A 72,089-nucleotide genomic window follows, 5' to 3' on the forward strand; every position below is an offset into this window, starting at 1 on the left:
CCAACCCTCCATGCGTGGTACGCAGAATCGCCGCCTGCCCACGCCGCATCGCTGGCCTTGAATTATCTTGCAATGGTCGTAAAGAAACATCGCTACTCTGAATCTGAAACCAGAATTGCTAAGGGCACTTCTTTAGTGTCAATACGCGGACAATGGATGCCCCAGAGACTGCCAAAGGTTTGAGCAAGACTGCACGATATGCCGCATTGATATCCCCAGAAAACCGCAGGGGGGTGAGTGTGTCGCATCGCTCACCCCCCCCCCCCCCCGCCCTCCTGTCAGCGCGAAGTAACTTATTCAGAAAGAGCTGGCCGCCTAATGTGAAGCTATTGACACGTTTCCATGCAATTTACTTGGGGCACGGTGAAAGGCGCCCACCAGTCAAAACATGTCGCGCCAGGCTTCAAGCATGCGTAAGGTATGGGTTTGATGACGGTTGAGATAGGGTTTAAAGCACAAACGTGATTTTTGTAAGAGGCATGGCCTCGTGAAGGCCCCCATATTTCACGTCATTCCCAGTGCCGCTTGTTACTGGTTCGGAATCTGCCATGCATTCTGCTGTCCTGGCTGTCCAGGACTTTCATTGTTTCTGTTGCGGTCGAAGAAAGTAAATCCACTCGTAGATCGAGTTTAAACGTAAGGCCCCGGCAAGTCTCGAGGATGGAAGAAAATTCCTGTTGTGATTGGGCCATTTCATGAGTTTAGAGCAGGTGTGTTCTGCTTTTCTAGCGGTAGCAATTATCCTGACATTTGTTCAAGGGCAGTGTATGACCGAACATTTCGGTTATGTGCATGATATTGAAAATGGCAATGATTGAAGAGACTTTCGGTGGTAAGCTGATTACTGATGGCGTTACTGGGCATGGACGTTGTGACCATTTTGTCATGTGGTATCGCATTACGCTACCAGAGGCAATTTTTCTCCAAAACTTTGGTCCGCGACAAAAAGTACGCTTTTAACCAGCCCTGGATTAGTGAGACAAATTGTATCAAAAGGTTTGCACATGCCTGCCCGCAACCTCGAGAACAAGGACCGTGATAGTCTGGGCTGCAGCCTCCGTAAAACCGAGCGGCGCCATTCCCTGCGAGTGATACCAGACAGCGGGTGCCTGGACATCAGGCTCTGTACCTACTTATCTGTCCTCTGGACAGATAAGTAGGTAAAGAAACACGAAAAATAAAGCTTCTATCATTACTCTTCCTAATCCACCACCAGATTCCAGCACCACTTCACGGTGCTTTAAGGGTCAATCCGTTCTTATCGTCAGTCTCAAAATCGCACAAAATCGCCTTCTACATATAAGATTTGATGTCATGGAGCGTTCAAATGTACTTCTCCCAGAAGTGTCATCATTTTCGTCCACCCATTGTCCACGGCCCAATACGAGCTGCTGGGCCGACGCTGCGCGGCCTACGGAGGCCGCAGCGCCTGGCGTCGAGGTTTTTCTTGCTAAGAACGGCGAGTGCGCGTGCCTAAAATTCCGTCACATAACTTCTGTTACCAATTGATGTAAGCGTTTAAAGGCTATTACTTCAGAAGCGTCATCATTTTCGTCCACCGGTAGGCCACGGCTAAAAGTTAAGCACTGGGCCAACGCTCCGTGAACTATGGAGACTGCAACGCCTTTTGCCGAGGTTCTTGTTGCGAAGATTCGTGGGCGCGCATGTTAAAAAACCACGTTACACAAATTGTATCGCTATGCGATTCTGACTCATTGTTGAACATGTCAAGACAAATATGGCTTGACCATGTTAATACATATTATTGGCCACTCGATGTACAATCAAATTTTCATCTTCAAATTTTGATCAACCATATCGATCTGCAACCGCTCGACCATATCAACCATATCGATCTACAGCCCCCCACCCTAGCTACGCGCTCGGGCGGGGTTCAATTACCCCCCACCCAAATTTTTTTCGGAATGGTTTTCGAACGACGCGGCGAAGCCGCGCTAAACTTGTTTATAACTGTGGCTAATTGAATGGCGAATCGTCTGGCATCAAAAACTGAGATGTACCATGTAAGGTCACTGACCTATAGCAGGTCAAAGTCAGGCCATGGTGTCAGCGAAGGCAATTTCTAGGGACTCTTTCAACCTGATCCAACAGTGGAGTGTTAGAGGAAGCCATACACCTCTGAGATACTTTCTCATGCAATACAACGATCGACTGAACAAACTACACTGACTTAAGGTCAGATATAAGGTCAGACCAAGGCCACACCGACCTGTTTTATGACTCTAGCACTCGCTGTATGGGGCAGTTTCTTGTGCTCATTTCGAATCCATTGATAGCAACAACTGTATTATAACCTTTCATTAACTTCTTTCAGGTCAGAAAAGGTCACTGACCTAAAATGACCCGGATCAACATTTTGCTTTTAGGAGCATACAGCATAGCGTAATCTTTGTCGCTGATCCAAACGCAAGACTCAAAGCTGTCTTGTATGATTTTGGACACCATGACCTTTAAAAGATCAAACAAGGTCACTGGTCTTAGACGAGCATGCGACTTTTCACTTAGAGCAGTTGTCTAGGTTCTAGGGCCTTTGGGGGGCCAGCCTGGAATTTGAGCTTGTTTGACCTTATTTGACCCGAAGGTCACGACCTGGGAACCTCACACTTTGACCTAAGTGAGTTCTTTTACAGATCAAGATGCCCTGTGAATTTGGTGTCTCTAGCCTCTTAGTTCCTGAGATCTCAGGGGGTCAAATTGACTCCCAACCCGAGCGAAGGGTATCATCGACACATCGATGGCTAGGCAGGGAGGTTTCGATGAACCGCATCACAGATAAGAAAGCACTTCGCCACATGACAGTGTTAAAATTGATCAGCAGACAACTATTTCTGGGCGTATCTTACTTGAACAGCAGCGCCAACAATCAATGTTTCACCATGGTGCTTGTGAGTTTAACCTCTGTCAAAATTTACCGATACACAGCGATTCTTATATCCTAGGTCCACGCTGTCTTGCGCCGTTGCTGAAATATGCACTTTAAAGTTTAGGTATGTTATAATGTATGACATTGGTGAATGTATATCGACTTCTTCTTCCCCTAATGGTCAGCGTACGCTCCCCGTAAACATGTGTCCCCAGGTGTTCATTAAACAAGCCTGAATGCCATGTCTTGTTTTTCTTATAATGTCACTGGAAAAGATAACAAGACATCTTGAGTGCATGCTGTGCGTACATAACCATACACCATACATTGTGCAATCTGCTCTATTCTGTGCATTTTACTTTTGGTCCATCGAAGAACATATGACAAGTTTGATATAGTTTTGGGACAGTCCTTTTCTATCGATTTCGGCAAAGAAGCCCGGCATGAGCTAGTTTCCTGGATCAAAACGCAAAAGTGTGGACGGCGTGTCGGATGTGAGACTATGGTTTTCTCTGAATTTGTATGACTATGACCATGATTTATCACTAAACGCGAAAACAATAAACGTGACAAAGGATACAACAACTCTGTAGGAATACTCCGTTTACACAATGGATAGGGCCGGCATAGTGAGCAAAATCAAGGAAAACTTGATAGCATATCATCCTCCGGTGTTACACCAACTGGGCGCTCGCTGACTGTTTCCAAGAAATATCTCACATATTTGACGATAGCCTGGTGCTCTTTGCAAACTCAGTGCACAACTTGAACGCATAACTATAGGTACTCGCAGTGCACCACCCCTAGCTCCAGTATTTATTCTCATTCATCTGTCTTTCGAAATGAGGCTTGAATCAATGTTGTACATCAAATGGATTGACGAAATTTTTGACATCGGAGCCTAGGAGACTAATCAGATTTCTTTACTAAAATTAGGAACGCTACCCCAACATGTCTATAATGCCGGCACAGAGCGCGCAATGAAGTTGATTGCTTCCTCGACACCTTATTTGTGGCACCGCCAGATGGGACCTAAACCACAGCAATACGCTTCAAGCCCATGATGCCCCGATTATACTACACTTCGCGTCGGCACGTCCATGACTAAACAACAAGCAGCCCTGAAATCACACATATCAAGAGCGTTGCGCGTTTCTTTTGACCTTCAGTGGTGTGAGCATAGTGTGTTTGAAATGAAATTAAATGGGAAGTGACGTTAGTTTTCCATAACAATATATATCCGTTACGACGAGTGTCGAGTGCCGCTTGTGTCGCGCGTCTTCGATGCAATTTTTCTTCAGGTCAAAAAAAAGCCTAAAATGGTGACGCAAACGCATTCTGCATATGTGGAGCACGCTTTTATAGATGACATAATGTGAGAACAGGGATATATCGTGGTACTGCTGCACAACATAGTAATCAGGGGTAGTAACAGTGTACTTGTGTCGCCGACCAAATTTTTGGAGGAAAAATTGACGCTAGTAGCGTAAAGCAATACAATATAACAAAATGGTCATTCAGTCCATGCCTAGTAGCGTCATCAGCCTATCACCGAAAGTCTCTTTTATCACTGCAATTTGCAATATCATGCACCCAACCGAAACGTTCAGTCATACATTGCCCTTGAACAGATGTCAGGAAGACTGCTGCTGCTAGAAAAGCAGACACACCTGCTCTAAGCTCATGAGATAGCCATGAATCACAACCGGCATTTTCTTTTCTGACCGTCAGATATGTTATATGGAAATGCTAAAAATGACGTCGGCTTAAAAAGTCCATGAATTTTCAGAAAAAAGAGGAAGTTTGTCCCACTCTTGGGCCTTCGCAAGGACGCCACCGAAGTTGTTTGATCACTAGAGAGGCTGTTCGGACTCTCATTTTTCCATGGAGACTTGGCCCGTCAAAATCGGTGCCCCTATGGTCCGATTTGTCTGGAAAATAGTTAAAACTGAACGCGTAAATGTGATTTTTGCTGCAGCGATCGTCGTTGTAGTTTTGTTTTTCTTTTTACGTTTGGTCACTTAAGTCACCGTACGATGAGGCACATGCCACAAACCCAGCTCGCTCAAAAGTACATGAGTGGTACTTTTGGGTTTGGGTGAACATCGGCACTGATGCACAGTGTCCAATGTGATTCGACGACCGACATCCTCAGCGCAACAGCATGGCTGACCGCGAATCGCGCTCATGCTTACTCTCTGAAGCATGCGTTAGAGAGTGTTCCATATTTCTTTAGGGTTTTAAACTGAAATAGCCATCTTAAAGATAAGTCTGTGTAGTCAACAACCCCGCCCATCTTAAGGCCTAAGCCCCTCTAGTTTCCGAACTGCGTGCCCGCAAATATAAGGAGCCTTTTTCGCGGATAGTATTTCAAGATCACCTTGGCATTCGTGACGTCATAATAAAGTCCTTTGAACCCTGCCACTCCATAAGCCGTGCGATGATTCAGGCCAATAAAGATGTAATGATAGAGTAGTTCATATCAGGCGTCCGTGAGCACGATTTTCAGATACAACGCCCGTCGATTGGCTCTCAATGTTGTGCGAGGTACGATGATGTATCATGATGTACTAACAATGACGTATCGAAGAGTATATTTAAGTTGTTAGTGCATTTGTGGGAACATTGTTCACATAGACAAGACATTGGTAATAGGCTTATTCCTCGGAAAAATCGAGGAGAATAGAGATATAGATGCATTGACATTTCGGCAACGTGCCTGTATCGAAACGAACAGCGAAGTGAATTCACTTCGGCTATCTGTCTGTCACGTACCGCACGACGCTTGAGATCTGCGTTTGCTGGCAGTCACCCTTCGGCCCGCACTTTGTCACGCAGCCAGTCGCATGTTTCTTAGCCGGCCGGGGCATCATGACCCGCGAGACGGAACTTGCCGCTGAGTGCTACGGCGGGGAGGTCGTGCGAGCCTTCCTACTCTGTCAGACGATGATTTGAAATGCAGCATCACCCGACCGATGCGTTTGTCGTGAGTGGATGTGAAAACTGAAATGAAGGAGAACGTGCGTTGAAAAGACCAGAATAGACCTCGTCGCCCAGTACACAAATGCTTAGTGTTAAACTGTGGGTCTGTTTTGTAGATCAGGTAGAACCATGATGACGACGCGCTTCATGACATGCAGAGTGAAAGCTGTGTACACCAGAGGTGAAGCTTCTATCACAATGAGAGACAATGGGATCCGTCGAGAGACGTGGTTTGATCAGGTGCGGTTGGCACGAACGCCTCAGACGAGCCGCTCAAATGAAGAAAGGTGTAGTTAGATCGGCAGAGTGGGCGACAGAAACGAGATGTTTCAAAACCAAAAAAAATGTATACTGTTGGCGTACTCTCATGGCAAGCGATACATCCGTCTTTGCCTCGCACCTCCAGCTCAATTAGGGGTCAGACAGACGTTATCTCTTCGAGACGTTACGTTTAAGACGGAGTTACCAGGGAAGAAGGGAAGAAGTTGCCAAGGATCACAGTGCGTGACAGTGGGGAAGGGAGGGCTCAGAACGGCCGTAAATGCGTAACGTAAGTTGTGGACGGCCCGGGAACACCTAAAAACCATCTGACCCGGAGAGCACACCGTGGCCGACCTGGATGAATGAGCAAGAGTGTGGTGCTGGACGCTAGTACCGTCTTCTGTGGGGCAGCTGTCAGGCCGACTGGGGACGGGACGCAAGACGGCGTACCAGTGGCCATAAATCAATCAAAGCGAACCGGCTGGGCGGCGTATCGGCGACAGTTAACCCTGCCACCGGCTAAGCTCGGCAGCGAGGAGTGAGCTAACTTGCGGTGTAGCGCACGAGCTGGGGAGCTGTTGGGAATCCGTAGGTTTGACGAATGGAGGGTGTATGACGGCTGCACTGAAACGCTGACTGCTAACAGAGGGTGGTCACGCATCAGCTCACAAATGGAAACAATGTGTCGACGGGTGGGTTTCGGGCAGATGCGAACTGACGTTAACATGCGTCAAACAAAACAGGTTGGGCTTGCGAAACTTTTAGGTATACGTAATTAAATCCTCGCCCGGCATGCTGGGTGCTCCGGTCCATCTAATGGGTGGCTTCTCTTGGGTTTTTGAGGGCTCCTGCGTTTGTAATGGGGCCAAGGGTGGATCATTTCGGGCCTCCTGTCAACCAATAGGGCGTGATGTTGACTATCTTGAGCCTCTTACAGGTCAGATGTTTTCTCCTACGTGCCTTGACCCTAGCCCTAGTAGGAGGGGCTATCGTACAACCCCCCTAAGGTCTCTTAAGGTCTTGGATGCCTCTCCGGTATGTTGCACGATCGCGTCCAAGCTTTCAGTAACCTGTGAGGCATCCATTTGGATGTTTTAACACCAAAATCGTGTTCCTAGATTTCTGGTTTCAGAGCAGTGGCGATTTTGGGGAAAAACTGCACGGCGTTATATGGCCGACGCGTGCGACGGGCAGCAATCAACGATGCCGTGGAATACGCGCGGCGGACCGACATTGTCACATTGACGTAGCGATATGCCATAACTGCATGCTCAAAACACAAAAATGCACAATAGTCAAGAAACACGTCTGTGAAAGTTTTGTTGCGCCGCAAAGAACTTCATTGTATGTATAATGCTGCAAAGCAGAAAAGGTGTAATTCTCTGGAAAGTATGACCTTGGACTTGCCATAATGGGCTCAATTGTTAAACCAACAGCTTATAAACTAGTACCATTCGCGAGATACCATTGAGACCAAACCAACGGTGTTTTCTGCCAATTCTGATTGCAAACGCGAGAGAGTTCGCATACCTCGCCCATCAGTCCGCGTCAGAAAAACGGTGGATCAGGGCGAGGATTACGGGCCATTCTTTTGATTTGATGAAAAGCAAAGTCACTCCGGTACCCGGGGCCGTATTGCTAGCAGAACATATTTCACACATGCCAGTTCAAGACCCTGAACAAACCGGCTGTCCGAAGAAGCGTTAGTCGTGTAAATTCTCCAGTGTCAGGAATGCATGGAAGCAACCGCAGTACCAGCAGCTTTCTATTGCAGAAGGGCAGAATAATGCGCGCTAGTAGTGTCACTTGCAATAATACGCTTTCACATTAACCAGCGCTGGATGCCACAGTTGTAGCGGAGCGGCAGATGAATTTCTGTTAAGGAACATCGTGGCCGATTGTACATATTGGTGGTGACCTATGGTGAGGTCTGGGGCTCAGCCCTGGTGGAATTTAGTCCGGCGGCATTTCAAAGCATCTGACTCCCCTCGACAGAATCAGATGGGGTGGGTGATAACCTTCTTGTTTACGACTGCCCTCCCCATCCCTTCGCTGCGCCAGGCGGGGAGGTGCACAGGCCGCCGCGCCCGGAACGGTCGCGTCGGTTTCCGTACGTTGGCCAAACGCTATGAACAGCATGACTGCCCGCATGCGCCAGGAATCTTTTTGGGGTTAAAGTTTTGTTTGTTGCCTGGTCAGCTCCTGTCGAATCGAAGAACTTAGACCTAACATTCGACTCTTTTCTATATTGGAGACCGATTCGCAACAAATTTTGAGGAAACGCAGGCATTGGTTCTTTAAAGACTGATTAATTTTGCTGTCTTCAATATTTAATGTGATATTTAGTAATCGTGCGAGAAGATAAACACGTCTTATGCGTTCATAATGCAGTTGAGTACCAAACGTTTGAGAAGATAAACACATTATGCGTTCATATTCATACCACTACATCTCGGCATATTTCCATTACATCCCAGCCTGTAGTGCTTCAATTTGATTCGGCATCCGTTGTTTTTTTCTCTGAGTGTAGATGAGTTGGGAATACAAATCCCGGAGATAAGAAGTTAAGTAGTGATGTCCTTTTAAAGAGAGCACATCAAGCAAAGGTAAAACGTTTGATTACACCTTTAAATTGTTTAGGGAAAAGCTACGGAACTATGTAAATCACGCTGCCAGATTCGTGCGTTGGTTTGCGCTTTTCGCCAGAGCCAACGACTGCTATATTGCCGAGACGCTCTGACAAAAATCACTTTATTAGTCATAGTCCCATACACTTAACATTGGCTTTGCTTTTGGAAACCTAATTTTCTGTGATGGCTCGCTGAATTTTGGAGCTAATACAAAATTTTAACCATGGCTGTAAACGTCGGTGCAAGTTGTTTATTCCCTACGAGCTATCTGTGGGTGCCGAAAGTGCATTGGTACACGCATCTGGTGAACTCATGTGCTTCTGGGGAAACCAGAGGTACGGGGTTCGAGTCCCTGCGGTGCCGCCCTTCCTGCCAGGGTACGAGGCATGTGACACCATATAGCCTCAGCAGCTAAGTGAGTCGTAAAGCAACAGTGACGATGATAACAAACCTTTAACCTATCTTAACGTACATACAAGTGTGATGGTTTTGTTTCCAGTCAAATGGGATCACATAGTAATGTCGAACTGAAGGTAAGGAGGCGATCCTGTCAGATTTCATTTTTCTGAAATACGCGACTAAAAAATGTCATACGTCGGAGTCCCATAGACCTATTTAGATGTTCAACACTTCAAATGGAATATTTGGAATACGTGCTTCTGTAATCAATTGGTTGGTTCTAAAAACATTTAAAGCTTCCAAGAGTAATGAAAAGAAACGAGAAAAGAAATATTTCTCGTAATGTAACAATTTTGTCCAATATTTGCTACGTTCATTTTCGCACATGAATGTCTAAAATTGGCCCGTTTGTGGTACCCTGCTAATTCGACCCCACCTAGCTTGAAACGTCGACGTGCCAATTAATTTTCAGAACCGACTTCCTGCAGCCCGTCAAAACTTGTGGCAAACAATTTACGGCAAGTGGAAATAAACGCACTTTTAAAGCTGCATGGCTCATTTTGATATCAAATGATAAGGTACTATTACGCTTATAAATCGGTTCCCTTACAAGATGGAATGACGCAAATGGTTCCGATCAAAGCACAATGCAAGGCGCTATCTTTTGTAGGAAACATGGCTAGAAGCGTTAGATGACTCGCTTTATAATATTCAAATAACATATAAAACACGTTTAAGATACCTCCAAGAGCTCTGATTAATGTTATAATGCGAAATCCATCACAATAAAGAGTGTGAATGTATTTTCGTGCCTTAGGTCTTGTCACACAATGTCGTGTCCGTTACCTGGTGAGTAGATCTCCAGAAAGATAACTCTGATCGCCTGATTCGATCTCTAACCAACATTGGGATAATGTTTGTTGCTTGGCCAGTAGGCCAACTTCCAACTCATTTTTCAGAGGTAGATTGCGCAAGAAACGGCACATCATTCCACACAAAACGTGCATGAGCGACCGGGATCGCAAAATATTTTGTTTTGGAATAACCGCTAGCGATAACCATATTGTACGTACATGTTGTGTTTTGTGGGCATTGTCGGTGTCTGATTTTGGGAACTAACACGAAGGTGGTGGTTTTATCTCTGCCGGCGATAAATTTATTCTCGCTCTGAAAGTCGATGCGGTATATTCATCCCCAATTCTAAATGCCCTTTCATGTTACTTCCTGTTAAGCTATGGCCATGAAATTTACCAGGGTACCAGTTTGATCTATTATGAACGCAAAGTTAAGGGGACGGAAATCAGCAAGACGATTTGATATCTTGTCTCCGTGCATGCGTATATAGGTTACTGTTGGAACGTAGTGATGAACCTTAGTTGAGTTAGTACGGAAAGAATACTGGTCAACGGATCTTCTGGTGGTAAAACGTAGATAATGAAACGCGTCAAAAGGGGTCTAGAAATTTTGAACCTCTGAAATAGTTCAATTTTGGATCGAGTTACAGCCAAAAGCTGCCTGTTGTGTAGCGCTGTTGGAAAACGTTTCCTTCGTGTTTTGCATCGTGTTACGTAACAAAGCCTGGAGGCTTATAATCGGCGCTCCGATATGCACCTTATTGGTTGCAATGTACTCGGCCCAGTGCAACGGGAGCGGCGTTTCACGTTAATATCATAATGTTGGAGGCGAGTGACTGATCCTTGATAATTACAAGCGCCAGACATGCACCTGTGATCTAATTTCGTGAGGCTGGGACACCGCAGCGTAATAAAGTTGGCTTGTTTTGAACATAAGGAATCTTATAGGTCCACATACGGGCGCAGACAGGGAGGGGTGGAAGCAGACACTAGGGGCACGTGGCCGCTTCAGTCCCTCGGGATCCAGAGGTTCCCTCGGGATTGACAATCAACGACCCGATTACAGGGCTCGAAGGGCCGGAGGGCTGGCCGGAGATCTCCAGTCCGAAGGACCGGAGCCCTCTGATGTCAATCAAAGGGTCTCTGGCGGTGAAAGAGGCCCATCTGAGAAAAGACCTTCACTTCGGTGGAGATCACCAAGAATCGGCCATTTGTCGGACTGAGGCCCATTTTCCAAGCATGGACAAGGTCTGGGCCCACGAATGTCATTCAGAGGACCTCGCAAGTCGCATTGGTCGGGGTTCTCTTGCCGGGCATGATGTCCTCTGATCACAGTGCGTACATAAAAGGAAATTGTGTGCTGCTCGAGCCGGCCAGAGGCCTATTTGGTGCCCACCACAGCCCACCACAGGCCTCCTCCGTTAGTTCGGACCCTCTGAGAACGACAGAAGATTGATAACAGTGAAAGGGTGCATAATGAGCCAACGGGACACTTTAAGGGCTCCGATTCTCACAGGAGGCCTCAGTAACAACTGGGAGCCCTCTACCCCGCCTCGACCAGTGTCTCTTTGAGTGGAACCGGGTCCCCTGTGCAAATTATTTGACCCTCTGCGACCGTATGTGATATTTTTGCATCAGTGAGAGCCACTGCGTCGATCCGGCTGCAGCTGCCCCGGTGAGAAGACAGCCTGCGTCGGGGAGGGGACCGGTATACAATACATTCCCTGAGGGCCTCGGAATGGATCAAGGGGCCCCGATTCCCACTTCGCGAGATGGCAGCTGGTGAATACCTTGCGCTGGGATGGAAAGGTTCTTTAGCCACCGACCGGAAAAGGTAATACCCCTCCCCCTGGTGTGCTACCATCTACTAGTGTAATGCAGTGTGCTATGCATCAGTATATCTACCATCCTAGTGTACTACCCACGTCCTCCGTCCCGCCTATCCGAGGATTTCTTAAGTTTGTAGAATCCATTGGTGTCCTCCAGGAGCGCGAACGCCGGCGGAGCCGGATTACAAGATGAAGGAAATTAGGTGAATTCCGACAAACCTCTCAGGATTTTCATGGGAAGCCTTTTTTGCGTTGTGTCCTCTCTTTTCAACTTATCCAGGCTCTCCTCTATACCACATTATTCTCCAACGTTTCTCTTGTTCTCCTAGGCTGTTCCTAAAAACATTTCTTCTTTTTTGTGGTTCCACACAGCCCCAAACTTCGTTGTGCTCTCTAAAATTTCCCGAAAACTCCACATCTGTTTCCATTGTGTAGTTTTCGGTGTCATCTCCTTTCAGAAACAACGTAGATACAAATCGAAGAACAATGCACCACGCGTCACATCATTTATTTGTAACTCAGTGGTTCACATAGAATGTCGCATAGCCATGCCTGCAACGAAGTACACTTAAACGACCACACACAAGTTGCATCTCTAAGCTGGTTGCACACGGTCCACCATATTTTTCTGAACAGGAAACATGCCAACAGACTTGACCTGGCGGAGGGACATCGCTATGCCATGTTAAAGCTCCCAGCATCGCACCTGAAACAAATAGGCGGTTACATAGTACATCTGATGCTCTGCGACGGTTTTTGATGCACAGCATTGGAGCCAGTGCCGTCACAATGACTTGGCTACGGAACATCAACGCTGGATACCCAATGGTGTGCCCCAAGTTAAGACCAGTTAGTTTTTCGAAGGAGGCGGCACCTGCTATATCTCGCCCCGCTGTGCGTGTGGACTGCCCGAACCGAACTTTGGATTTTGCAGACCGTAAGAATTCTAAGATTTCTCAAGAGGTGATATGGCAGTGTTTACGCAGCCCTTAATCGTGATCCCACGAAGGTGACGATGACGCGCCAAAGACGATGAAACTACATCGGAGCTGGTAACAGCGCTGTTACTGACGACACCGCGCCGCATCTGCAGGCACGACAGAGCCGGTCACGGCGGAGGCCGTAAACGGAGGAGCCCGAGCACATGAAAAACATTCAAATGCACATGAAATTCTAAAAGTGAAAACAGGGGGCTCTAACAGAACGGCACGCTCGGCAGACGAAGCCATGGTAAACTTGAGTTCACTTTTAGTTGAACCTGGGAAATTCCTTCCACTGTCCACACCACAAATCATTTCACACCTCAAAATGACTTCTAAACGGATGGCTTAGCCCGTCCATGACATACGTTGGAAAATCTTTTGATAACCCACATTTTTTCTCACTCTGCGAACCCTGACAATATTGGGGTTCCAAAAAATGTTGCAGCTTGTACCATCGTGACACACAAAATGCTCGATCATGGTATGTCTTAACTCCTGCCAGGCCGTTCACACCACACGAAACTCCCTACCTTAGGCTACCATTAGACGTCACATGGGGCGAAATTCGTGTGAAGATATAACGCCTTGGTACACCCGTTTGAGATAAATGGGGCAGGAAAAAAGTAATAAATACCTCAAACATACTCGTCCAAATCCATGACATGTGATCGAACAGGCGGAACAATTGCATTAGATGAACTGACCTAACTTGATATGATCTTAGCCTGAACTGCCATGACCTTAGCCTGAACTGACATGAGTCTTCAAAATTCAGTGTTGAAAAAGTATAAACAAAAATTACAAAATTTGGTTTGTATTTTTATGGTATGATCCTAACGGACAAGGATACGTTCGTTCGTTTCACCTAGTTACGTAGGTCTACGGCCAACATTGCTGGTATACTCGCTCTGCTATTGGTTTGAAAATACTGGTTTAGTTCATCTGAAGTCACTGAAGATTTCAATGATTTCTAAGGTAATCTGCACTACCTGTAACATCGCCAGGCATGTCATATATGCCACATCAATATCTGGGTGCAGTTGCACGGAATAATCATTGTTTGAATTTTTAAATTAGACGATCTGATTCTTAGATATCGTAGACACAGCGTACTGTTGGCGCCGGAACGTTAGGGGCTCCGTATTCGGACATCAATTTCGAACGAACCACCTGGTATGACTGCACCTTTTCCTAGTGTGTGTTCCAGACCATGTGACATTTTTCTTAGTTAAAACGCAAATTAATGGAGCATTCCTTTCACTCATCATGCTAGTAACAACGCTGAAAAATCGATTGTAGGTAAAGGCCACCGTGATCTATGCTCTGACGTCAGATACGTTACAAGGACGTTCTAATGGCGCAAAAGCAAGGTACCGGAAGCGACGGGACAGGATGGGACAAGCGAAACAGCAGAGCACACGGTAGTGCATGACAGATGGCACAGTGGGACAGAAGACTTGGGCGGGGGGGGGGGGGGAGGGTTAAAAGTCCGAGGATTGAGTACAGAAGGCAGAAAGCGGAGGACAGAGGACAAGACCGCCAGAATGAAAAACAGAAAACAGATAAACAAAAACCCGCCCGCCCTGGCCAGCGCACACTTATATGTTCTGTTCAAGACAAAACAGAACAGGACAGGACAGGACAGGACAGGACAGACCCGGCCATGACAGGCTCGGCCTTATGGGAGTTTGTAAGACAATGTAGAGGATGGCGTCATATGGGTTCGGAAAGCTTTACCAGAGGAGTAAAAATAGTGAATATCGCCAGGTGTGACCAGTGATGTCATTTTTGTCACTTGGCTTTTGCAGCGCACTCAGATGCTGAGGCTATGTGGCATCGTCTGCCTCCCATCCTGGCAGGAAGAGTGGGCACCGCGAAGAATCCAGCCCCGTACCTCTGGTTTCCTAGACTTTCCTAGGCTTAATAACTTGTATGAGTCCAATGATATCAAAGGTATCATTATGGCTAGTTCTTCCCATGAAAGCTGATGATAACTATAGTGCTCAACTTTTTAGATTTGCCAGGAACCTGCAATGAAATTGTCAGAGACGGGTGCCCAAGAGGGAGGCATGGAAAGAGGGGCATCCGCCATCCTAACAGTGAGAAGAACTGTCAGAAGATTGGGTTGCTGTCCATGGAAATTGGACAAGCATCTGTGCCACAAGCCACCAATAGTAAGAACTGTGCATGCTGCACACAAATGTGATGCTCTAATCAAGTCTCTTACCTATTCCCAATTGTTGTTGATGTTTTGAATAAGGACATTGTGTGGCTGCTCTTGGTCTTGAGAAAATCATGCTAGAGTGTGTTATTCGTGCATAAATGAAGGTGATCTGTGCACTGGGCAATGTCTAGTTGTTACGAACTAGTTTGCTTTCCCTTCCGGCTTGCGGCGTGATTCGCGGCGGTCGTGTTCCAGCTTGCTCCGTCTCTGCGTTAGTTTTCTGTCGTTGTGGGGCAATGTGGTGGTGGTATTTTTGTTAAGATTCCATCACACATTGCACTGGTAGCGTTCACGGTACACCGTCTCGCCTATCTTAATTTCAAAACAGTAATTAGTGTATTTCTCCTTCAGCTTCCCGTGCTCACGCCATAATTTAGGCTCCGCCCCTTCCCGCCGCCGGGAAGTGCTGCCACCTGCCAGCCGCTGTAATCACGACGGGGCTGGTGGCTGATCCGCGCTTGTGCTGACGACAGCCTAATGTGTGTCGGAATTGTGTTATTTAGTTTTAAGTCGTTGTATTAACTAGCTCATAAGTTAATTTAAGTTAAGTTTAAGGTTAAGACCCAAGATGTCATCTACATCCCCCCTCCGGCGACCGGCCCGGCGAGGGGCTTGTCTACCCCCCTCCACTTCCCCTTCGGAGGGACCGAGCTTCGTGCTCATCAGAAACGTCGACGGAAAAAGTTTCCGCACGACGAACCCTTTTGTCATCCGTCGGGAGCTCGAGCTCCACACCGGTGAAGTGGATGGAGCCAAGCCGCTGCGCTCGGAAGCCCTGCTAGTTAGGGTTTTTTGGAGCGTCGGGCAGAGGCCCTGCTCAAATTGAGCAGTTTTCTGGGGCGGGCGGTCACAGCCACCATCGCAGACCGCCTGAACACCATTCAGGCGGTCGTCTACAGCCCGGAGCTCACCGACCTGTCGAACGACGAGCTACTAGAGGAGCTCACCGAGCAGGGGGTGTGTGAGGTTATGCGCCTGCCCTCCCGCCGTCCCGGCCTGGGCCCCAACTCACTCGTCCGCCTGCGATTTAGGGGGCTAAAGCTCCAACGTGCCATCCACTGCGGGTCCCTCATGATCCCGGTAAAGGCCTGGGTCCCTCCTCCCCAGCAGTACCGCGCGTGCCAACGGTTCGGCCACGGCTGACCGGACCTGCCGAGCTGCGCGCCCGACCTGCGGCCGCTGCGCCGACCCACACACGCGGGAGTGTGACGCGGAAAACCTGCGCTGCGCCACATGTAAAGGCCGGCATGCAGCTGGGCCGTCGCGCCTGTCCCGCTTGGCGTGTGCAGCGCGAGGCGCTGCGCGAGCGCCAGCAGCAGGCGGCGGCAGCGGCCTATGCACCGGTCCGAGTGCTCCAGCCTCAGGAGTGGCCCACGCCGCGGGAGGCGTACCCTCATCCTCCCCCTCTAACACCAGCTCCGCGGTGGCGCCCCATCCCTCCTCCGCGTCCTGTTGAGGAGCCTGAGGTACCGAACCAGTGTTGTGCCTCAGCACAAAGCTCCTCCTCAGCACGCCGCCCCTCCCCAGCATGTCAGCCGCGTCCAGTGCTGCGTACGATCGAGTCCGCGCCAGCCGACCCAGTCACAGCGAACCCGGCGGCTGCGAGCCTCCCTGAGCAGGAACCCGCCCCACCAAACTCGGAGAGCCTCTCTCCCACCCCAACACGTTGCTGTTAGTCCACTCCACCCGTGCCGGCGTCCCAAGGAGCCCATCCGATGCCTCACCCGCCGCGTTCCCGACGCCAACCTCTCGGGCCAGTCCCTCAGTCGAACGCCGAGCCCGACCCGTTACGCGCTCCCGCCGCCGCGCCCCTCGATCGCTGTCTCACTGCCGCTCCGCTGGATGGTCTCCCTCCCTGCCCTAAATGAATCCCCAGTTCGGTGAATTCTTGCTCCAATGGAATACGAGGTCTCTGGTATCCCATTGAGCAGAATTCAAGGAATATATGATCAAATGCAAGCCATTGAGAGCCGCCGTTCAAGAGACCTTATGTAACGACTCGGATTTTTTAATTATAGCTTTAAGATCAACAGTTATTGCCTCTACACACATAACGTAAACGAAACCCCGCGTCGAGGCGGTTCGGCCTAGTTTGTCTCAAATAACCTTGTGCATCGTCAAGTTCATTTTAATACTCATTCCAATTCAGTTGCAATAAACGTAAAATTAGCACAGTTGAATTTTACTCTCCTTTCTATAAGCATTAGCCCCACTAGCCCTGTCTCCTCAGCTGATCTCTCCGCCTTACTCGTACGAATTCCTTCGCCCTGTCTCTTTCTTGGGGATCTGAACGCCCATCATCGCGCATGGGGTTGTAGCACGACACAAGCAAGGGGGAGAGTTTTACACACACTCATGGACACTCATGACCTCATATGTATCAACGAACTGACACCTACGTGCATGCACATCACCACGGAGGCACAGTGACATACTCTGGTATAGATGCGGCCTTGACAACACCACGCATGACACCACTCTTTACGCACAATGTTCAGTCAGGCACACTGTTTAGTGACCGCTACCCGATCCACGAATTTAGAGGTTCCATCAGGGCAAGTAGATTTCAGTTTTCTTCCCCGATGGAATGTTCGCAGAGCGGACTGGGCATCTTTCCAAAATTGCATAGATTGGGCACACCCTTCAGGCACAACTCCCGACCTCCCTACATTTATAAACAACATTTTAGCCTCAGCGCACCAGTTCGTTCCACACACTCATCGTCGACCAGGGCACAAACATGCGCCCTGGTGGAACGATGAGTGTCAGCACGCAGTAGCCCTGCGACGCCGGGCTATGCGTGCCTTTCGTAATTGTATTCACAGAGCTCATGAAGAGGAGTTTCGCAGAGCTAAACATCAAGCCGATATAATCATTAAACGCGCAAAACAGGAAAGCTGGAAGCAATTTTCAAAAACGTTCAACCGCTTTACCCCTCTTTCTAAAATATGGTCACTGATTCGGTGTTTCACAAACAAACGCACGCCACATTATAAAACCCCACACCTTGTAGTCAGCAACCAACACTACAGCATGCCATTCGAAGTCGCCACAAAATTTACCACACACTTTGCCCGTGTATCATCATCCGAGCAGTATTCCCAACAGATCACTAACACACGTAATGCCACACTGCCCGCACTTAACTTCACGTCTGCTAACACTGAGACATTCAACGTACTCTTCACACCCTATGAATTGGACCTTGCGATCAGTAAGTGCGGAAACACTTCTGTCGGTCCAGACCAGTTATCCTACCCCTTCTTTAGAAATCTTACTAGGTCTGGACTCACCAACCTTCTGTCGGCTTTCAACGATATGTGAGTTAACGGGTCCTTCCCTCCGTCATGGCGCTCCGGCATACTTATCCCTATACTTAAGCCTTCTAAGCCTCCCTCTGACCCTTCGAGCTATCGCCCCATCTCTCTTACTAGCTGTGCTTCTAGAATATTCGAACGTATGGTCAACGGAGGTATCAGGATGTTCCTTGAGTCAAATCACCTCCTTTCACCTTTTCAGAACGGCTTTCGGCCCGGCCGCTCCACGCCGGACAGCCTGGTTCACATTATAGATTCAGTTAAGCTCGGATTTCAGACCAAATCTACTACGGTAGCATTATTCGTGGATTTAAAGGCCGCTTTGGACAGAGTGAATAAAAGAACCTTCCTCATTGAACTACATGAAATCGGAGTTCGTGGACGGCTCGTCGCTTTCATTAAAAACTTCCTAAATGATACGACGTTTTCTGTGCGTTGCGGAAATACTTATTCTTCTCCGACGACGCAGGATCACAGTCTTCCTCAGGGCAGTGTCTTATCTCCAGCCCTCTTTCTTGTGATGATAAAGGATGTTTTCAATAATATTAATAATATTTCTCCACATTTTCCGTATTCTTTATACGCGGACGACCTAGCTGTGTGGCATACGCATGCTAATGTCGATCGCGCACTGCACTATATACAGTTAGCTGTAAATGATATTCACGCCTGGTGTGCACGGTGGGGACTGCAGATTTCCCCCACAAAGTCAGCTGTAATTATGTTCTCCAGGCAAAATAATGTTCAACCTCCCATCCCCTGAATCTTAATGGTGAAATAATTCCTCTAGTTGACAGGTTTAAATACCCTGGAATAACATTAGATCATCGTCTTACTTTCAATACTCATTTTGCTGACCTTAAGCAACGATGCGCCAGACGATTGAACATAATGAAATGCATAGCAGGGCGGGAGTGGGGCGCCGACAGACGCACTCTCCTCCGCCTCTATACCTCTCTGAAACGCCCGATCTTGGACTACAATGGCTTTCTTTTTTATGGTATTTCTTCCAAAAAAAAGTCGAAACCCTGGAGACCATCCAAAACGCAGCCCTCTGCATAGTGACTGGTGCACTTTGCACCTCCCCGGTCCCAAATCTGCTCGCGGACACGAATATCCCCTCCCTATCACACCGACGAAAATTACAACTTCTCAGATTTTACGCACGCGCCACAGCGCACGTTGGTAACCCCACATACAACGCCCTCGCACACCTCCGCCCCAACCGCACACTTACCAACGCGGAACTCCAGCATCCAACCATCAGCACTCGTGTTATTGGAGCGCAGCGAGCGCTTAATCTCCCCGACATTCCCTGCAACCTAACTCCCAGTCCCCGGCCCTTTTGAGGTGACCCTGTACCTAACGTATTCTTTCTGTTTAAACACAAAAAACGAAGCGTATCAGAAACCGAAGTGCATGCACTGTTCGCTGAGTTCAAAGGAGAGTATGACCAGCACACCTTTATTTATACTGACGGCTCCCGACGCGATGGTCGCACAGGAGCTGCCTTCGCACATCATAATTACCACAAGTCAAACCGCCCGTCAAATTACAATACTGTGTATGCGGCTGAACTAACAGCAATCCTGGCAGCCTTGCTCTGCATCAAGCAAGGCAATCTACAAAGGGCAGTCATATTCACCGTCTCTCATTCGTCCTTACAAGCTCTCATCACTCTCCATAATTCATCCCACCCAACTTTAAACGGCATACGACGAACGCTCTGCTCCCTTCCTCAACAAGCTCACGTAATATTTCTCTGGATACTGGGACACGCAAATATTCGTGGAAACAGCACTGGTGACGAAGAAGCAAAACGAAGTTTTATGCTTCCGGAACGTAATCATCTTCATTGTCCCGTTTCTGATGTTCTAGCAGTTATCAGTTTACATTCCCGTCTCTTTCTCCAATCCGAATGGGATCAACGCGCTCATCACCACCTTCACCCAATCAAACCCATACTTCAGCACTGGCCGACAATCAATCGAGACAATCGCCTGAAGGAAGTGCTGCTTGCTAGACTGCGCATCGATCACACCAAAATCACCCACTGCCACCTTTTCGAACGCACTCCTCCACTGTGTCCTCGCTGCGGCATCCCTTTCACAATAAATCATTTTCTCCTCGCGTGTCCGGTATATCAACGATCAAGGCAGCCGCTCATCAATTACACCAACACTAATCGGCTTCCATTCAATCTCCATTTTCTCCTCGGTGGTTCTTATCCTGATTTGATCGTTCTCCTCTTTGAGTTTTTACACAGTACAGGATTAGATATCTGCATAATTTGGCAAATCTTTCAGGTTTTTCCCTATTGGCTAGGAGTCCTGTTTTTTTTTTTAGTTAGGACTTTCCAGGACTCAGTAACATCGCACAACACCACAAGGTCGTGCCGGGCAGCGGAGCCCGGGCCTGATCTCCCTGTTGCTGCGATGAAGCGGGCCGGCATCCATCCATCGCACAGGTCGCCGACAAGTCAGCTGAGCCAAGGCCATCGCTGACACGGACACCCCACACAGGACACACTGCACCCCAGGAGTAAGGCCGGTGAGGAGGCTCGCTTGTCGTTCAAACGTATTGCTATGTCGTCATGACATAAATATATCTGTTGCTGCGGTCTGATTTACTTGCTATGATCTTGCTGGACAAAAATGAGCCAGGTTAACGTAACGTCACTTACGAATACCCTCTCCCTTGCTTTGCGCCGGACAGCATAAGCCGGCTTAACGTAATCGTTGCCTGGCATTATGCCGGAAGTAAATTTTCCCCCACCCGTCGGAGGTGACTTTAGGTCCGTCGAGTGAAAAAAGAGGCCTTGCATTGGCCCACCAAAAAAAGAACAAAGTTCGTTTTCCTTCACTGCCGGCGAATCCAAAACTTTCTAAAATCTCCCTAGCCTGCCCATGGCTACTGAATGTCTTTAAAAGGTCAGAGAAAGTTCTGAAAAACAGGCAGGTTTTGATCTCTTTAAGAACTAATATGATCCGATGCAAGATTAAAAATGATTTTGTTTATTCCTGTGGGATAGGCAATCCGGAAACATGTATGACATGACTAGCCTGCTGCATGTCATGTTCACCTCGTATGACCTCATCTTGACATCTTACCTACATCTTGAGCATGTACTGACCAGAAAAACTGTAGATGACGTTTAAGCCTCATAACGCGAGCAAAATGGATGTGAAGATATTTTGAATCATGTGTTGCATAAATGCGCCAAACTATTATGCTAACCTATGGAACGACCTTGGCCTGACCCCGTTGTGGTATCAATGTGTTCGTAACACAGCATTCTCACTAAGCCAAAGAGCATACACTTTTTGAAGAAATTAAACGCCTCAATTGACCCATTCCCTGCAAACATGCAGCGGGGATCTGCAGGCCTTTGCCCTCATCTTGGCCTTCATGTCAGTATGATTTCTAATGGTTGTTTCTGCAAGATGCGCCCATTAGCTATTTCCTTTGTGTATATATACATATATATATATATATATATATATATATATATATATATATATATATACAAAGGAAATAGCATCTTGCATCTACATATATATATATATATATATATATATATATATATATATATATATACATTTACAGCATGGGCAATGAATTCCCGAAAACGCTTTGTGAAAGTTTTGTCTCCCGATTTTCCAGCCCGAGGCGCTCGGCTGGGACGCCAGCCAATTAATGATTAACACGCGCTCAGGTGGGGGTCAAATTGACCCCTCTGAGCATTTTCCCAAATGGTTTCCAAACGGCGCGGCGCAGCTGCGCCAAATTTTGAAAGCTGTAGACAATTGAATGACGGATCGTTTGGCATAACAAATCTAGATGTACCTTGTAAGGTCGCTGACCTATGGTAGGCTAAAGTCAGGCCATGGTTTCAGTTAAGGCAATTTCTAGGGAATCCTTCAATCTGATGCAACAACGGAGTGTTTGACGAAGCCATACATCTCTGAGATGCTTTCTTAGGCACCAAAAATATTGAATGAGCAAATTACGTTGACCTAAGATCAGGTATGAAGGTCAGACCAAGGTCAAAACCAGCCTGATTTATTACTCTAGGGTTTGCTGTATGGGGTAGTTTCAAGTGTTCATCTCGAATTTATTCACAGCAGAAACCGCATTATACATCTTCCCTTGACTTCTTAGAGGTCAGAACAGGTCATTGACATAAGATCACCCGGGTCGACATTTTGTTTTCGGGACATACTGCCTAGAGTAATCTTTGTCGCTCATTCAAATGCAAAACTCAGAGCAGTCTTGTGTGATTTTGGTCACCATGACCTTAAAAAGGTCGAACAAGGTCACTGACCTCAAATGGGTTTGTGGCCTTTTGCTTAGAAACAGTTGCCTAGGTTCTGGGGGCACTTTGGAGACCAACCTGGAATTTGACCATGTTGACCTTGTTTGACCGGAAGATCATGATCTAGGAAGTTCGAACTTTGACCTAAGTGAGTTCATGTACAGGTCAACACACTCTGTAAATTTGGTGTGTACTAGCTTTCTTAGTTCCTGTGATCTCAGGGGGTCAAATTGACTCTCCCCTCACCCGAACGAAAGGTATCTAGTCGGCCACTCGGGCTCGTGTTAATAGACCTTGGAGCTGATATTATGGCCTGTTCAGAGAAGAGATGTCTTGTTATGATCCAATCAAAGATATTTAACGGCTTCCAGCCGTAGAACCTTTTCAAAAAACCAAGCAAACTGCGGTAGGCATGTATCCGCCGTTGACCATTACGTGCGCATTAAACTTGTGACGTCATCAGTCGAAACAGCGGAATTAGCCGCACGGTTATACCTTCTGTTCAAGGGCCTTGGGGGTGGACGGTGATAGCACGATTGGTTGATAGTTTAGCTAAAGGCCACATATAGATAAAGCTCGGTGTCGTACACTGAGGAAAGCATTGTATCAGACTCAACGTCGGTGAGTAGATGTAGCTATGATTTGCGCGGCCGGCTTGCTCTATGAGGGGGAAATCATTCTCGCGCCTTTGCTGCTTTGACCTTCGAGCCCGATCACGCAGCAGCCCGACGTCCCAGATGGTTTAGTTTTAAACAAAGGTTTGTGGGTGGATGAGTACGGAAATATTTCATCCCGAATAAATGGTGGAAATCATCATCGCCCTAATTTTGAGCAAAATTATTCTCAAGGTTGGGGGAGGGGCTAGTATCCCATCTAACTGAATAAGGAATAGCACCACCTGGTGCCAAATGATGTATATCTTGGTCAGTAAAAGCCTAGGCAGGTATCACATTACCCTAGACTTGTTCCCTTAGGTGAGAAAGGTTGTATCTGGGATAGAACATAGATGTGCTAGCTGTTATACCCCAGATGCTCCTATTTATATCATTGTAGTTTGCATGACATTTCAATTGTGAATTTGTGATAATGAGCTCTGGGGTATTGTTCAACAGGTGCACAACATTTTAACCATTGGTGTCTGTCAGCCTTAATTGGGACACACCTTTACAATAAAATGGTCAATATTCAACAACTTTCTATCAGCTCTATAGCTTCCAAAAATACATCAGATGTAAGCATAGACTTAGGAAGGAAGCACTTACTGATGAAGCTAAAAATTAGAAAATTGCAAGCGGCCAATGTCTGAGGGCCTTTGGCTATCACTGTGACCAGCTAGAGTGTGATGTTTGCTGTCATCTGCTGCCGAAGAATGTCATTCAGTGACAGCTTTGAATATGGTGCAAATTCACCTAGGCTACCTTGTTCTTAGTACAAGGCTGCGTTTTTATAATTTTGTTTTTCTCCCCTGAGAGCCGAACCAACTTTCATATACTGCCTGTAGGTCATTGTACCTTTCAAATTGGTATGAACTATAAAACACTTATAAAACAATTAAGGTATGTGCCATCAGGACTTCTTGAAAGATTGTAAACTACAATATTTCAATTATTATGCTTACCTTTGTCAATACCTCAGCACACAAACCGTGTAACAATTTCTGCATATCAGCTTTATTATTATGAGAAATCATTGCAACTTTTTCCTCTGTCTTTGAATATTTACAGACCTGCTGTGTCTGTTTCAACATTAAGTCATGCTGCATCAGATGTTGCAGAGCCATTGGCCCCAGCTTTTGACTATTGTCTCCAACTTGACATGTTATCTTAACCATCAAAACATGCATATGAAAGATACAAAACACGCATACCAAGGCTGCATGATCCTCAATTACGCATAGTCAAGGATGGTCTCAAATTGGTTTTCTGAACAAAAATGGGCTAAGTGGGCAAGAAAAGTGAGAGCAAACCTATGCTACAAATAGTTACACTTGACAGTCTCACCACAAAATTCCATATACTTGAGCTGTCATCTCAGCTCACACAGGCTGCTGAGTAGTGAATAGGGCAGCACTTTCATCTCCTCTGAACAGACCTGTGAGGAGGGAGAGAAGCATCACCAGCTATGGGATATTACTGACAAGGCAAAGACAAGGTGGTAATGAAAACCTGGTGTTCAGTGGTAACAAGATTGTGAAGATGAAACCTTATAAGGAGATTCATGGATTCCAACTTGGCTTGGGTTAACCTTCCAACCTAGCCTGGGCAGCCCACCCATTGACTGTCAGGCTGTACCTGACCTTCAGCTGTTTGTTGCAAGTGACACAGCTAACAATCTCACTACTGTGGTGGCTCCTGAGACCATCTGGGGCTATGGCTGCAATCAACAACCCACAGGGACTTATGGCAAAAGGATGCCAGCAAGGCCATGAGGATTCTGTGCACATACACAGACCAATTCCTGTAAAGGAGAGACAATATATACATGTTAACAACAGGCCAGGAGCCCCATCCTATTCTTCTTACAAAACTGCTCCAAGGCCCCGGATCTTCCCATTTCTTTTGCCCAACTTACCACACCTGTCTGCACACTATGCCAAATGGTCATGGGCAAAATAACCTTAGGAAGCATTAGACTTTGCAGCAAATATGTTGATGTGAAGAGCCCATTGAATGCAGCTCTGGTCACCTTCCAAGGCTCCTTATTCAAGGAACAACTCTGGATCAGTATGGCCTTGCTGGATCTGACAGCTTCTTGGTTGTTTGTACCGGAGTCCCTTTAGCCAAGGGCAATTAAGCACTGGCAATTGTATGAGCTCCCTAGATCTGTGATTTGCTCAGATCCTGCTCATCCCCTCACTATTTGGGACAGCAATATACCTGCAGTTGGAGTCATGGTTTTTCTGCAGCCCCTGTGGGTCATTTCTCAGATTTTCTCAAAACTTTGGGGGGATGATTTTCTCAACTAGCATGTGACTCAGAACACAAGGCACATAGCTGGTACATAGGCACCCCCGCACCCTGGATCGGGGTCCTTCCAGCAAAGGTGGCACAATTCAGAACTTGATGCATGCACCAGGTTTAGACATCAATGAACATACCATTTTGTGGTTTGACTTAATGTACAAGAGCTGATTTTGGTGTCTCAGGCATCTCACTACTGCAGTTAACATTGGGAGCAGAAACACTACAACATGTTTCAACAGAGGCTGATGAAACCTTGATGACTGCACCAAGATCGGAGTCCAAATCTTTGAATAAAAGTAGAAAAATACGTACAAAAAGATGTACATGCTGTGTACATGCATGCTGCACTTAATTTTTACAAAAAATAATGGAAAGGGCCTATGACAGGTATTTATGGGTGCTAACAATGGATTTATACTTACTAATAGGGAGCTGAAGACCTCAGCTGTTGCTGCCTGGCCCGTGGCCTGGCAGTTGCCGTTCAACGATTGCAAGTGCGAGGTACATTACAGTGGTCAGGCAAACCGAAAGTTGGCTTACACCATGAGAGCATTTGATTGGCGCAGGTCCCTAGGGAAAAGGATGCGGGATTACTTTTGAATGGAGGCATGAAGTTCAGCAAGCAGACGGCAGCAGCGGCGTCCAAGGCGTCCCAGATTCTTTCCACTATCCGCGGGTCCTCCAAGCTTCTTGGTCAGACGAGTGCGCCAGTCCTGTTCACAATCCTAGTGCGCCTTCACCTTGAGTATGCAAACATCATTTGGGTTCTGTTGAACCCTGCCAGCTAGAAGCTGCTGGAACTTGTCCAGAGGCGCGCAACCAAGGTGATGCAAAGCCTCATGGCGAGGCCGTATCCCAAGAGGCTCCGTGTCCTCGGGTTATCATCCCCACACTATCGGATCATGCCGATACCATTTTACTGTGCCAGATCGTGCACTCCGGCGTTGATCTTGATACAGATGAGTTATTCTCGTCAGTCACGACTTCCACGATTGGCCACGCCTGAAAACTGAACAGTTCTCAAGCCGCGACGCGGGGCAAACAGAATGTCTTCACCGTGAGTGGTCTAACGACTGGGAGGCCTTTCCCACAGTGTGGTTGCCTCCCATACACTACACCAGTGTAAATCCAGGCCAGACTCACGCTGGGCACATCTAATGTGCAGCATTTCGTATCAGGTTTGATGTAGTTCAGCCAGTCAGAAGTTTGATAGCAGCGGATCCAACAGGCCAAGTGGCTTTCCGTGCCCCGTACCTTGTAAGGTATGGTAAGATGAAGTATGGTTTAGATATGCTGTGATTATTGTCAGGGAATTTGCAATGAATTTGGTCCCAAGACCGAACGGCCCCTCTCAAGCTCAGATCCAGGATCCGCACCTGACCAGATGGAGACATCAGCCAGATTGCAAACACGGAAATCTGAACAAGATCTTTTCAGTGCGGAGCACGTGCTGAGTGGTACTAACTGGTGTGGCTCCTCCTTGGGCATCTATTCATGTGAGCCTGTGGTATACCGTATCTACAGACGGGCCTCTAGAAGCCAGTCATTTACATTACTAACACGAAATTCTGGCCATTTTGAGCAAATTAATTTTACTTGTCGCTCATGAATGATATTCATCGCCGCGTAAGTGATAAATGATATTCATGCTCATCACAACATTACTGAAGGCAGTAGTCTATCGCTCACGTTCGTTCGCATGCCAGCCTTGTGAGCACATTGTTTGTTGTCGGCAGGATTGGCTATGATTCGCCTGCAGGGTCCGTCCGACCGGCCAGGAGCCGGCATGCCAGACGAGGCCAAGCTGGCCCGCGACTCGGTCATCGTCAACACGGCCGCCTTTGTCGTCATCTGCGGCGTCATCCGCGCCTGTAAGCACCCAGCCGAACACTTTGTGTTCGGCTGGTGAAACACAAGCAACACACAACTGCTGGGCACAATGCGTGTTTATTGCTTGGACCGAAGCGTTGGACCACTTAGCGTCCATGCAATTCTGAATAACATGCTGCGCCTGCAATCGAACGCCACTGAGTTTAAATCCCCCAGCGCGCATTTCTTGTCACAGCTGGTAGGTGAGCAAAAGTCAGCTGGTTCTTGGCCTGAGAGGGTGGAAATGGCACGTGGTGATAATGCATGAGGTGGGGCTCTTGTCTCAAAGATGGGTGGGCAGTGGGAGGGGAGGAACATGCATGGATGCTCAAAATACCGTGAACCTAGACTATCAGTGTTGGGAACTCGATCACCTGTTGCAAATTCCACCGTGTGTTCCTGACCGTGGATGACATCATGTGGGGGTGGATGGTGTTCTTTTGCACTGTGCTGCGAGCTGGATTTTGCTTATGTAGACTTTATTGAAAATTCCTGACACAGGTCAGTAATTTTGACGACCTCTGCTACTCTACTGACAAAAAGCTTGCTCTTAGTCAGTGGATGGTAGGGATGTTGGGATGAACACTGATGGTGCTGGCCTGACTCCGCCATCGAGGATGGCACTGGTCGTGGTCGCAGGCGGGCCGACACAGATGGCGGTGGCGACGCGGGCAGGTTAGAATAGTGGGCGGCGGGGACAGCCGGACCGCCACTGTTGGTGCCGAATAGTGTCTGAATGTCGCAGTGTGGCTTGGTGACAAGCCAGCCGCCACAGCTTTATCGCGCATTGTCATATCGCAATTGATGTTGGTGACGGTTGTGACGGCCGGCCGGCCGGCCTTAACAGTTGACTGAGGTGGTGGACCGGTCGCCAGTTTGCCTTGGTGACTTAGAGGCCACCACAATTGGAGGTGGGCGTGGCTATGGCGGGCCGTCACCTTGAGATGTGGTGATGAGTCTGTCACAAGGGTGTATCAGTGTCAAGTCCCATCATCGAGTTGGGGCGGAAGTGAAGCTTGAAGAGACAATTTTTCGTCGTCCCGGGACACGCCGGTGGTCACAGCTCTCCACTGGATGCTGGTCGCAGTCGTCACAGCTGGTCTGGTTAGCACCGTTGATTGGACGCTGTTGACGGCCGTGGGTATGACCACTGGGGAGTACGTTGTACCCAATTATAAAATGGAGCGCTCTTCCCTCATATTTGCGTGTCACATGCAAGTTTTTCGCGTTTTTCTGTCTTTGAAATGGAATTTTGAGCTCGCTTGGTCCCCCTTCCCTGGTTTCCACCTTGACCACTCCAGCCCCGATTGGTTTCCACCTTGACCACTCCAGCCCCGATTGATTTCCACCTTGACTACTCCAGCCGCGATTGGTTTCCACCTTGACCACTCCATCCCCGATTGGTTTCCACCTTGACCACTCCAGCCCCGATTGGCTGGGGAGGGCCATTTAGCTGTGATGCGTCTGGTGCCTAATAGTATCAATATTCCATGCGCGACGCATGATCGGTCATCTTACAATGAGGTCAAGGCAGCGAAGATGCTGTATGCAAAATGACGTCTTGATTTAGGTAAGAAATCTTTCAACTCCTGATTTTTCAGCACGGTAAGTTCAAAGTGACTAAGCTGCCTTAACGACCCTAGATATACCAGGAGGTATTGATTAAATAGGGTTATAGCGCTAAACAACGGTTCTTTTGGTGGTTTTCAAGAGTGACAACGATTCAGAGAGATTGAAGTGATGTTCCGCATTCGAACCCGATGAACCCAGCGTGAGATATGATGAAATGAACTCATTTACAGCTATTTGCATATGCGAGTATTTTATGGACTATTTCAAGGTCACGGAGGCATCAGTGACGCCATATTGATGCCATTCAAATCCTGTCTCCATGCACCATGCGGTGATGAAGACCAAGAAAAATATAATTGTTCGCTCCTTCATCTCTGGCGTTCGGGAACGCGATTTCCAGATATACTGGCTTTCAGTGGTCGTTACCGATGTCGTGCAGGGTTCGATGACGTAATCAAATGATGATGAATGGAGGAGCATGTTAACTAGATGGAGAAAAGGTGTCGTCAAGAGTAGTCCACTTAGGAGTATGCCAATAGTTATAAGTGAGCGTATATCACAAGTATGACACATGAATCCAGAATTTTTTCTAATTTTCGACGGACGTCATTAAAAGTTAAAAAATGATAAGTTATCCAAACTACCAACACCCCATGTACACTTCCACGTTACTATGTTTGAAGAAACAGGCGATTACGTTGGAAGCGTGCAATTATTCAAGCCCAGAATTACATAAGAAAAATGCTTACTGCGGTTGTTAGGCGTTGCGAACATTGCCCGAACCTCAGAAACATGCATCACGTGGACATATTGTTTGAAGTAAGTCCCATGACGAAGTTTGTACGCTCAGCCTGTGGCTAGCATGACGAATGTGCAGCGATTCTATGATGTTGGTATCCGCCTGTCCCTAGCTGTTGCTAAAATTTACCTTTTGAACTTTGTGTGGCTTTCGCCGTGCTTCCTTGCTGCGTGATGATCTCCCGTGTGTTCTTGTAGCGGTGCGCGCGCTCTCCATAAACGTGCGTCCTCAAGGCGCCCCTTAGTCCTGTCAATGCCACGTTAGTTTCTCACGCACATGATATCCCGGGGCAATGGTTTCACGATATCATGTAAAGTGCGCTCTTCCTCCGCAAGTATTTTTTTCAATGTAATAGTGTGGGTCATTAAAAACTTCATGCTTAGCCGCCTGTGTTTTGGGAGTATTCAACGTAGAGCTGTATATCTTGTGTTGGGTGCTTAGATGACTCATAATTTTTAGCTTTAAGTTTAGTCTCTGCACAACGTAGGAATCCTCTCTGGATTCACGTGTCTTACCTTTGAAGTGTAATATTTTGCTTGATCTTTCTGAACCCTGCCACTTTTTAGCATGAGCGCAGTTTAAAATGCGAGTACCGCATGTAACTGTTGTATAGGACCATAATGTGGTGTATTCACTGTTAATTCAATGGAGATCGTTAACTCAACACACGAATGTTAACTCACATTGTCAAAATAGCATTTATTCCGAATGTGGGCTCATCCTGGCGCAGTTGGGAAATATTTGTAACATCAGACATCCAAAAATGAATAATGAAACAACGTTATGAATGCGAAGCCTGGTATATGCAATACGGGTTATGGAAAAGCAAATACATTGTATTGGTCCTAATACAAATCTATGCTACCTTTCCCGGCCGTATGCTTGCTCTTTCAAGCGTAAAGCACTGAAGAAATATCGAAAATTTCTTGGTTTATTCGACTTCTCAGATAATTTGTTTGGGACGTCGTGTAACATTTTGGATCTCTCGCCACGAAAAATTGCATGTACTGAGAGAGTCTTAACTGCCAATATAATATGCAATTTATATTGTAGGTGCTTTCCTTCACTTAGATTCTCACAATGATGTGAGTTCAGAAGCACTGGATGCTAACCAGGGGACCACGTGATGTCGGCCAGCCAATCAAGTCCCGAGGAATCAAGTCTTCAGTGCGCTACTTCACGTCCGCTTGATTAGTGTGGAAATGAGACCGTTTTGATGAATGGCAAATCTGGATTCAGGATGACGCCATATCGTGAAGCTATAGATTGATTAGCTGAATGATTGGGTTATTGCCGTACATTAGAACGGATGTTGCCGCGGATGTTGCGTGACAGGACAGTGTCTGCCAGCCTATTTCGTCGCTTTTCATGCCCGAAGTGGCCGGGCTGTAATAAGTTTATTATCGGCCGGAGGCTACTCGAGCGACTGTAATTGTAGCTGCGTAGTACTTGTGAAGTATGGTCTTGTCACCTACTTGACCTCACAGAGGCGGAAGGTCCATGAAAGGTACTTACTGGTAGCGGCTGTCGTGAGACGCGCTCAACCGCACCCTCACATGAATAAAATCCGACTTTCTACGTAGAAATTAGACATATTGTAGTGCGGACTTAAAAAACTAAAACAGTAAAGCAGTACTAAGAAAGTTTCGTCTCGATGTTGCTGCCTGTGCGTCATAGCGATTCGTACAGGTCAATACGATGTCTCGGAAAGCATGTGACGGCATAGCTGCATCAAAGTTAAAAGCTGGATGTATCCAGGTAAGAGCCAAGCTTGAAATGGCCGAAATGTATGATAACGCAGCAGTGCTACATGACAAACGATATAATTGTAAGTGAATTGCCGTTTTAAGGTGGCCCGCCGGTCTCCAGGATATAAGGGATCGTGTGGAATACTCCTCGTTTGTGTCATTATTTTGTGTGTGTGGTTACTGGTTTGTGGGTGTTGTTGAGAGTGAAATACCGGCCACTAGAAACTGTAGGCTCGGAAGATTTACATTTACTTAACTCGGGAGCAGGACTGGCGTGAGCTAGACCGTCACTAGTGTAGCCATCACGCAAACAGAAACCCGCTACAGGAAGTTTAGAATGGTTTTATCAGTCACTTCTTGGTGGGCAGATATGACAACGATATGCGTGAGGATTGCTTGGTATGATTCCGTTAGGTAGTGGGAGGGATTTCGCATTTCCGACACCAGGCTTGTAACTGCGTATTATTTTAATGTCCACACAGTTTCCAAAATGAATGCTGCAGCTATCAAAATTAGGGTTTTTCCCTCAGTTATTTCTGGAAAGTGTTATTGCTGCCGGTGTACCGGTAGTCGGCGGTAAATCCCACCTGGCACCGCAAGACCAGTGTGTGCGCTAGCATTCTGCCGTTATCTCACGGATATCAAGAAATTAGGGCCGGTGGAGTGTATTCAAATTTGGCGTTCTCCTATTGCGAATACCAGATAAACCTTGCCAATGGTAAGGTGATACCCAATACCGCAAGTGGGAAGCCCCCTCTTTTCGCGACTTTTTTTTTCGCGACGATTTCCAAATGAAGCGGAAGTCAGTTGGCTCGCAATCGATGTTGAGCGGCTTCGCAAGTTTCAGTCAAAAGTCACGTTTTGTGCTACATAAACAAGAAGTTGGACATGGGTCCTAGTCATTACGAAACCAAGATTGGTAATTCTAGGTCTGGTAATTGAATAGCTTGAAAATGGCGTCATAACCGAGTATGTGAATGCAAGTTAACACCTTAAACTCACAGAATGTTAGGCAAAAACACCGCAGAAGGGGCCAAAACAGGAACACTTATAGGCTCCGGACACACAGCTTTAATTTAGTTCCCTGAACTCATCTCATACTGTTCTGCTTGCCTCTGTCGCGCCGTTTTCACCCCCCGCTCTTTTCCTTTGTGCGAGCTCTCCTCGCGAAATCAACCGGCAGTTCGCCACATGAGCCCATTGAGGATACTACGTAGTTTGTGTAAATATCTTAGTTATGCTTGAGTGTGTGTCATAATTGTGCATGATGCATAATACGCTTAAGCGCCTTGAGACGAGTGGCTGCGGAATGGCTGTTATTTATTTGTGTTTGTTGCTTTGTTGCAGAATTCGGCACAGTGATGCACGAATACAGCTTTACGTAGAGCTAGAGCGGCTATATCTGCACGCAGAGCCGGGAGCTGCTTCTTGCCGCGTTGCAAGCCATGAGAATGGGTGTCGACGTTACGCTTATTAAGTCTTAAAAAGGGCATAATTGTCGAGTGTCCGGTACAAATATGGAGCGGTCCCTTTAAAGGGAATTTTCCACGGTTGAAGATACTGAGGCAAGCATAAGATACAATGAAATAAACCCCTTCGTAACGTTTTATATGGTTTGAGTTGCAAGACTCTGCTCTAGGTAACAAAGTTTCACGTTTTTAGGAAATATGCTCGTCAACATGTCATCATTTGATTGCGTCTTGGAACGTTTGCATGCCGCCACAGTGGTTGTCAAACTGACCGTACAAAGTTGCAACCGTAGTGAACGGAGTAACTCAATTGTAGTACGCCTTCTTGTCGAGAGGTGTCGTGTTAACCAGTACATTGTTTTCAGACGTGAAATATCATTGTGTGAGTGTTTTCGCGCGGTCTTGTGATGTTCTTACATATTTGCCCGTAGTTTTACACTGTTGTCTTGCACCCATGCACGTGGTTAGTACGCTTTTCTGAAGTTTTTCGATTACCAGTCGTATTTCCATCATTATTCGGACCACTGCCCAAGTTCCTGTATTATATAGCGCAAAATGTGTTGCTCGTTCGATCTCGTTCAGGAACAGCTGGCATGCGTTTTGGCTGATCTGGGCCATGTCGCCGCTAGAATAACACGTATTTCATTCTCGCTTTGCGTGGTAATGTTAAGAGTTATATTCGCCAGCATTTTGGGTGATAAAGAGTGCCATCAAAGAGAGAACGTTGTTTTGACCCAACCAAGCAGTTTCAAACATAGCGAAGATGCTATTTGTCAAGTTACCACGTATGACACGCAGTTTTGCAATTCTGACTGCTTGTATGGGTATGTTTTAGTGGTCAGCTGGCAAACTCAGTATATTTAAACACCGTTAAAAATCGATCTAACTGTTACATTACGTCCTATCGGAAAGCCTGTATGAAACCCACCTAAAGCATTTTAATGGCTCCTGAAATCGTGGAGAGTTTTCCTTAAGGCTGCCGACACAAAGCTCTCAATTTTTGTTGGGGCATGATCAAGTACGCGAATTCCTGTTGGACGATCGCCTCCAGTTATTGGTGTTTGCACGCCATCCAAAAATTAAGGCATCGTAAATTTAATCAAAAAAACAATTAGCCATGTTTACCTTCTATCGCCAGGCATGTTGCAGTGCCATTCGGGTTCCGGAGCACGATGCCAATGCCTAATGTTTGCCAGTCCGTACGTGCTTTTGTGGTGTCTCAGGAATTCTGGAGTTCCCTTTATGGCGTTGGACTATTTCAACTTAAGACCGCAGCTGTTTGAACTCGGCAACAGGCCGGGTTAGTTACCGCCACGTGATCACACCAGGTCATCATGAAAGGTAATGTCACTCCAACTAGTAAATGCCAAAGTCAACCATTGTCTTGTTCAATTCGCGGCAAAGCAGTCAGTAAATGAACACATTTTCCAAACCATTGGCTAATGAGATCCTGTCATGTTAAGTCAGGCCAAACGAAAAACGAACAGTCGTGTCGGATGACTCCACAGACATTGATCGGACATCGACGTACCCTTTTTTTGGTGAAAGATCAAAGAGATCATTTGTCACTAAAGTCATCCCATCAGTGACAAAACTAGCGTTTTTTTCTGTATCCAGGTATAGCACGGTCTCATTTTTCATTTGATCAGATGATCGTAAGGGACCTAGCTCACGGCTCATGCTTTGCTGCAACGCTACTTTAGGCAGTGTCAGTGACTACTTATTGGCTTAAGTGCTTTATCGCGGGGCTGCTTTGTTTGCTAAACGTCCCTAGTAGACTTGGACAGCGATGACCAGTGATGTGATGTTACACAGACAAAGTAACACCCTGGGGGTGTGTACTGTGAATTTCCAGTCGGAAGAAGATCCGAGTAGGTATTACAATTGGTGCTTCGGGAGAAATGGAAGTGTTGCCTCGCTGTAATAACCCAGCAAGACTCGAGTGGTGCGGGGTACGGGCCATTCATATTGGGGATCCCTACGTGGGGACGCTTTGGTGCTGTTTCAACGTTTTTGGTGGGACGTATCATAGTCGCCTTGGGGGTCGGTGAGAAAACTGCACGCCCACGCACCCACATCCGGATCGTAGCGGCCGGCCATATCGATTTTTTTGCGGACCCGTGAAAGGGGGTGCGCATTTTCCTCTGGAACTGGCAGACGGGTGTCACTTTGTCCCAAACTACGCGTCGAGCCTTATCCCTGAACACAGCTGACAGCACACTGGCCTCAGCTTCGAGCCGCTGAAAGATATACCTCGCCCGGCGGATCCTGACGCCAGCGATCAGCTGGCGTCGCGCTGCTGTCGCAGGCGATGACTGACGCCAGCGGCCGCCTCTGTTGCAGTGCCATTGGCGCTGGCGACGCTGAGCGGGGACACGTGAGCGAGCCTCGGGCGTGTCGCCGACCACCGCGCCGCCCCGGCCGACGGCGCTGAGTGCCGGCGGCACCGCTCCGGCTGGGTGCCGACAGCGCTGGGTGCCGTCATCGCCACTCCGACCGACAGCGCTGGGTGCCGACAGCGCCGCTCCGGCGGCCGTAACTGACGTGATGTGCCGCCCCTCGACCAACCGTGCCGGCGCCCGGACGCGTCCGACGGGAACTGGCGGGGAACTGTGGCAGCGACGGCTTTTCTCAGGCTGGTGCGACGACACCGCGACATCCCAGGACTGTTTAGAGGCAGGTGCGAGTGAGCCGGTGTGGTAGTTTGCTGCTGCGATGGTGTGTGGTGCGCCTTGAGTGTTGATTTTGCGATAAGCTGGCGATGCAAACATAGTCGGCAAATATACGTTAACTACATTGTGTCATGCTGTCAAACATCCACCACACGGGTTTTTCGATTTCCTGACTGGTGATCAGGGACCATTTAGCTCTTTGCAGCCCCCGCTACTTAAAGAATAAAACCTTCTATTGACAAACTGAAAGATACGTCGGATAGGTATAGTAAAGCTACATCAGAGCACTAGCGTGCCATACCACTGCAAAGTTTATTCGACTGCTCAAATACGCTTATATCCATTCAATATTAGAACACACGAACGCTGAAAATAGGGTCCGTATCATATTGTCCAAGGTACAGAATGTCCAAAGGTACAGAATGTCCAAAGTACAGAATGTTCAAGGTACAGAATGTCCAAAGTTCATGATGTCCAAGGTACACAATGTTCAAGATGAGAAATAACTTCCAAAATGGCGCAGAGTGGGAGGGGCCCGTTTCATAATGCCCAATATTTCAGAACAATGTTTCAGAATGTCCAAAGTACAGAATATCCAATGTACGTATTGTCCAAGGCACAGAATGCCCAAAGACCAAAGCTTCCAAACTAGTTCCTACAGCGGCCGCCAGGGCATGAATGATCGCCCTTATTGGCAGGCAGCGTGGGCTCGCCCAGCGCCGGCCGCGCGCATACAGTCGGCACCATTACGGAGACCACGCGCGTGGGGCTGGCCGGCCGGATTACTAGCTTAGTAACAGATCCGTGTCCGCTCCACGACGCAATGGATCCGGCTGGAGGCGCCGCGCCGAGCATTGGTCGCTGATTGTCAAAGTTGAGCCCGGTAAGGTTTCCCTGCATATTGGGCTGCTAAAAAAACATTGAAAGCGGTCGGAATATGCAATGGAATTATAGCCGCACTATGCCCGAAAATATCATTGTCGAAATCAACACCAGCAGTAGGCAATTATGGATGCCTATCTTGAATGCTCGATTGTCAGTATAATGCATACATCATAAGTTAGCGTTAATAAGCCCAAACAAGTTGACATAGCAAATAAGTTTGAGTTCATAATCGCTTCCGGCATCATACACTAGCATTGTGGTTACTATGGGATGGGTTTGCAGCGATAGCAAACTGACATCAAAAATATTTCGTGGCCAGTAGTGAATATCGTTGAATGAGGGTGAATATTTTTAAATATGCTATCATAGAAACACCCCATACCCAGCACGTGCGGAAAGCTGATCGAAACACAGACGGTTAAATTTGAAGTAATAGATGACCATTACCAAGAATTAGGTCAGGGTGTTCAAGGCAATGACTAAAACACCATTTCTAGATGTACCTCACGTCAAAAACGCTGCTTATGTGACGTCCCAAGATGATGCATGCTTACTTGTCTCGAACAAAGTTGACGATTGCGCACAACAATTGAAATATATGCATACTTGTCTCCCGGCGTTAAAATGTCTTATTTACAACTAGTGTTTCTTGTGCAATGTTGCATCTATCAAACTACGCACGCGATGCGATTACTTAATTCGACATTAGGTACACTGGACGTGTTTACCTGTCGTGTTTTTCTCGCAACGATGTGCGCACCTTCTGTGCGCGTGCGCCACTGAGGTGTCCAGTGAACCGGTCTGCGATCTTACGCCTCGATTATCCCACCTGAACTGTCCCTATACTTAATTTCGTGGAGATTTTATGTCTTGCCCCATTTTTTAATTTCATTTTCAATCCTTTGGCGCATACGTGAGGAACTTTTACCCCCGACGGAACACTAGGGCCTCCTGGAGCGGTCAACTAGAATGAATTGGGATGAGGACTGATAGTCATGCTACCCTGAGGTCGTGCATATTGTTTGCGTGGGCACCGTATTTACTATTACATATATACATATAAAATGTATATATATATATATGTATATAAATGCTTATTTATGCATAAAATAAATAATTTAAGTATTGGAACCCATGTTATGCTGCGCAGCGCTTGGAAAACGAGGGCTAAAAAGAGCACACAAAAAATTGAGGCTAAAAGCTGGCGCTACTTTGGCTAAAAAGCTAGGGATGTAATGTACATATCCCTTTTATGTTAAAATTTAATGGCAGAATTTGTTTGGAGGAGACCCCAAACTGTAGGGGGCACCACAATGTTACGTGCCCCGCCCCCCCCCCTTCACGACAGACTGGACCCGCCCCTGTTTGCATTCATTCCGCTGTGGAGTGGTAGCGCGGTATATCCCTGCTCTCACATTCTGCGGAGTCATCTGTGAAGACGTGCTCCACATATGAAAAATGCGTTCATTTCACCTTTTTACGGCCTCTTTTTGGACGTGATGAGGAATTACATCGAGGAGGCGCAATACAAGCGGCACTGGACACCCGTTTTTACAGGTATGTATTGTCATGGAAAACAAGGAGTACTTCACACTTACTTTAATTTGAAACACAGTATGCTCACACGACTGAAGGCCAGAAGAAACGCTCAACGCTCTTAATATTTGAGATTTCATGGCTGCTTGTTGTTCAGTCATGGGCGTGTCGACGCGAAGTGTAGTATAATCGGGGCATCATGGGCTTGAAGCGTATCGCTATGGTTTAGGTCCCATCTAGCAGTACTACAGATAAGTTGTCTGGGAAGCAATCAACTTTATTGACCTCTCTGTACCCGTATGGCAGACATGTTGGGATAGTGTTTCTAATTTAAGCAAATCAATTTAACCAGTCAGTCTCCTGGGCTCCGATTTCACAAATTTTGTCAATATATCTGATGTACAACCTTGATTTGAGCCTCATTTCGAAAGAGAGATGAATGAAAACAAATACTAGAGCCAGGGGAGGTGCACGGCTATTGCACGTAGCTATACGCTCAAGTCGTGCACTGAGTTTGCGAAGAGCACCAGGCTATTGTCAAATATGTGAGGTGGTTCTTGGAAACAGTCAGGAAGCACTCAGTGCGATACCGAAGAATGATATGCTATCAAGTTTTCCTCGATTATGCACACTATACCGACCCTATTCATTCTGTAAATGGAGTATTCCTGCAAGTTGTTGCATTCTTTGTTACGTTTAGTGTTTTCGCGTGTAGTGATAGTATCTAAACTATCATCCTGCTAGGCTTTATTATCTATGCTATGTCTGGATTCATATTTTCTTCCAGTTATATGACATATAAAACCATGATCGCGCATGCGACATGCCGATGACAATTGCGCGTTTTGGTTCATGGAACTATCCATGCTTGGCTTCTTGGCCGAAATCGAAAGAAAAAGGACTGTCATAAAACTTCATCAAACTTGTCATATATGCCTCAATCAAAGGCGTAGGACTGTTTCAAAAGGCAGGGGGGGGGGGGCAAGCACACGGTACACTTGAGCAACTTTTTCTGGAAAGTGAGCCCAATGACCGGCGGGAGGGGGTAGAGATGGAGGTTGTCATCGCTCTTTATTCAAATGTCATGGCTGCTACGCTAGATATGCATCTAGAGCTGTTTCTCACTGATGCGCAATCTTGCCTATTCGACCCATCTGTCATTTGGCAAATAAGGCTATCCAGCTCCCCGAGATTATTCGTCCATTTTAACATTGTCCCTCTTGGGGAAGCGAAATTGCACGAGCGGGTAGACATTTGGGGTCATTGAGGAGGCATCTGCCTCCACAGTGTGCATGCCAAACTACGCCCTGGGCATAGGCCGGTGAGAATTTTGAAAGTGGATCGATGGCTCACACTGCTTTTAAGAACCGAGCCACAAGGCCTATCTGCCACATGTTCCTTATCTGGGCCCTGCTTCTGTCCGTCGTCGGTGGCCACTGCCCTGGCCCGGATGCCTCCCGCATGACTGACTGCGAGCTGATCGTATGGCTACTTTGTTACATACTTTTGGATCAGCGCTACTACTACATGGTGAAGCATGTGTTGGGCACCTGCAACAGTATTTTTTTCCGAATAGCCTTCCCTTATACCCATACCATCGCAGAAAAATAGCATGCGGGAAGCTGTCTGCCTTAGGTATGGATTGGCCCAACGGACACATCATTGTCCATCACGCAACGCACGTAACTTGGTCTGCTTTTGTGTGCCGGCAGGGGCGTAGCCAGAGAGTTGCCAAGGGGGAACACATGGTTGACAAAAGCACATCTTATGGTGATCCCCCCGAAAAAATCCCCGGATATAGCTTGCTGGTTAACAAGGGACGCGGTGTTCTTCGTGTTATCGTTATTTTCACCTTGTAACCCGCACAGAAACCAGGAGCTACCGCGAGATGAATTCTGTTTGTATTTTGAGGTCAATAAACTGCAGAGATCAACCGTTGAACGACCGCATGGAATAAATCACCGGCGTTCTTAATAAACAATGGTCTGGCTGACTCTTATAAGCACATATAATTCAGAAGCCTTGTCAGAATTTTCAGCTTGGTTCTACAGACATTTACGACATGGCGAAGGCAGATTGTAGATCGATGCGTTCGATCCCAATTTGAAGATGAAAATTTTCAGATCGAGTGGTCAATGTGTATTAACATGGCCAGGCCATGTTCGTCTGGAAATGTGCACCATTCATTTAGAATCTGTTGGTGATATAATTTATGTAACATGCTTTTTAACACGCGCGCTCGCAAACCTTAGCAACAAAAACCTCGGCACGAGGCGCTGCAGCCTTCATTATCTGCGGAGCTTTAGCTCTGTGGCTGACTTTTAACCGTGGCCCACGGGTGCACGAAAATGATGACGCTTCTGAAGTGATTACCTTTTAACACTGTAATCGACTATTAATGCAAGTTATGTGGCGCAATTTTGAGCACGCGCACTCCAAAATCTTCGAAACACAAGCCTCGACATCAAGCGTTGCAGCCTCCATAGGCTGCGCAACGTCGGCCTACCAGCTGATACTAAGCTGTGGCCAACGGGTGGACGAAAATGACGCCACTGCTGAAAAAGTATTCTAAAATATTGTAAGATGTAGTAAAAGTATTGAGCGCGTATTTCGCGTGTGCAATTTTTTGACTGATGAAAAGAACAGATTTGCCCTTTAAGCACCGTGAAGTGGGGCTGGAATCTGGGGATTTAACTGGAAGAGTGAAGGTAGGATCCCTATTTTTCGTGTTTTTGCAAGTATTTATCTATCCAGAAGACAAATTGACAAGGCGCCCGCCGTCCGGTGGCACTTGCAGCGGCCGAAACTTTTTGGTTTTACGGAAGCTGCAACCCAGACCATCCTTGTCCTTGCTCTCGAGGTTGCGGGCGGGTGTGCTCAAGCCTTTTGATGTAATTTGCTTCACTAGAACAACCTGAAAAAATGAACGTTCTCAGGTAAACACGGCATGAACTTGCTCGTTTTTAAGCTTGTTTCGACCCATCCTATTCAACAATAATGAAATCCCACCCTACTCAACAATAATCAGACTCCTTATTTCCTTTCGGGTAAGGGCCTCTTGAGTAGAACATCAGGAGTACATTACCGTTTCCGGTCAAGGGCTGAAGGGCCATTCCGTTCCATCGCAAAGCGTTTTCTGGCTCTCATTCTGGCGACACGGGGAGGGATCGCCCGGTCGATTCAGAGGCCATTAGAAGGATATAGCATACCACATTGTTCCCATCCCTGACACGGGAGGCCTTCTGACCCGCGCAGTTAACCCCGGATCAGCACAGGAACCCTCATTGACGCGACGACATCCCCGATCACCGCAGATGGTCCAATAATTGTCACATAGACTCTAGTTCCGTGCTTTTCTGTGTTCTTCAGAGATATTGAGGTCTCCCTGATGGTAGATTGTAGATGAAATGGGGTTCCTAATCTGCATTAACATGGCCAACCCGTGTTCGTCTTAATAAGCTCAAGATTCTGTCATAACTGATTACTGATAAGAAAACTACTTAATATGGTCTTAAACGTGCGCGCTCCCAAGTCATAGCAACAACAGCCTCGACGCCCGGCGTTGCAGTCTCCATCCCGCGCGGCGTCGGTCCTTGCGGCTGTGACACTAAGCGATGGCCAATGAGCAAACGAAAAATATGACGCATCTTAAGGGCAATGTCTGGCGAACTAGGTAAATCGGCATGCATGTTATATGTAGTGCAAAAGTAAGCCAAATGCAACCTTAATCTGAAAAGGGGGGGGGGGCAGTTAACATTGCAAGCCCTCCACCTTGAAAAGTGGGGGGTCCCTTGGCCTCCATTCCTACACTGGTGGTCTCAATGGACCGAAAGTTAAATGCACAGAATATAGCAGAATACACAATACATGGCATATGGTTCTGTACGCACAGGATGTACACAAAATGTCTTGTAATCGTTTTCCAGTGAAGTTGTATTTGGGAAGAATAATGCATTGCACTCAGGCTTGTTTAATGAACACCTGGAACATCTACGGAGAACGTACGCTCACAATTAGGGGTGGAAGTAGTCGACATACATGCACCAATGGCACACATTACAGCATACTTAAACTTTTAGGTGCACATTTCAGCAACGGCATAAGACAATGCGGACCAAGGATATAAGAATCGCTGCGTGTCGGTAAACGTTGACAGAGGATAAACTCGCAAGCACCATCGCGAAATACTGATTGGTAGCGCTGCTGTTCAGGTAAGGTACGTTCAGCGATACTTGTCTGCTGATTTATTTTGACACTGATTTCCTGAATTGCCTTCCGATCTGGGATACAGTCCATCGAAATCTTCCGGCCTAGCCATTGATGTCTTGATGCGTTCACCTATTCACAGGTGACCATGTGTACTACCTGGAACTGTTGATTTGTCATAATATTTTGGAAATATTGGCATAAAATCTTGGCGTACCCACGGGTATCCCGGTATACTGACGTACCTGTGTTTTGGCATAGATTTCATAATTGTGAGAAAAAAATCGTGCGTGCGTGCATACGTGCGTGCGTGTGTGTGCGCGTGTGTGTGTGTGTTACGGCACTGTTTTAAACATTAACGCTTAGGACGCGTGAAAGCGTTGCCTTTTTCTTTTAACTAGTGATAAATTTCTGGGTTGGATCTCATGCGATGAACATAGGCAGTGTCACCGACTTCCCTTGTAGGGCGAGCATATCTAAAAAACCGAAGTTGTCCTCAGATTTTGCCCATTTTACAGACTAACTTCCTAGATACATGAATCTAAGCACAGCCACCTCTCAGCCCGGCGGGATCTCATGACTTGTTAATCGGTGTTTCCTATTGGACTGGTGGGACTTTTAGTAGCAGAACCGCGGCCATAGCTCAATCAGTTAGTGCGTGCTGCCCAGCCCACATGTGACAGTGTGGGTAGGTTTGAGTCCCCCTGTTATTCGCCCTCAGCGCTCCACATTCGCTATTTGCCCCATTTCCTTTTAGGGTCCCGTCTGGGGGAGTAGATGGTTCTTCCGAAGTCTTATGAGCGTAAGCAACCCGAGCGCGGGTATTCCACGTATAGATCTTCCGGGCATTGAGCCTGCCGAACATAGTTTTTCTGACCCTCAGCTTTCTCAGCTCGGGAGACAAGCTCACCGTTGCTGCTTCGTCAACGGCGACATTGTTTCGTTGCTTTATGAGTTACTGGCTCGGGGGAGTGAATGGACAGCCGTAGAGGACAACAGCCATGTTTTGACAATTTGGACGTATTTTTATGAGCTTGGACTCCCATTCAGGGTTATTAGCTCACGACTTGATCGGTGTCACGTTCACGCACTGAAACTAGACTTCAACACAGTTAAACATTTACGCACTCCCCTATTCTAGTTTTTTCTTGTCGACATTGATTTACATGAATATTAATGCATGATCCAGTTTGATGAGGACTCACATGTCACATGCCTCGGTGCCCGCTTCAAAACGACCAGGCCTGAAAGCCCCCTCTGAAAGGAGACCCCATGTTCTTCAGGAAGTCCTCTGGAAAAGCCTTTCCTCAACTTATATCTCCTGGCGCCGCCCCTGACAGACCCAATAAATTGATGTGGGAAATCCACATAAATGAAAAGTCTCCACCAATCTGTTGGTGCACCAGCTCATTGTTCTGAATGGTATCATGTGCAGTATCTTGACCACAAATGGCCATTCGTTGAACCATATCCTATGATTTGTAATCTAGCGTGCTTTGTAATATGTTACACCTTTGACCTAATCCCAGTGACAAATGATCAGAAACAGGCTATTAACCCGATAGGAAACATAGATTATTAATACCCATACTTTCCCCTTTCTTGCAAGGTTTACCCCTTTGGACGCTGTAGGCTAATTGTGGTGAAAACGGGACAGCGATTGCTAAAAATAAAAAGGCAGTTGCAAAAAGAGGTTCTAGTTGCATAAAGCTGTGACCAAACAACGAACACGCCCCCGGTCAAACACAGAACAAGTTCCACGCCGGCTAAGGACAACGCTGCGACGTTTTCACAGCAGCTCCGCGCGTGTCCAACGCCCCACTCCACAGTACTCGTCTCGTACTCAACGATCACTTGCAAGTCGAGCGCGGCCTCGCCGACCAACAGCATCCGACACCATCTCTGCACCAGCGTGGGAATTGAATCCGTTGTTATGCGACCCCCCGACCGCATGTTTGTAGTGTTCGCACTGGCGTCGACTGTATGCGCTCGGCCGACGCTGGGCGGAGCAACGCTGCCTACCAATAGGGGCGATTATTCACACCCTGGCGGCCGCTCTAAGAACCATTTTGGAAGCTCTGGCTCTTGGACATTCTGTACCTTGGACAATACGTACATTGGACATTCTGTACCTTGGACGTTCTGTACATTAGACATTATGAAACGGGCCCCTTCCACCCTGCGCCATTTTGGAAGTCATTTCTCATCTTGTACATTGTGTACTTTGAACATTATGAACTTTGGACATGCTGCACCTTGGACATTCTGTACTTTGGACATTCTGTACCTTTGGACATTCTGTAACTTGGACAATATGAATGCCTCCCTGAAAATCAGAACTCGATTCCCGATAGTTTAACTTTTTATGCAATCATATCTTAAATAGCATTTTGGTTTACATTTTCTTCAGATAAACTAAATCCAACACGCCATTGGTTCGCTATCGGGCTGAGGTGCCGCCCTTCCTTTTCCGTGGAGGTCAAATGGCTCCAGGCCAGGCGATTAAGAGCTCGAAGGGCTGGTCGGGGGTCGTATTAAGGGACCCGGGTCCTCAGGGCCGGCCTCTCAGATGGCCCTTCGTGGTCAGGCACCATCAGTACGAAATAGCCACCGCCATGTCGGTCCGGTCCGGGGCACCCATTTCCCAAGCAGCGACAGGGCCGGGGCCCGCGATTTATATTGTTTGGGGCCCCTGAAACAATGAGTGGGCCCTGCGTTGGTCAGAGGCCAGAGTGCTTACCGGTTGGTCCTGTGTAAGTAAGGAGCCCCGAGCCGGCCAGGATGCAGTGGTGAAAGGGGCCAGAAGAGGGGCTGAATGACCTAATTGGAACCGCCGTTTACAGGCTTACAAGCCCGATTTGGGGACCGCAAGGCCGGACTCTCAAATGACAAGGGGCCCTTTGCACCGATCAAAGGTTCACTGAGTCGATGATGACTTCTATCGGTCAGGTATCACCGTTGCCGAATGGTCGGGTCCGTGTCGGTCTGAGCCCTTTGACCCCTTTCCCAAGCAGGATCATTTCCAATGGAGACCCCTGACACCGTGGGGTCTGTTTGGCGGACAGGCACCAGCAGTACCGAACAGTTGGCTCCGTGTCGGTCTAAGGGCTAAGGCCCGTTTCCCAATCAATGAGTAGGCCGGGGCCGGCGATTTGCATTGGTTGGGCCCTGAGTCATTGGAGGACCCACGGCGCTTAACAGGGGGTCCTGTGGTGGCAATTTGCCGCGAATCGACCAAAGGCAGTGTCCCAGGGGCCCGAAAGAGGGTCGGAAGGGGCCTTCGGGCCTCAGATTAGGGCCCCGAGTCGGCCAGGGGCAGTATTCGAAGGAGCTCGAAAGGTTGGGTCGTACGATGCATTCAAGTGAATGCGCCGCATTTGAAGACATTGAGGTAGGCTTCAGATATGATGGGAAAAGCTTACTTGTAACTATTGGTGAGCTTTAAGGCTTAAAAACGACGCTAAGTAGCAACTTTTCAAAGTTTGTAAAAATGCACCCCAATAACGTCATTGTTTGATGGCTTCATGGAATGGTTCTGTGACGACAGCAATACCTGGCAGCATCTGGCAGCCATATTAAATAATACCTCAAACACACGAAGGCTGACGCCAGACTGTTCTCGTCGCGGGGGCTGTATCGAATGATGGATTAGTGGGTGGTTTGTGGATTTTTTGTCTTGGTGCTGGCTGTAAGAAAAACTTTGATGGACTGTTTGACATACCCAGGGAAGCGATCACCAGCCTTTATGGCAGATTATTGAAGAGAATGTCCCATATTTGTATGGCGTCTTGAACTGAAATAGCCATCTTGAGGATATTTGATGCAGTTCACGGATATGCCTTTTTTAAGACCCAGAACGGTCTGGTTCCCGATTTACACGCCCGCGAAATACGAAAAGGCTCCTTTACAGCCAACTTCAAAATCGCCTTCTGATTAATGAAGTCATAGAAGCGTCATTATATCCCCGTGATATTACAGGCTGTTTTTTGTTTGTTTATGGTCACAACGGCATGGCCGCTGATACGTTCGCAAAGGCGATCATGCTGCACATGTGGTACGGTTCGCGGAATATGATTGGTTGTCAGAAAGATTGTACTGCTGAATGCGTGTCGCGAACACAAGCGCGATCAATTTCGGATTGTGCGACGCTCGTGAACGGGTCATTTTTCTTTATTTCCAGGCCACAGGTTAATGTTTTAAAAAAGAACGCCACTGTCTGCAAAAGGTACGGCACCCAAAAAATGGGCACTCTCCCGAAGTTATAAAAAGGAAGACGCGACGGCAAATCTGTCTTTTTTCTCTTGTTGGTGTTTTTTTCTTCTTCTACTAATGTATCTCTTACAGACAGCTCGGTTGGCGCCTTGTGTACCGGAGCACAGAACCTTGCACGGGTTTGTGGGTTAGGAAGGCATTATGAAATTAGGGAAAGATCACGGTAATTATATATATATATATATATATATATATATATATATCTAAGTATTTTACAAATGGGGTACCACAAATTTTAATCTTGAATAAAACATTGCGTTTTGCAAGAAGAAGCTCTTGAGCCGCATTACCATGAACCCCCGTTGCGGCTTTGTTTCGAAGGGAGGTCACGGTGAAGTCCAGTGTTTTGACTAAAGATCTATGCGGAAATTGTGAGAAAACTTGCAATTTGATAGTCCTGAGAGCTATGCAAATGTGAGATCACACTTATTTGACAAAATAGTGTGACTCGGGGGCTCGAAATGCGTGTGATCACTGGTGGTGTGTGCCAGTGGCTTGTATTAGTATAGATGTGATAGGGAGTGTGCGTGCGGGGTCTGTTCTTCTGAGAGAGAACGTTGTTTTGGTATTCTTCAGTGTACTGACTCCCAATAACATGTGATATGTTGGTGTCTGATATATTGATGCCTGTTGATAGTGATGCTTGCCCAGTGTTTGAAATTCCAAAAAAAATCGTGGTAACTGTGTGCAAATTTTCTATGTTGTACAAAATTATTGTATGTATACTTTTCAAAATTATACAAAATACAAAATATACAAAATATGCAAAATTAATTGCATGAGTACAAAATTATCCAAGTGCTGCGGGTCATTACAGCTTTATTAAGGTTATCTTTGAAAGATAACAGTACAATGGGTGGTACTTAACAAAAGCCCTAATTTTCATACACAGCAATTCATGTAAAAACACTCAAAATGAAAGGAAACTTCGGTATCAAACATAGTCTGAAACAACTTAGTCTCCTACTCTCTACTATGAAACACATGTGCATAGACGTTGGTTTGCAATTTATGAAAGGCTCTGTGTATACACCCTCCAAAATGGAGAATAATTAGCATCGGGCTTATACACTCTCCAAAATGGAGGGCGGCTTCACACTGGGCTTATACACTAGGGTGTGTCATCAGTAACAAAACCAGGTGAGTCAAAGAAATTCCTTGGTACTGGAGTCCAAAAGTGCACAGAATAGCAAAATGTATTCCCAAATACTTCTATTACTGAAGCGCGAGCCGATCGAAATACCGTCGTTTAGCGGCGCTCGGCGTTGCAGTCACCAATACTGACCGCCGTCGGCCGCCGCAGGTAACACCAAGTCGTGGGCGGCAAGGCAATTTCGCCTATGGAAACGATACTGCTGAGCGCGTCTCAAAGCGATACGTGTGAAAATGTGCCATTCTAAGGTCCAATACGAGGTTCAGACATTGGTCACTTCATGGCCATATGCTGGAAACCCAATGTGTTTTGAAGTATGAACTTGTACGAGCACGTTTGTCAATACTGCTTTTTGACTTCCACTTCTCTAAGACGGCCTTTATGCTGTAAACAAAACCATTCATAGCATATGATTCAGAACATATTACCTGGTGTACAACTTCAAACAAACACCAAGGTCTGTAGTCTGCACCACGAGCGTGGGGAGGGGTTAGGATAACCGAACATACATCTTGCTCCTGACCGAACCTGCGTATTCGACGCACTGGCTGAAACAGCAGCTGCTGAGAAACCGGAAACCCGTAACGCGTGTCGGCGGAGGTCGCACAATAGCAAAAGTACCGTCACAACCGAGCTGCTCTATTGCCGAAGCTCCAGCCCGAGCCGCAGATGTTCTCGGCTGTGCGGTGCTGGCCCCGCTCTACTCTGCGGCGCGTGCCCGGGCACTGCTGCACTAGCCCCTGCCAGGCTGGTTGACCTGCGGCGGTGCCGTCTCCGTTCTGCGGGCTGCACGTCTTAAACGATCCTGCCGTCGCGCTGCTGAGTCAGAAGGCAGGGACACAGTACGTGCTGCTTGTAGGAGCGCCGAGTGCTGGTCCAGCGGCGCGCTGCTTGGTCTCTCCTCTCGAAAGACTGTCCTGCATCTGCGCAGCGGGCGGACGCAACGATGCGGCGGCGGCAGCTGCCGTGCTGGGACCTGCTGCTACGACCACCTCCGGCAGACACATTTAAGGGGGCTGTGATGGAAGCACAATAGTCACGAAATTGCTCAAAAGTGAAACAATGCATGTTGTATTCATGCATGCATTTGCAATTTGCAATTACCCCAATTTCGGCGCTAAGATAAATATGAATTTGACGGATTGTAGAGTAGCTTCAGGTTGAAACGGGAGTATAACAGCCCTGAGGATGTTATCAGTTAATAATTACCTGCCTACCTCCAGAGCAGATCCTTCTTAGAGTTGACAGTGGGAAGAATATGTCGGTGCAGAGCTTGGCCGTGATAAGACCATGCCGCGCCTCTTCTCCCATCACCGCCGAACATGCCTCGGTGGCGGTGCAAACGGCTCTCTCCACCGCCTGGGTATGAACCGGATAAGGCGGGATGGGCAATGGAGCGTACACTATGCTTCGCAGCTCGCCGTCGCTGAGGTCTCGTAGGAGTGGGGGTTGTGTGACTGGTTCGCGCCAGGAGATCAGCTCCGTGTGGCTCACGGCCTCGAAGTTGATCGTTGGGATGGCGAGGATCCTGGGCCCCTCGGTTTGCTGCTCACGCGCGGCGCTGATGATTTGAACCACGTGTTCGCGGACCACACGGTCTTCGTCTGCCACCATGACCAGCAGCAGCTGTTCCAGATGGGCCCGTTGCGCGTACTGGCCAGATGAGCCAGTACCCGTTGCGCTGGATGACTGGCTGCACCGTGGTCCGTGTGCGCTGCGGCAGCTCGCGGAGCAGCGTAATGCTTCGGAACAGGTTGCGCGAGCCCACGTCACAGCTGCTGTTCTGTCGAATGGAGAACCACACCGGCACATAGTGGCCGACCACGCCCTGGACGAGGTGCTTCAGAGGCCTGCTGGGAGTCTCGGCGGAGATATCAACTCGGAGCAGGCGAGCGGCCAGTGTCAACCATCTGAAAACAAAAGAACAAGAACAGTTAAAACAATTCGTCACGAACTGAGCACTACGTCACGCGAAAGCTATTTCCATTTTAACGCAACGGCAACACTTATCCGCAAGTATACTCGTAAGCATGAGCCAACGAGTAAATGACACGACATACTATGGCACAACGCATGGCAATGAGTAAGTGCTGAACGATGAGTGCATGAAATGTCAAATGACGCGCGAGAAATTTCAACATTCATTGCTATGATTTCGAAGACAGGACAGTACTAATAACATTGGTTTCGTTAGCGAATGTTACCCACTTTCCCCGATATTCTGTGTACAATATTGCTATATTATAATACTGTCTTATCAATATGCATAATATTTCCCGTCAATGCAGTTCAAAACGTCCGGAATCAGAAGACACAGTGCTTTCATATTTACCTACCATGGTTCAGTGGTCGGACTCGCCGCCGAGATGTCGCGGTCCGGATGGAGCCGTTTTGTACGCCTGAGTCCAGCAGGTACAGCAGCTGCTGGTCGGTGCTCAGCTGCTGGACCAGGTCGACCGGTAGGTTTGGTACATGCCCTGGCACAGGCTTGAATGCCACAATGTCCCTTTTCCAGACCTCTCCGACGCAGATCTTGCCGATGGGTCCAGAAAAAGATTTCGGTCTCGCAGTCGTGCCGTCCAGGCTCAGCAGCAGGTGACGTAAATTCAGCTCATTGCCGTGCAGCTGGCAGATGAACCAGTGCACGGGTGACTCAGTGACCAGCTCAAACAGCCGGCACACTCCACCTGTCGTCCCTGTGTTGACGGCCGTGCCGTCGTAGCCGAGGACCTTGACGTGACCGTCGAACTGCTGGCTCACGGAGTGAAGCTCGTTGAGTAAGTGCAGGGCGCGGCCGGACTCGGGCGTAAAGTGAGTCACGTAGCGGCTGCCTGGCTCAGCGATGACAGCCACGTGTTCTTCGACGGCATTCGCGTGGCTATGTGTTATGCAGGTCCTGTCTTTGCGGCCATCGAAATAGAGGCTAGTCAAAGCTGACCCGTAGATTGATTCCGCATTTTGACGCACAGTCTCTTTTTTCGCTTTGTCTCTTGCGCGCCAGATCTTCTTAGGATCTACGAAATCTGAAGTAGCCAGTCCGCCTCTGCTGTCATGTTGGAAGGCCTTGATGGTGACAACAGCCGCCCGGTTCGAGACACTGTAGCGGTCAACCGCAAGAGCGGTGTTGGTGAGATCGTTAAAGTTACGATCTGCAGTGACAGCAGCCTCATCCGGAACAAAGAAACCGGCGTCGTCGCCACTTTCCACCATGCGCGAAGCCGTGCCAGTTTCCGCACTCTCGGCTGACTCGCCAGCGCTGGGACCACTCGGTACCAGAGCAGGCTCGAATTCAGCACTAGCAGCCAGCGCTGGCTTAGCAGGCAGCATGGGCTCGGCAGCCAGCGGGGGAGGCGACTCAGGTTTAGCAGCAGACACCGCCCCACTGGCGGTTGAGCTAAGACGCTCCTTGGGTTGTCTGGCCGACCTCCGGATCTCACGAGCCTCCCTAGCCACAGTCGTAGCCCGGTTATACGTCCCCAGGGAAAGCCTCCGGTGCATGCGTTGGTCTTTTAAGAAAGCAACCTCTTCTTCCGGCACTCTGTAGGCAGCTGGGCACTTGCAGCTGGGCTGGGACTCGCGCTTGCATTTTAGGGTGTCGAGAAATTTATTGAGCTTCGCGGTAGCGACGATGCTCTGTCCTTCTCTTCGTTTTTTTTTTTTGTATTTTGCTGATAGCTTTGTATGGTTCATAGCAGCCCCTCTTGATAACATGTGTGACGTGTTTTATATTATGAACGGGGATCCCTTCGTTCGTCCACAGCTCACTGATTTCCGCCGCCACGGTCTTGAAGACGGTATTGGTGGATTCTTGTTTGGTTCGCCTAGCCATCTGATGTAAGCTAAGGCTTCCCCTTAGTCGGCAGTCGGTGGTGGGACAGGGGCGCCGGGTGACCTATCACAAAATGTTTTGTACGTGACCGCGTGGCCCTCGGCATGCTTATCCAAGTATTTACTCGAAAGGAACGCTTGAATACCGGCAAACCAAACTTATACCCTCTTACAGCCCATACGGCAAGCACATAAGCTGCAAATCAATATCACAATGATGCGTAGACAATTGCAACCTTTAACTTTCTGCTGTCTGCAGGAACATTTTGATTCCTGCACATTTTGGTGTATTGCCCATTGATAACGTTTTTTTCATAAAAAGTGAACTTATTATCTGTTGAGAAATTTTTTCATTGATATCCTTCTTGATACATGCTCCATACTTAACTGACGGCCACTTAAAATCAAGTTAGAAACATTTAATCCATCAGTATGGAAAAAGCAAAGGGCCTTGTCCATACATGACGCCACCATTTATAATAGATGGCGTTAGTATCGAAGACAACTTTCTTCGCCCAGATCGGAAAAGCTCCTCTCGACTGACAAATACCAACATCGGTACAGTGTAACAGGTCTGGAAATTTATTATTCATTCATATGCCGAGGAAAAAGTTTGTCTCAGTTGATTCCAAGAGATTAACCCCCTCGATGACACACCCTATTATACACCCTCCAAAATGGAGAGCGGGTACGATGCGCACAGCCAGACAAATATTCAGTATCCTAGAGTTGCCGACTGGGTGTGAAGCAACACTCTATGAGGAGGAATTTTTTTCTCCTTTTCCCCATATTTTATGTGAATTCTTCACTCATACCTGACATTGTCTAATCGCACATGCCAACCACCTATTTTGCTCTCTGAGGTTTTCAGATATCATCCAAAACCGAGCTCATTTGAAACCACCGAGCATAAGCGAGGTTCCACAGAAAGTGGACACCTATGGCTATGTCCTGCCTTACCTACATCTGAATCATGTCTATGTATGCACAGAACAAGGGCGCCAGGTACCTCCAAGCCCAAGAACCCCAGCGACCCAGCCGCTTGCACGCATTAAGTTTGGTTGTTTACAAAATACATCACAATCGGCACCTGTGTGCCAAACACAAGGTTTTCACGCATCCGCTATTTTTTTGGTCTCACCATCGCAACGAAAGCAGAGCCTGATGCAAACATCAGCAAGGCCAGGTAGAGAATTTTGCTCCACGTATTTCTTTTTTCACGAGAAGCTTGCCCACTAAATTGCATCACTCCCGAAATGCAGAAATGAAAAATTCAATAAATGTCTTCTTAATTATGTTTACAAGATGAATTTCGCCATGTTAACAGATTTTAAGTCAGATCAGCTGATGACAATTTTTTCCAAAAAAGTAGCAGTCTTTATATTTATTGAACTACTTTTGTTTTTCTTGGTATCGTACGTATGTGATACCACTTTATTCTTCCTTCCTTTTCGATTGCCTTTAGAGGTACCATCTGCTGCTTAAAATGTTAACCAATTTCTCTGCAAGATGTTCTAGCTGCAAACTTCTAGGTACTTCATACATAGGTTGGATTAATTCGCCAGCCGCCCAAACATGTTTGATATGCACCCAAGAGTGAACAATTCACAGGGAATGAACGAGACAATTTGAAGCACGGAGCTTATTTTTACCACCATTTTTGCCCTTTTGAACCCTCGGTTAACCGTTTTCTTGTTTCATGGCGGTGCTCAAAAATGATAAATATAAGCCTTTCGAGTGTCTATCTCACCAGGCTACCTGACAAGGCTATTCTAATGCTGCCATACAGAGGTTTGGGACAGACCTGACGCAGCTAATACAGAAGTGTTTGATGGCGGAATTCTGTCCTCTGGAGATGTTTATCATGCACACCTCTTACCTGTTTCGTATTTTAAGGTCGTAGGATGGTGGGCATGAATGATATTTATACTTGGGTGAATGGGATAACTGTCTGCCAGCAGACCATGCAAAAGGTACTGACTTTCTGTTTTGGGGAGCAGGAAGAAGCCAGTAAGTCTCCTGTGGGCCAAGTAATTGCTTACCTGACCTGCTTTCAACACATGATTGGTAACCAAAGTTAGCCATTTTCTGTTTTAATACAAAGAGTTTTGTCATAAGACAAATTATGATGCCACAAGGCATGCAATGGGCTCATTCTTTGCAAAGGTTCCATGTTCTTTACTATTTGCCCCAAGTTTCTTGAAGTGGTCCCTCATGGCAGGTTGAACCAGATGTTTTCTATAGTTGTCATGGTTTGCTGATTGTCAAATGGCTGTACTGTACATATGCACCATATTTTTATCACAGGAATGCTCTAAGCTGCATAGCCATTGTAATATGAGTGAAATATTAGTTTGTAACAAACAGTCAGACCGTCCCATTTACAATGTGAAGCCAACATCTCAAACTTTATCATTGAATATGAATAAACAAGCCTAAATCGATGCCTTCGCTGCAGCTGAAAAGGCAAGCAGCAATACTGGCACGGTCATCTAAAGGTTATGTTACTTTTGGAGAAGAGAGATTGTTTTGTGGAGCATACCCATTAATACCTTTGACATAGGTTAAACATGGCAATCAAGATAAAAAATGGCAGTGTTTTGATTTGTGTGTTGTTAACTTTGTCTGATATCAACAAGCATACACAAATGAACTGAATAAGAATGCAAGTTGAAACCGGCCAAAAATCAGCTTTATCATGCTTTTATCACAAGTGCTGCTGTCAACAGATAGGTGAGTTGAGATGATGTTCAACATATGGGCTTCTCTAAGTTATGTTAAGTTGGTTAAGTGCATAGCAAGTAGCAATAGGAATTGTGCACGAATCAGTAACTCACAACTGCTGCTGTGATACAAACAGGTTAGACAGGATGAGATGAAGTAAAGCCTCTTTAGGTTAGGCATAGTTGTGCTACTTTCATGGAAATAAGCATTGGTATTTTGCAAGAAACAGTGACAAAACGTTTGTTTTCCCTGATCCCATCTTAACAGAAGCCAGAGGTATCTCTACTGTGTTTGACTTGATAATGGGCTGGTGTGTATAAGTCCAAGGTTTCTTTTCTTTTTTTGAGTGTTTTATGCTTGTTGAATTTTCTGTTGTTACGTTGTTATTGAGTTCCTTTGCTTTGTGTTGTGTTAAAAGTGCTGTGGAAGGGAAGTGCAAAGTACAGCATCAAATTATTGGTGTTAATAATGTGTTAGGCCCATTACACTGCCATGAAATTACTATGCTTTTATGTGCTCTGTTTCACTTAAATAGCCTATCATGTTCAAAAATAGTTTTGCCAGGTTTCTGATATTACGTCCATAACAACTTGAAATAGATGGCTTTGTTTGCTGAAGCATCAGTCACGAGCTCATAAGTTCCATCTTTTGTGAACCGATTTTTTCACTCCTGCATGTTCTTTTTACGATGGAATTTTTCACTCCCACCCTGATTCAAAGGCGATTCTAGCTCTCTGCAAAAATGGTACACAAAAAATGCAAATGAACATGCCACATACGGCCACCCACTCATGCTCCACCACGGCCACACTACTCACGCTCCACCAGCCAACTGGCTTTAAAAACAGCTAAACATTCATGTCCTCCACCTTCCCATTCCCGGTCAGCACACGAGGCCCTGCACGTCCCTGCACGACCCGAACAAAAGAGGCAGGCAGCACTCCTAACCGATTTACCGAGCCAGCGCAAGTACAATGCCTGACCGACCCGTGCAGGCCGGCCAAAAGAGATCGGAGTCAGTCACTCCGCTGACTCCGACGGGTACTGCAAGGTATTTATGGATTTTAATCCGTTTTAACCGATATCATTGCGAAACGTGTTTATTTATGTTGCAATTTATTGATGCTTTTGTTCTAATAAACCCATCTCCTTTATTTGCCAGGACAAAGTTATGGGTTCATGTTGCTCTGCTGTCCTGATATTTTTCCGAAGTGAGATGGCTGTCTCCGAACAGTTTTTTCAGCTATTTATAGCAGCGTTTTTCGACTTAGGATATTTTTATAAAACGTGAATAACCAGCTTTAATTTCACACCCTTAAGTGACAAATTTAACTTGGTTTAAATCCATCCGTCCAACCGTCCGTCCAACCGTCCGTCCAAATCCATCCGTCCATCCATCCAATCCAATCCGTAACATTTTTGTACTTTGGATGCCAGGAAGTGGCCAAAAATCCAACCACATGGTGGTTCTGAATGAGTACAAATAAGCGTTTCTTCATAATCGTGATGCCCATCTCGATACAGCTTCCCTCCAGATGTTTACAAATCTGTTCAAGGCATGAGCGCGAACAGAATATTTATGCTCTTAACAAATCAGCACCGGGGAAGCAAATCATTAAAACCAATTGCAGAGTTTTGCTATGGTCAACCTCCAACCTGAGCTGGAAGGCGGGCACAAGCCGCTGAATAGTTGAGACGTTTTCGACGCTGAATTGCGAGTGATTCGATTATTTACATTGCCGTGACACAGTGGTGGCCCGTGGATAGACGGCCGTCCGTGATAGGTGATTGGACGTGTGGTGTTCTATGACTATTCGTTGCATCCTTGGCAATTGATGAGGTTCGTCGTCAATGGTAGGTTAAGTCATTTTCAAGTTTGAGTTGGTCTGCATTGGGCATAGGAAGCGAGAGCTTTGCTAATCTACAGACCAGCGCGATTCTGGTACTCGTTTCTCATTTCCCGGTATTGTTCAAAGGCGATTCCATTCAACGTTCACACACTTTATTTTTCACATTGCAAGATTTGTGCTCTTGCAGATATCAATGCATTGCTCCTGATGGAAGCAGCAAGTCTCAAGCAGTTGCACCTTCTGGTTTTATTTTGTCCTGACCCAAAAAAGTAAAATGAGTTTTTCCAAAAGCTATGCTTGTTGCATCATGATGGAGTAAAAAATATTTAATTTTGCCTAGCCACAACCCTATAGTACGAAATCTCCCAGTATACATTACACCAGGAAACGTCAAGTTTTCCAGCACTGTGCCTGGCCTATCTTTATGTTTGTGTTTGAACATGACAAATGAATGCCAGCAAACTGAGAGAAACACTAGCACTCACATTACAGATGTGTACAAAGGCAAGTACTGGTACTGGTACTTTATTATGGTCTTGACAAAATTGTGAACCTATTGAGGCACTACAGCATGTAATTAATTCATTGCATGCCATTATGTTAGCAATTCATTTTGGCAGTAGGGGCTGGTGCGTGCAGCCCATTAACGGACATGCTCAGTATAGGCTCGCATTATGTGGCCTTGCAAAATTGTCTTTTCCTAAAGAATTCTGAAAATATAGTTTATTGTTACTGATGCACATTGTACTGTGTTCAGAAATCTTGTATGTAGGCGAGCATTGCTCCTGAGTAATCAATGTCATAGCCACTGCAACTTGCGTGGGATGCTGAGTGCTGACAAAGGTGGAAAAGTATTGCTGTTGGTGTCTTGGACAGCACTTAATGACATGCTCATCATAAGCCTGGTGTGCACTGGCAACTTCATCACTAACTTGCATTTTGCCCATCCAACGACAACTACATGCACTTGTCATGTCTCCAGCCTTGTGCAAGGTCAGCACGTTTGCAGTGCCATTTCACCACATGTAAAATTGTCCTGCTATTTTTTTAAAGTAAAGCGGCGACTACAGCACTGCGCGCAACGATGGGTCGACGATAAAGCATTGACAAAATTATCAGCAGCAAAACAGCAACAGCAGCAGCACAGCATATCGTGCTTTGAAATCAATAATCTGCCATAAAAAGTGGAGATCACCACGTTGCGTATGTCAAACAGTCCACGAAAGCTTTTCTTACGGCCAGCACCAAGACACAAAATCCACAAACAACCCACACACCAATCCGCCCCTCCCCCCCCCCCCCCCCTCCCGACACAGCGCCCGCGACGAGAATGGCCGGCTGGCGTCAGCTTTCGTGTGTTTCGAGGTATTCTTTAGGCCTGGCTGCCAGATGCTGCCAGGTTTCGCTGTCGTCACAAACGCATTTCATGACGCCATCACACAATGACGTAATGAGGACTATTTTCATGAACTTTGAAATTTTGCTTCTTAGCGACGTTTTTGAACTTTGAAAGCTAACCAATAGTTACAAGGAAGCATTTCCCATCATATCTGATGCCCAACTGAATATATTCAAATGTGGAATATTCCCTTTAATATCAAAGCACGATATGCTGTGCTGCTGCTGTTGCTGCTGTGCTCTTGATGATTTTGTCAATACTTTATTGCCGACCCATCGTTGCCTGCGGTGCTGTAGTCCTAACATTGATATTATGTGATGTGCACAGTAGTTACTTTCCTTATTGTTTGTACCTGGAAATGCGGTGCCATGCGAAAATTAATTGATTTGTAACGTTGCTATGAATTAACTGCCAAAGCATTGCCATTGCTATAATACGTATGGTAAGGTTAGGCTACCGATATCGTTTTTTTTTTTGCTCAGGGTTATTTATGCCATAGATAGTTAACCCTGATCTAACCATTGTGGTGCAAGACATTCTTACTGTTGATAGTCCTTTGGCATTGTTAAATCAGTTGTTACCAGTCATTCATAGATTATAAGCTGCTGTCTCATAGGCTTGACAGAGTTGTCCACCAACGTGATACATTGTGTAACGGCAAGGATCAACAGCTGTGGCACTACCTCAGTGCTGTACTGTGGCATGACATAATGAACAATGCTATGATTTTTGTACTGCAATCCATGCTGCTTTTATAATAAGTTCCGTCATGAAAATACGGGTCAAGTGTCCTCTCTTGTACTGGCTCCCCATCTGACATATGACTGAGCAAAAGCACATGATACAATAGGCAAATCACGTTCAGCAAAGCACGCAACCAGCAAGTGGCATCACTTACTCAGCCTGTTTTGGGAATCCACAAAACGTAGATAAGAAAGATGTAAACACATCCTTCACTTGCACAGTCATGCAACATGCTGTAGCCATCTGGCTGCTTTACTAAAAAATAATAGGAAAATTTAAATGTGGTGAAATGGCACTGCAAACATGCTGACCTTGCACAAGGCTGGAAGCATGACAAGTGCATGTAGTTATGGTTGGATGGGCAAAATGCAAGGAAGCCATGAAGCTGCCAGTGCTTGCAAGGCTCCTGATAAAAATATTACAAAGTGCTATCCAAGAAACCAACAGCAATACTTTTCCACCTTTCTTAACACCCAGCATCTCACACAAGTCGCAGTGACTATGGCATTGTGCTCGCCTGCATAAAAAATTGGTGAAGACAGCACAATGTGCATCAGTTATAACACAGCTCTTTATTTTCAGAATTATTTAGTGAAAGGCAATTTTGCAAAGCCATATAATGTGAGCCTGTACTGAGCATGTGCATTAATGAGCTGAACGCACCAGCCCCTACTGCCAAAAGGGATTGCTGGCATCATGACACCCAATAGATTAATTACATGCTGTAATACCTCAGTAGGTTCAAAACGTCGGCAAGATCATAATGAAGTACCAGTTTGCCTTTGTACATAGTGTGCTAGTACAATATAGTGCTAACTGTACAACATAGTGCTAGTGCTTCTCTTAGTTTGTCAGCGTTCCTTAGTCATGTCCAAACACGTCTTCTTTTTAATAACTTTCGGGAGAGTGCCCGTTTTTTAGGTGTCGTACTTTTTTGCAGACAGTGGCGTTCTTTTTTATGGCATATCATCTTCCGTGCATTGTATCATATGTGCCGCATCATAGTTTTTGCGAATGTACCAGCGGCCATGCTATTTTGACCACAAGCAGAAAACAGCCTGTAGCATGACCGCAATCGCATGACGTTTCTATGACGTCATCAATGCCGAGGCAACTTTGAAATTGGCTCCAAATAAACCTTTTCGCACTTTTTTCGGCGTGTAACTCAGGAAGCAGATCGTTTTGGCTCTTAAAAATGACATAACCGTGAACTGCATCAAAAGACCCTCAAGATGGCTGTTTCACTTCAAAACGATAAACAAATGTGGAACCTACCCTTTAAGGTGCCCTGCCCGCAATGCCGGGCCCTCAAATGCTAGTCAGGGGCTCTTTACGTTGATTGGGGGTGCCCTGAGTCAAGAAGGGCCTCTATGTCGGCCACGCACCACCAGTAACGAGCAGTCGGGTCCGTGTCGGTCTGACCTACCCCTGGGGACCCATTTTCCAATCAGGGATAAGGACAGTGCCTGATATTTGCATGAGCCCCCGAGACGATGAGGGGCGCCTGTGTCGGTCGTGGCTCACGGTGCCTAATGGGAATTCCTGCGTCAGCAGGGGGCCCCGAGCCGTTCAGTAAAACATTTGCTGAAAAGGGACATGGATGGGATCCCGAATGCCAGAGGGCCGCCCGCGTTGGTGGGGTTTCCTCTGTCAGTGGAAGAAGACGTGACAACTTACAACCTGCGTCCACAATGAGAATAGAATGGCCCTGTGTTAGTCAGGGGCCCCAATACTTCCACCCTATTTCAGGAAAGGTCACGTGCCTCCTAGTCTTTTACCAACGGGGTCCTTTGTCCGGAGGAGGTAAGGTACCGTTCAGCGGTCAATGGGCTGCCTAAAAATGAGGTCCAAAATAAACGTGACGATCCCTGTTTGTCCCAGGATGCTCATCCTATTGACGAATCGACTCGTGAAGCAAGTAACAGGAAGGGATTTTGAGCCTGCGCGCCCGTAACCTTAGGATCGAGACCGCTGACGGTCGGGGATGTAGTTCACATCAAACCGAGCGGAATGGGCCTCGGGACCTAACACCAGGCGGCGGTTGCCGTGCGTGCGAGAGCAACCGTCTTGAAGTAATGTTTCCGAAAAAGTCTTGCTTCATGGTAGCCATAAAGTCTTTCAAAATAAATCCGTACAGCTTAAAGATTAGACTGGGAGCATATTTCACCCGTATGATTTGTAGAATGTTCGCTGGACAGACTGGCAGCTACAGCAACAGGGACATTGAAGATAAGTACTTTGCCTTTTCAATTTCCTCACCAGATTCCAGCACCAGTCCCCCGGTGCTGTAAATGCCAATGTATTCCTATGATCACTGTAAAGATAGCACAACTGAAATGAGTGCCCGGACTACGTTGTAAACCGAGGCGTCACTGTAAATCCTTAGGGGGAGGGCTGTACACCCCCTGGCTGACTTGAGATCCCTCAATGCACCAGGAGTCCCTCAATGTTTATGACCAAACAGGGAATGCTGGGTCAGAAAATTGCGGATCAATTATCTAACCATTGGCACAGTAGACACCTAGATGCATCACTATTAGGATCATGCTCATTTGACACCGAATATTGTTCCGCAGCTACCTTATGTTTTTGTCGCGTCATGCCTTTCATTTGTCAGGCCTTTGGACAAAGGGACAAAGATGCGACAAGTTTTGCACGTGATGACACCTGGAAGGTGATAGAGAACAAAGGACGGCAAAATGCGGCAGCTTTAAAAATGGAGGACAGCTAAGCAAAAATTCACCATGATTCTCTAAAAGGCGTAAGGATATTTGTCGCACAATCGTGACTGGTAGCATTTGCCGCCAATGGAATGACAATACGTGGTCGGCGACAGCGGTAGTCATCAGTGATTCCATACCCGTCAAATCGTGACAAGAACAGGTGCTCCAGATGAGTCCCTGGCGGCCCAGGATGCGCAACAGGTGGACCTGCTGCAGGTAATCGGTTGTCCGGTCCATTGTCCAGCAGAAATAAGTCATAGCTGCCTGGAGGGGTATATCAAGCTGGTATCTTCTGTAGAATTATGACTTGACAAATGCGAGATGTTTGACGACTACCATCATATTTCATCACCTTTTGCTATTGAATGGAAGTTGAACGCCACTGCAGTCTTGGTTATGTGAGAAATGCATTCGTAACTACTGAGTTCAAGGAAATTCCGCACCTTTAGGGCTTTTTGTTTCCCAAAAACGTACTCTGATGAAACCTCAGAATCAGTAAGGTCTTTTAACACTTAGTAGTGCCACCACATCGCCATCGAGACAAAGAGACAAATTTGTAACCTGTACAAACGTGTTGCTGGACAAATTTGTACATATTGTAAGGAGACCAATCTGAATTATTTTCGAGTCCAATTCACGATTTCAACGCTTTGTAATAGCATAAGACATCTTCTTTTTTCGTAACCGCACCGTGCATCCTCGAAGAATCCGCGATAACTGCAGTTGACGCAACCGCTGTCGTCATGACGACGGCAGAATCTGCTGAGGGCCGATGTCAGCTGTTACGGGTTGGGGTACCACTTCAAAGTTGTTTTATCCACACACTGCGGATAGTTAGTTGATAGTTTGTTGATAGATAGTTGATTTCCTAAAGCGTCCAAAGGTACCTCGTTTACATGCGCCACTGTTTGCGTCGGCCAGGTGACCCCCGCTTAGTATTAGACGAGAGGTCAAGACCGTACAGCCCGTGCAGACTGCAACGCTGGACGATGGTGTTTGGGCTTTTAAGACTTGTGAGCGTGCATGTTCGTATTACCTTACATAGCTTATTCTCTACTCAGTTCTGAAGGGGAGGGGGATGGAACATCTCCAGACGAACATGAGATGGCCATGTTGATGCAAAATGTTTGCCCCATTTCGATCTACAATGTGCGTTAACTGGTTCTCATTATATCTGAAGGAACCCAGAAAATTTCCGTCAAAACTCCTGAGTGCTATCGTTTTCGAAAGAGTCCACTGCGCAATTGTAAAACGGAAAATGACGATGGTTATTTCATACGGTCATTTGTTTAACGCTTAGTTCCTTCATTTTATTGACTTCAAAATAGCAACAGCATGCCATCTTTTGATTACATCTGGCTTCTGTGGACAATAAAACGCAAAAAAACAATGAAACGAAGAAAATCGTGGTCCTCAAATTCAAATATCTAGAATATCTGAGATTTTATTTTTGGGGACGTTCACCATCTCGATGCCTTTTACCAAACCTATGCCCCTCCCCCCCCCCCCCCCTCCACACACACACACACACCTTACCAAGACTGGCTGCACTGCTCTGATGCATCGGACAGCCTGTGTAGCTAAGCTCACGTCGACGCGCTCAACAAACGGAATCGCTCCATTCACACATCCCCATCGCCTCTCAGTGTGTATCCGACTCTAAATACCTTAAGCAGTGTTTACACCTGCGCTCCGTGAGTCGAAGTCTCGCGCCGAACTCAGCGCCTGCGTCACACTCGCCGCCTGAATCACCGCGCCGACGTCACACTTGCTGCTCGAGACTCTGTCGTGACGTCACTCACACCTGCTGCCGGAGAACGCATCATGGCATTGCTGATGTCGTCCGGGCACACCCTAGCGATGTCACAACTGCTGTATCGTCAGTCTCCCGCAGCAGCTATGAAAGCTGCCAAGTGTTTCCATCTCTCCGTACCCGGTCCGCCGCGCCTGGCACCGTTGACGCGAGCATCACAGCCGCCACCGGCTATGCACGCAACGGCGCCATCGCACCCAGTCTCGCCGCAGACGCGTCCGGGCCCCTGCTGCCGTTCAGATGCCTTAGCGGCACACCCGGAAACGGCACGCCTCCCCCCTCCTCCCACGCACACGTGCGACGTGAGCTGCTGCGCGTCCGGCGTCCGCAAACACCCAGCTCCGACCGATCGTCACCAGCGGCGCCACCCGACCGACAGCCATTCTTCTCAATCGAATCTGGGCGGCGAGCGGCGCGCCGGGACCCGTTCCGTTTGCATCTGGCTTGTTTTCCAGCGGGGCCGCGAAGGCGTGCCGGCGATCGATCGCCGCCGGTGGCGCCGCCGCCGGGAGGCTGGCGCACTAGCCGGCAGTCGCCGCGCCGTCCCGAGAGCGGTGGCCGTGTCCGCGGTGCTGCGCGCGTGGCGGCCCGTGGCGCCGCGGCTCTCACCACCATGGATACAGCTCTTCGGTGAGTGTCCCGGCCGGACCGGTCCGCAGCCGGAGCGTGCCAGAGTCAGGAGCGACTGCACGCACGCCACAGGCATCGCTGGAGGTCGCGTCCTGGATGAGGGCTTTGCTCCACCCTCTTGGGGCAATTCTGAACCATGGAACATTGTACATAATTTGTTTTAGAGCAAACGTATGATCGACTTGCCTAGTGGATCACTTTTATAGCACTTGCGGTGTCATGCAGACGTCATCCGTTGCAGTGTCATGCAGAGGCCATCCGTTGTAGTGTCGTGAGGCCACCCGTTGTGTCATGCAGAGGCCATCCGTTGCAGTGTCATGCAGAGGCCATCCGTTGCAGTGTCATGCAGAGGCCATCCGTTGCGGAGTGATCAGTCCTCAGGTCAAATTCACTCGTTACGTATGCTTGCGGCGTATAAGCATCAGGCCGCAGAACTGTGCATGCATTTTCGATGTATTTAAAATAAGTTTAGTGTAACAGATTCGATTGCAGATCGGTTAACCGTGTCCTTAGTAGCTTGCGCACACTGCGAAAGCCTTATTTCCAGCCAAGGGGAAGCATGGCACGGGACGCCTGACGGATCGCTGGTCTGTCCACGCGGCCAGTGGCCGACGCCTGACGGATCGCTGGTCTGTCCACGCGGCCAGTGGCCGATGACTGACGGATCGCTGGTCTGTCCACGCGGCCAGTGGCCGATGACTGACGGAGCGCTGGTCTGTCCACGCGGCCAGTGGCCGACGCCTGACGGATCGCTGGTCTGTCCACGCGGCCAGTGGCAGATGACTGACCGATCGCTGGTCTGTCCACGCGGCCAGTGGCCGATGACTGACGGACCGCTGGTCTGTCCACGCGGCCAGTGGCCGATGACTGACGGATCGCTGGTCCTGTCCACGCCGCCAGTGGCCAACGACTGACGGATCGCTGGTCTGTCCACGCGGCCAGTGGCCGATGACTGACGGATCGCTGGTCTGTCCACGCGGCCAGTGGCCGACGACGGACGGATCGCTGGCCTGTCCACACGGCCAGTGGCCGATGACTGACGGATCGCTGGTCTGTCCACGCCGCCAGCGGCCGATGCCCAACGGCATGGTCCACACCCGATTCCGTAGCAAACTTTTATACTTATTTGACATGGTGAGAGTAGGCTAGAGCTGGCTGCAGACATTCCAGGCGGTGTAAGGCAAGAGTGGACGGTGAGAGCACAGGTGAGGAGGTGTGCTGGTGGTACGAATGCACAGTGCCGTAGTCGAAAAAGAAAGGACAGGAAACTTGCATGACAAGACGCAAATGGTAGTGAGTACTATGCCTCAAACATGGTGTGGGACAGTCCAACAAATGTTAATGGATATAGTGCGTGGGCTCCTTCAAATGGGTGTCGGTAAATGCAGTCATTGGATGCCATCAGTGGGGTTCGAGGACACTGGTTGTCCTGATTGCTCGGCACATCTGCATATGGCTGCCACGAGCCGTGCAGTTTATTTCCGGGCGTCGCCGTAGCATTTTCACGTGGTTTCGTAAATAATGAACTAAAGCTCGCTTGCGCGTGCTAGCTGTGATATTGCATAAGACCAGCCTGTTGATGAGTCGATTTCCACAGAACGCGTTAAAAAACCCTTAAGTCGGACGAAATTAGCGTCACGCAAGTCAGCACGAATTGTATTATACTCCGTTACGCAAAACGAAGTAAGCATTTGAGCGTCACCTTTTCTCGTCATGAATCTTGATTTAAATCAGAACGGAAACAGTTGATGAATGAAAACGCCTCATGGTCTTTGTTCGATAAGAACGTTTCACCGCCATAAACCAGCATCCCCACATGACTGATAACGTTATCAGGAATTTTTTGGGCAAGGTGCATTGTTTGAGGAACGTTTGAGGGCTAAAACTGATCTCAGCACGCTTTCGGGCTGCACTGTAAGAACACGCTATTCCCAACTTGCCATTACGTGGATGTGCGCTGGCGGTCCGGTCTGGCTGGCCTCGAGCGCCGGCCGGGCGCGGCCAGCCTGGCCACGGCCGATTGCCCCTCCCTGCTCCTCCCCTCCCCCCACTCCGGTAATGGCGGAGCTCGTGCGGCCAATGGTTTAGGCCCATCCGCTGATGACCGGTCTGGGGAGATGGGCGATTCCCGTTGCTGAGAGGCGGGAACGTGCTGATGACTGAGCTCGAGAGGTGGATACTCGTCGCTGGCTGTTCTCGGTAGGTGGGGACTGATCACTGGCGGTTTTCGGGAGGCGAAGACTCGTCGCTGGCTGTTCTCGATAGGTGGGGACTCATCGCTGGCTGTTCTCAGTAGGTGGGGACTGATCGCTGGGTGTTCTCGGGAGGTGGGTACCCGCCCTTGGCTGTTCTCGGGAGGTGGAGACTGATCGCTGGCGGTTTTCGGGAGGCGAAGACTCGTCGCTGGCTGTTCTCGGGAGGTGGAGACTCGTCACTAGCGGTTTTCAGGACGTGCAGACTCGTCGCTGGCGATTCTCAAGACGCGGAGGCCTGCTGGTGCTGTCTCAAGACGTGGAGGCCTGCTGGTGCTGTCTCAAGACGTGGAGGCCTGCTGGTGCTGTCTCAAGACGTGGAGGCCTGATGGCCTGCTGGTGCTGATATAAAACCAACCGTAGACAAGCGCCAATACGGAGATGTGAAAGGAGCCTCAGCCCGACACTACCTAATTAGGTTGTTGCATGATTTGCTGACGGAGTTAGACGAAACGGACACATTATTTTCTGTGGTTATGTGCGATTTTAAGAAGGGGATTGACCCCATTGATCACTCAACGGTTATCCAGAGCATGCTTGCAATGAGACTTGGCTCCGGGTTTGCAAAGTGGCTATGTTCATTCTTGCAGGACCGACAGCAGCGGGTCAAGATGCCAGATGGAACCATGAGTCGTTAGAGGACGATAACATGTGGCACTCCATAGGGCACCCTAGTTGGCCCGGTTGCTCTCCTGGCAATGGTTAACGGCGCCGCTGCTGATACTGAGAACCGACTGAAGTATGTAGATGATCTTCCATATACCATGCGTGCCGAATTGACCAAGTAGATCGGCACTGCCAGTTGCAAAAGCACCTTAACAAGATAAGTGATTGGGTAACAGTGAGCAAGATGACATTAAACACTGACTGGTGTCAAGTCATGCATTTTTAACAGCCAAAAACACATTAGCACTACCGGACATCATGATTCGAGAAAAAAGCCTGCCAACTGCCACTAAAACTAAGCTCTCACGTGTAGCAATATCAAATGGCATGCCGTTGCAAGCACATATAGATGAGATTGTAACCCAAGCATCAAAAGCTCTACATATGCTCTACATAATGAAGAAGTACCATCCACCACAGGAACAGCTTTTTCGGGTGTTTGTCACTTGCATCCGGTCATTGCTAGAATATTGTGCACGGGTTTTTCATGCGGAACTCGCTGCCAAGCAGACGCAACATTTTGAGAAAGTGCAGAAGAAAACCCTGAAAATGATTTTCGGCCGTACGGAGACTCGCCTATCTGGCAACGCTTGGGCATGGAAACCTTCGCTGACTGCAGAGAAAAACTGTGCCTGGGGCTAGGAAAACAAATGCAAGCGTCTCCCATACATAAAGATCTGCTTCCCACGCAGCGTCAATCTTCGACAGAAATACCCGGCGCGCAAGTAGGCTCCAAGCGTTTTGCTGTGGTATGCGACTACGCAAATGAAGTATTCTGCATATAACCCCTCTCATTAACATATATATATATATATATATATATATATATATATATATATATATATATATATATATATATATGTTATCTACTAAGTACTATCCCACTTTATACGTACATTGTGCGCATGTGCTATATGAGTTGATACTCGAAGCCATGCTTTTCTCAATAAACCGTCTCTCTCTCTCTCTCTCTCTCTCCATCTCATCTCTCGTCTCTCTCTCTCTCTCTCTCTCTCTCTCTCTCTCTCTCTCTCTCTCTCTCTCTCTCTCTCTCTCTCTCTCTCTCTCTCTCTCTCTCTCCTCTCTCTCTCTCTCTCTCTCTCTCTCTCTCTCTCTCTCTCTCTCTCTCTCTCTCTCTCTCTCTCTCTTCTCTCTCTCTCCTCTCTCTCTCTCTCTCTCTCTCTCCTCTCTCTCTCTCTCTCTCTCTCTCTCTCTCTCTTCTCCTCTCTCTCTCTCTCTCTCTCTCTCTCTCTCTCTACTCTCTTCTCTCTCTCGCTCTCTCTCTCTCCTCTCTCTCTCTCTCTCTCTCTCTCTCTCTCTCTCTCTCTCTCTCTCTCTCTCTCTCTCTCTCTCTCTCTCTCTCTCTCTCTCTCTCTCTCTCTCTCTCTCTCTCTCTCTCTCTCTCTCTCTCTCTATCTCTCTCTCTCTCTCTCTCTCTCTCCTCTCTTCTCTCTCTCTCTCTCTCTCTCTCTCTCTCTCTCTCTCTCTCTCTCTCTCTCTCTTTCCCTCTCTCTAGGAATTGGAAACCTGTTGGGAACTGCTGTTCTTGAGGGCTGATCTCAGAAGTCTGACACCGGTTAGTGTCAGTTCTCGAAGGTCGGGGAACCATCACTGACTGTTTTGTAGAGGTGCATCCTCGCTGATTACTGTTTTTGAAAGGTGCAGACGCCCAGGTAATTGTGCTCGAGTTTCAGCTGCTGTTTTCGGTGATGGGGAATCGATGGCAGCTTCCTCCTTTAACTGGGCACATCTCGGGATATTTCGCCAGCCGAGGTCGTTTGGTATGGGTATAAGGCGATTAATAATAAAGCCCTGCTCTTTGAGGGTCTAATCGTTGAATCAGAACAACCGGAACGGCAATCTTTTGATGTCGGCGATCAAGCTTATTTAGGAATCGTTTAGTTAACATCCGTCATACGACTCATGCTACTGCATGCAGAGCAAAATGTCTTGGAAATCACCGAATTTAACGAACAATGTGAGGACCTCTAACAAATATTGTGTACATGTGAAAGATTGCGCTGTTATGGCTCAGAGTCATGTCATGATGATAGCGTTTCGATTCCGGGTAAGCCTAAGTCAAGGTCAAGTCAGTAAGTCAGGTGAGGGCCAGTTTTTACCCATGTGACATGGTTTTCCTTCGTTCAGGTACAGGTGACCTATGGCGTACATTTCAGATATGTTCGTTGTACCGATTTGCCCGCCACAAGTGACGACGCGAAGTATCTTGCTTCGACTTATACGTTTACCTCACATCGCGTCATTTGGCCTCCTTTGAGAGGGATGACTGCTCTGCCTCAAAGACAAGCGTAGCACTGTATCGCTTTGTGCGCAAAAATTCACTTGCATAATTTCCAGTTGCAATTTCCAATGTGCAGAATATAACCAATCTTTTTGTCGCAGATCACCGTATGCAAATCTTCATGCACAAATGTTCGTGCACACAATTTTGCATGCCAACAAAAATTTTCCTTTTCGCATTTATGACATATCTCTTTGTATACGCAGGTCTTGATATTAGTTTTTCTCGAATAAAGCATTTTTGGATCGCATTATGCATAGCTGCATACAATTCACGGTATATCACGCGTATTTAATTGCAACTCTTCGCGTGCGGCTCCTTCACATGCACAGAGCTTTGCACGAAAGCTTGCTGCGATGTCACACACAAGGAAGTTTTCCTGCCTTTTTGAGGATGTGTTGGTAACTAGGAACTGAGCTTCGCTTGTTAGGTACCTCTTCATTAGGTAGCTCTTTATTAGGCACCTCTTCGACACTGTGCCGGTCGGCTCAGCGTCAGCTCCGGCGGGTTGCGAGCACGCCCTGCCCACCGCTTAGTGATGGTAATCGATACACCATCGATGTTGATACGGGCGCAGGAGAAGAATATCGAGAAAAGTTTATGGGACAAGGCTGTCTGGACAAAATCGCTTGGTGAACTCGGGATCCTTTGGTAACAGCATCTAAAAAACAGTGAAACACCCTGTGCGGTGTTGAATGAAAAAGGCCGTAGCAGGCGGACCGTCAAAGGGAATATTCCGCATCTGTAGATATTGAAGCAAGCATGGAATGTAATGAAATAAACTCACTTACAACTATTTTTATGCTTCTAGGTGGAACAGACTGTACCAGGCACCAGGCGACAACAGAGCGTTAGACGAACATTTACATTTCTGAGACAGTTTATGAGACAATTAGATGATTAAATTTAGAATTACGACAAATTCGATCGATCTCAGATCAGGTATAAAGGTCAAACCAAGATAAGGAACAACCCATTCTTTAACGGAAAGCTTGGCTTGTGAGGTAGCTCCTTGTGCTCGTTTCGAATTTTCTGATAGCAGAGATCACCACAAACATTTTTTCATTAACCTTTGAAAGGTCAGAATAGGTCACTTACCCAAAACGACCCCGGATGGACATTTTGTCTTGTGAACGCACCGCCTAACGTATTTCTTGGCACTCATTGAAATTAAAAAAGCAAAAACAGTTTCGTTTGATTTGGGTCATTTTAACCTTCTTAAGGTTAAACAAGGTCACTGACCTTATATAAATGCCAGTGATCCTGTGCTTTGAACTGGTATCGAGGCTCAAGACGGTTGCATGAGGAGGCGTAGAGACACATTGGACTCAAATCTGGAATTTGATTTTGGTTTATTTTGTATGACCCAAAGTACATGGTCTGGGAACCTCAAATTTGGCACAAGTGAGTTCATATACAGGATAACCCACTCTGTGAATTCGGTGTCTCCAGTATTCTTACCTTTTCAGATCTCAGGGGTCTAATTGGCTCCCTCTCGTCCCACCTGAGCGAAGGGTGTTCAGCCGGGCGCCTGCTCACATAATCATGGGTTGGGAACTGTAGATTTGTATGATGCGTTGCAAAATGTAGTCACCGTCACTAAGCGGTTAGTTTTGGGCCTGTACCTTCTCTAGTCACCGGTTTGTGACACCATTTCTTTAAAGACGCCCGAAAAGTGGCCATAGTGTGTAGTATGTAGTCCATAATTTGCATTCAGCCATGCAGGACCTGTCAGGCACCTCAAGTTACACACCGCTGCACCGTGTGCATCTGAGTACTTAACTGTCAACGCGGCTGGCCATCTTGAATCAGGGCATTGGCAACACCAGCAAACGGCGTGTCTCTTGTCGCAACAATGCTCACCGTCGAGATCTGGGCTCGGCTTTCACCGGTGTTGTGCTGCGTCTCACAATCAGTGAATGTCACGGTCATATTTTGATCATACGACAATGTTGCAGGAAATTGGCAACCAATCGCTCAGCTGGTGCGTAGATGCCTTAAAATATACACGGCAAAACCTTCAAAACATTTGAAATTTTTGCTTCACATATTACCACGATTATTGGTTGCACAAATATTGCTTTCTAAAATCAGTGACATCGTGGCTTGGCTGAGTCGCACAAGTTGAAAATGTTGTTGTGGTTTAATTTCGGCTCAATTGGCTCACGAGCGTAGCCTGCTTCACGGTTATGCTGATTTCAACGAAATATGACATAGCCACTCGTGCCTCCTGTCAAGTCCCACTCTTCATCAACAATTTTTTAAAAATAAATTTATTCCGAATGGTTTGTAAGGGTGACTTCGGATGCAGAGTACCTGCTAAGCATAGCTTGTTGCGTGTACCCCGAATCCACCACCCAAGCGTGCCGTCCAGTTCAACAGCTAATTTTGCCTCCGCCCTTTCGCCAGACGGGGATGCGGAGGGTTTTACGCGCCGCACAATGCTGCGACACGGCCGCCTCGGGTCTGGGTTGAACCTCGTTGGCCAGTTGCCAGCTGGCCTTTCCTTTTCAGTCGGGTCAAACAATGCGCCCACTCTGGGACTCGTACCCAGTGCCGCTGGATTACGAGTCCAGCATCTTTCCCCAAGACCACGGATGCGGCAACTGCGTAATGCGGCAACTGCAAAATGCACTGCGTAATGTGGTCATCCTCTCAATAGCCACAATCGGGTTGTGGAGGGCGCATGACCGACAAAAGGGCCCACGGTCAGGCTCTTATCCACAGCTTTCGATAATGAGATAAGTCCTGTAAGTCACAACACACGGAGCATTCCATTGCATCCTCAACGAAGAGGCGACTATTTAGCTTCCCTGTTCTTTAAAATAGACATTTCCTCATGGACCGCTTGCACTTTATTGGCTGCGGAGCTATCCATCCTCTTTAAACCGACGGGTATAAGAAATCTTTTGCGTCTCGGGAACGCTGATCGCATCTGGCGCCCTTGAGGCCCATTATCCTAAGACACAAGGATTCCACATCAGAGAAGAGTTTCCAGATCGCCTGGCAGTCCCTGAGGGGCTCTCTGAGGGGCCTTCAAGAGGCGAGAGGCCCTCTGACTGACCTTCCAGGACCCGGTCCTGCTGCTCGGAATCCCTCAATGCGACCTCCACCAGGCCTTCGCCCCCCCCCCCCCTCCCCCAATCAGGCCTTTGATTGTACGTGCCATTCTCCTGTAGGTATGTACTGCTGCTGGTCGTAATAACTAAACTGGTTCCAGTGTTTGTGGTTTGGAGTTTAAGGGCGCGTCGGTGTCGAAGACATTTTACGTCTAGCCACATACCGGTGAATATAATACCTCGATGCGATGACACCCATCACGCCTGGCGTTTGGAT

General features: G+C 47.5%; 1 protein-coding gene and 1 long non-coding RNA gene across 4 annotated transcripts in view; both read left to right on the plus strand.

Moving 5' to 3' along the window:
• The first annotated feature begins 23,190 nt into the window (after positions 1 to 23,190).
• On the plus strand, positions 23,191 to 35,897 carry LOC119091653 (uncharacterized). Its single transcript, XR_005093424.1, has 3 exons — positions 23,191 to 23,299; positions 27,378 to 27,512; positions 35,442 to 35,897. It is a non-coding gene; the product is annotated as an uncharacterized LOC119091653 (long non-coding RNA).
• Positions 35,898 to 63,447: 27,550 nt separating this feature from the next.
• Nmdar1 (glutamate ionotropic receptor NMDA type subunit 1) overlaps positions 63,448 to 72,089 on the plus strand; it is a 117,183-nt gene continuing 108,541 nt past the window's right edge. For all 3 annotated transcript variants that reach the window (XM_037215021.1, XM_037215022.1, XM_037215023.1), the window contains exon 1: positions 63,448 to 63,533. The gene's annotated coding sequence lies outside the window, so the exon portion shown is untranslated. The remainder of the gene's footprint in view (positions 63,534 to 72,089) is intronic.

This window comes from Pollicipes pollicipes, unplaced genomic scaffold (genome assembly GCF_011947565.3).
Source record: "Pollicipes pollicipes isolate AB1234 unplaced genomic scaffold, Ppol_2.1 Scaffold_3447;HRSCAF=4054_pilon_pilon_pilon, whole genome shotgun sequence".
NCBI lineage: Eukaryota > Metazoa > Arthropoda > Thecostraca > Pollicipedomorpha > Pollicipedidae > Pollicipes > Pollicipes pollicipes.